Raw genomic sequence first — 72,089 nt, 5'->3', positions numbered from 1 at the left:
GTGTAGCAGCATGAAGAATAATAGAAGACAATAAATGTAAATCTCATCAGAACAAGTGATAACAATTTAGAACAAATAAAGGTACAGTTTCGATAATAAATCATCAAATAGAATCCCACAAATATGGCACCTCGTGCCCATATTATCAGTTATCCCTGCACGACAAGACCTCGTATCACAATATAAGTCACACTCGCACAACAAAGACCTCATTCCATAATATAAGTCACACTTGCATGACAAATACCTCGTGCAACAATATAAGTCACACCCAAACGTTAAAGACCTCGTGCCACACTAAAAGTGACACTCGCACGGAAATGACCTTGTGTCTCAAAATATAGCATAATGGTAATGACCCGATCGGTCGTTTTGCTTTCTAGATCCTCATTCCCATAATCGTAAGCATATCAGCATGCTCTTTCGCGCAGCTTCCGTAGCACTATCGTTCCCGTAGCCTTTTCACGCCCTCTAGCATAGCTCTCGTAGCTCAAATACTATCATATCCTTTTCCTTGCCCTCATTACCTTTGAAGACTTGCTTGCTTACGGACTCACAATTTTGCCCCAGTGCCTCTACATAGGCGGATCCTCCCACACTCCATGTGGAGGATACATCTAAGCGCACTCGTCCCACTTGGCATATTAGCCCGACCTTAGGAAATTCATGCTACAACATGAAAACTTCAGTAGCTCAACTACTTCGTACCCTTTGTACTCAGCAAGCTCTTAGGATGTACCCTTGGTGAATACTACATTCTCAAAGTGGTAGCATCGCCATATTCACGAACAAAGCTCTTTGTTTTCCAACTGTCACTTCCTCAGCAAGTACCCAATGTTCCTGGTAGTATGTCTATACTCGAACTATAGACAAGAACTCTCTTGGTTGCTAGCACGGCTTCCCGGTTCGGTGTGCTTCACACTTGGCCCCATCTTAATGGTCCCCAATCATTTGGCATACCTTTTTCTAGAACGACACCTTCCAACGTGGAAATCCGCTAAATTCTGAAGCTTTGCTATTTCCTTTGAATCAATCTCCTTACCTTCGTAATGCCTTTTCAACCAGTAGCATCAGGTTCTCGATCTCTTGTTGCATATGAACATCAATCTCTACTTCGATATGATCTCCGCAGTGACATCCAAAATGCACTTGCTATCCCAACTCTTGCTTTGACATCATGTCATGGCATAGCGTGGCCTTAATTCGCTCTGATACCACGTGTCACGGTCTGACTTACTCACGTATGTCAGCGTCACCGAATAGCCTTTGCGGTGCCTGCAGTCACCCCTCACTGTAGGCCAGCCTATCTCCTTTCTCAGGTTTTCTAGCACGATCTTGAGCCTGTGGTAAAGCTTACCTAGAAGGCTCGCTCTAACTGTGCCGCCCATATGATGTCAAGGCTCTTGGCCTCGACTAATTGTGGTGTATCGCCTCTACTGCACCTCATACATGCGCACACCCAGGGATGGCTTAGGATATGTCTGTACCTTGCTTGCATCGCTCTCGCATACACAGTCCAATCCTCAAGCTTGAAACTCGCCTCATCCATCCGCACCCAGCTTGTGCTTCGCCCGAGTAAGGCAACCTTTATTCCTTGTCCTTTGTCATGTGTGTCTTTCGTGCCATGCCCATACATAGACCTCGCGACATACTTACATCCTGAAAGTGACGTGTTGCCCCACAACTACATGTCTAGACCAACGGACCCTCGCTCGCATAGTTGAACCCAAGCTAAGCTCATAAGTGGACACATAAATCCACTAAGGTAGGTGCTTCAAGTATCCAATCGGCACGGAGTTCTCGACCTATTATTTCGGTAGCCCGCGGTGCCTACCCATCCCACACGTCGAGTCTTCAGTACTCGTTTGGTGCCCAACGCTAACCCAAAGGTGTCATGCAATCCATAGTGTTGCCTAACTCATATGGATACCTAAGACACTCATTTGAGTCGTCCAGGCAGGACCTCGAGGTTTTCCCTCAAGGTCACTTATTCTATACGGCTTGGTGGCAGCACGCACGGTGTAGGCAGGTTGAGCTTCAATACCTCTACCCCCTCCCCTTTATATATGCTTAAAATTAAAAAGCCCAAGGTTCCCGAGTAGGCATGTCTACGCCATAGAATCAGAAGGCCTTTTCTCACCGGTTCTGAATGAAATCACAACCCCAAAATGAGGGTTGTGACATTGGAATATGATTCACAATGTCAAAGTTGGTTGGTAGCCTCTCTTCAGTGAACTGAGCTTGGAATAACTCCGGTGCCTCCTTAGCCATGTCGTCTTGTGAGTCAAGCCAATTACCATTATTGTCAAAGATTTTGTACACTTGTAACCCCTTTCTCCTTCCACTAACATGAGCACAAAAGAACATAATATTCCTGTCCCCATCCTCAAACCACTGCATGCTAGATTTTTGTCTACAAAATTTCTCTTATAGTGTAGATATCTATTGAGGTCTGCCTAGACTTTATGAAGATTTTCCATATTTTTTGCAGACAGATTAAGTTCAAACTCAATCTCATGAACCTTGATAACATCTTCCAAAGTTGCAATTTGTTTGAAAATGTCCCTAAATGTTGCTTTACTCCATACTGCCAGTGCATTCTTTACATTATTCATTTTATTTTGGAGCAAGATGAAAGGGTTTCCCATGATGCCCGTGTGCCAATATTCCTTCATCACTTCCAAAAAATTTTCATGCTTTGTCTAGAAATTAAGAAACATGAATGGTTTCTTGACTTGGACAATGTTGACATTATAAGACAACAAGATGGGTGCATGATCAAAACTATATTTGATCAAGTGTTCAACCACCAAAGATGCAAATAGGTCTTGAAATTATTGATTAGCCAAGAATATGTCTAGCCTGTTAAAGATGCAAGCATCGTCACATCTCCCATTCCACCATGTATATAGATTTCCTTTAAAGCCAAGATCATAGAGGGTACAAGTGTCAACACAATGTGTAAAGTTCTCCACTTCACTAAGGTAAACAGGTAGACCCCTACACTTCTCTTCCTCAGTCAAAATAATATTATAATCACCTCCTACAAGTCAAGGTGGTTCTATATCAGAAGTTAGATGGTATAAAGAGCCCATAATTTAATCCTCTCCACATCATCATATTTGGCATAGATTTGTGTGACTATCAACTCCTTCCCCAGTACTCTATGAAATAACTTGAGAGTCATTTGTTGTTCCATGTCCATTATGATTTCCATATCTATGTCCTCGTCAACAAATGCCCAAATATTTCCATTCATATTTGAAAGAGCAGCATGAATCCCCAACATTCTTCTATATTCTTTGAACTTGTTGATATCTTGCCAAGGTTTTATCAATCCAATTAAGTAAATATTATACTTTCTATGAATTTTAATCAATCTCTGAAAAGCTTTTTGTGTATTCATATATCTCACATTCCAAATTAGAGCCTTATCCATGAGATTACTTGAAAATAGAGAGCCTACTCTTCTTTGATTGTACCCTAACTGGTATGGTTTTGTCCTTATACTTCTTGGCCTGTTTACCAGCTGATTTTGTTTTGTCAACACTTCTAGGGGATATGTCCCCTTCCCTGGCTACTTGGTGAAAATTAGTGGTTGTAGACTCTTCCTCAAGATCTTTACGTAGTTCTTCTTGCTCATTACGGTCATTGTCCACAACCTGAAATGACAAAGGCTTTGGCTCATGATTCTTTACTGTCATGCCCAACTCCTTTTGACCCCTTTGATTTATAAGAATTCCCTTAGCCAATATACCATTTGTAACACTAAACCTTTTTCCAACAAGGATGCATGTATCATCAACTGCATGTTCGATAATTTGAATTGCCTTATTGGTTATGTTTGGTTGTGTTTCATCTACTGCCAACTGACCATGTTGAGAGGTGTTCTACACCTCATCTACTGCCAACTGACCATGTTGAGAGGCGTTCTACACATCATCTTGCTTAGTAAGGTTCACTGAGACATTTGTAGAATCTCCTTATTTAGCACCATGCATCTTCACCAGAACTCAAGCTAGGGTTAGGGTTTATTGTTCCTGGCAAAACTATTTTTACTGTTCCAGTGATTTCAATGGTCATTCTTGCTTCCAATGGTTTATTTGGAACTGCTGAGGCCTCTAATAGATTTCCTGGAGAAGCTTCAAGCTCACCATTACCATCAATCTCCTTAGAAACACCCTCAACAAGTACACCCTCAGCATTAGGGTTTAATGTTTCATGGAACCTGCTAAGGTTCACTGTAGCTTTTTTGCTATGGTTGGCTGTGTCCTTTAGGCTTGATGTATCATCTTACTTCTTCATTCCATCTTCGCCTTGACAAACCTCCTTAGCTTTTAAAATTAAGCCAATGACTTGTATAACTTCAACTTCATCACTCAATTATGATCCTCTTGTAGAAATTGCACCATTAGACAATCTTCTTTGTGTTTATTCTTCTAATGTTTGAGATGGTACCTCATGGCATGAATGGTTTAGAGTAACTTTGAACTCCTCTTTTGATGTTTCAAATATTCTATGTACTCAGTCAACTATATTTTTTTTTATACTCTCCTTTGTTATCCCAATAGTGTTATGATTAGGGTTCCCTTCTTTGGCCGCTAATTGTTTCCCAGTTTCCTGGGTACTTGAATCGTTTCTCCCATTCCTTTAGGAGTCAACTGATTCTCCCTGTCAACTACAATTACTTCCTTGCCAACAGTAGTATCAAAAACCACTTGATCTTCCTCATTATTTCCCAAAGCTTAAAAAGAGTTGCTAGTAGCTACCAATTCCCCCTCCCCTTTGTTTTTTGTTCTTTTGATGTTTGTACACCATTATTCTCCATCTTTTCAATAATGTACCCTCTCTTATATCGTTAATATTTATTTTGTCTCCTTTTCATCCATTCATCTTTGTCAGTGGTTGGAAGAGGCAATCTAACCACTTACCACTTGTCAAGACCTTAGTTGAAGTTGCGGTTGTACCAACTTACTCATCTTCTGCCTTTATTTCCTTCTCCGTGCCTTTATCATCACCTGGTTAATTAAATTTTTGATGTAACTCTAGATGAATAATGCAACATTCACTTTCCTTGTGACATTGCTTCTTAAAGGTTTTGCAATATTTAGGCATGTAATCATATTTGATCTTGGTCCATTTAGATTTCTCAGGGCCAGTTTCATCCTCCTCTTCTATAATCTTTATTCTTTGAGAAACATTTGAAAGTCAATTAACCTCAACTTTTACCTTAGCACAACAAGGTGTTGTACCATTTTGAGTTGCCATGTCAACACATAATGGCCTCCATACTGCATTAGTTAAAGAGAACACAAATTTCTTACCAAATAAATTAGGAGGCAAGTCCAAGAATGAAGTCCAAACAATGGCAATAGGGGTCTCCTCCTTAGGCTTCCCCTATGGGCTCCACTTTGTGCACCTCATCTACCACATCTCTCCTTGTGACTTCAAATAAAAAGCAAGCTTTGTTAGAAGGTGAATGTAGTCAATAATTAATGACAATTTGATGAGGACATGAGTATCCTCAATCAATTCAATCGTGCATGGACCCTTTAATTCACATGGGAGGGGAATAGCTTTCCTCAACTCTTGAATAACGGGTTTTCCATAAGAAAACTTACCCAAAACTGCTAGTTGTATTTACTGTTGTACAATGGATTATTTAACTTTAGTTTTTTTCCATCGAATAATAGGCCCACTATGTAAATATTCAAGAGGTTTTAGGTTTACGGTTGGAGTTTGCACGGCCGCATTTAATACATTAGGTTTAACTAATTGAGCATAGTTTTGGATTATTTTTGGGCTCGTAGATGTTTGGAGGGGCTGTGGGGATGGTTGGGACGACTGACTAGCCTCAAGAAGAGGCTAGCCAGTGGCCGGAGAAGCCTTGAGAGGCTCACAATAATTTTCTCCTCCAATCGTCGCAAATCACCTATCGTCAAAGCTCCTCACGCATTAGGTTTTCTTTTTTAAGAAAATATACCACTAGACTGGTTGCCTAGTGGTGTTTTTATTAATAATCAAAATAAAACAAAAATATGACAGGAGGTCCCACAAAATGAAAGTGCGTAAAAAATAAAAATACGCAAATTCTAATATCAAAGTCATGTGTAAAACACTCCTTTGATAATACAAAAAGAACTAAGAACCATGATCCTTGAGAAAGCCTATGTGCATATGACTCATAATAAATTCTTGAATAGTTTCCTCTCATTGCATTTGAGTTTGGGCATTTGCACTTGTTATTTTGAGCTTTAGGCAACTCCACCTGATCTATTTGACTGAAATATAAGCTTGACAAGGACTTCCTTTTAAGCATATTGCACGCAAAACATTCCAAGATGCAAATCCAGGTCAAGGCAGTAGTGGTGTTGTTGCGCCTTTGGCTATATGTTTTGCGTTCATACCTAATTCTTCTTGATGCGAACCTACTGTAGTTAGCATCCTCATGTGTGATAGATGTCTGCTGTATCTGGTAGCTCCTCCACCAAAAGCTCTATTCACTCATTGTGCAGTAGTCTCTTTTAAAACTTCTCAAGTACTCCCTTTGCTTTTAGGAATAGTACTATGCCCTTCCTAAGCTACTTCAATCCCAGTTGTGTTTGGATTAAATATTGTTGCCATCGGATTTAATATCCCTTTGGACTTAGGAGTAGGTTTTGGACTTTGAATAACTGTATCCTCTTCCACCAAAGTTAATTGATTGTTCTCATCTTGCTCACTTTCTTCCACCTCCAGTGTTGCATATTTGTTAGCTGTTTGAACATCTTGGACTAGTCCTTTATCAATTGGAACGAGTTCTATTCCAGTTCGATCAACTGCAACTATTTCCTTTCCAATCTTGACATGATCCTCCACCTGCTTTGCACCATTCTTGACTCGATTATCTCTTACTTCTTTCCATTGTTCACCTATGTTTCCAACCACCGTAGCACTTGACAAGATCTTAATTAGATGATTAGAACTATTCTACTTCCTTCCATTTTGCTCAGCACCTTCTCCACCTTGAACAGCATGAATAACTTGTTTAACTTTTTCATTGTGCTCCATTAATTCTGGGTGAATCCGCCAATATTCAAATTGATTATGTCCTTGTAATTTACATTCCTTACAATACTTAGGTAACATATCATATTGAATTTGTACCCACTTAGTCCTTATCTCCCCGTAGATTCATTCTCAATATCCATTCGAACTTTCTTAGGCAACTCAGCTAACAAATCAATAAGGTGTCATGCCCTAAACTCGGGGAGCGCGACTGACGCTCAACCGAGTTTGAGGCATGACAAACTTGTTATCAGAGCCTAAGGTTTTAAAGTGTCATAGGATGTCTCAGAGCCATGTCTAGTAAAGTCCTTCTTATCGGTGTGTTGTCGACCACATCTATAATGAGGAAGCTACATGGGCATTTATGAATTTCACACTTCTTTGATACTCCATATCGTGCGATAGAGTTCAATATGGGAAGCTAAATTCCCCGTCATGCCTCATTTTCCATATGAGTAACCCACGGGTTTGAGGCAGCAAGAAGGGAATGAAAGGACCAGTTGCTAGGGGAAGTTTACTTGTTCATATTAATGTTACCATGCCACCAGATTATGTGGTGAGAGCAGCTAAGAAACAAAAGAGGGTTTTTTCTACTAATAAGCCGGAATGTTTGATTTGTACGAAATGCCACTTGGTTACGTGTTTGATGACTCTTGAAATATGTTATGGTTGTGGAAAGAGGGGGCACCAGAAGAATAAATGCCCTTAGGTTGGATACACCCATCCTTCTCTGCCCGATATGTGGGCAAAAATATTTTGCGTCATATTGTGAGTATGCTCAGAAGTGTGTTTGGGATGGTAGATTTGGGAAATTAAAAAAGTCCATACAACGAGTTGTTGCTGAGGTTGTTACTCCCGCCATGAAGGCTTGGATGAAAACTAAGGGGAATACTTATGATGTATGCAAAAAGGGTAAATATCTGGTAAGTGGGGGCGAGTTAGTTTAGTGGACCCCATCCTTATTGTGTGAAGTGTATGAGATGTCATTCGGGGGTATGTCAATCACTATGGTACTAATGTATGTTTTGGATGTGGAGTAGAGGGGCATCAATTAAGGTACTGCCCTGTCTATCTAAATTCATCAGCAAGTCACTCCTTAGTACATCATTATGAACACTGCATTATTTTCCTTGTTGTATATGTATATCCATATTGAAGGGGCCTATATAAATATGGTCTTAACCAAAACGTGGAATCAAAAAAATGTTGTATGTACCTACTCTTTGAACGAGACATAGTATTCGTGAAGCCTCTTGATCACAATTCTATTAGTTACAACCTCTTGAGGAATTGAGTTTTTTAATGATTTCCTTGGAATGAGTTATAACCTTAGGTTAATACTTCCCACTACTTTCCTAAATTCTCACCAAGGGACTATACCTTAAGAATTTCTTACAGAACCTTCTGATTCGAATGGATAACATCTGCTTAATTGTGCCTATGCACGCATCATCATAATATTAACCTATGTGGTATCATATCTAATGTAAAACAGCCTAATATTGAGATCCTTCTTGAGGCACTTTTTTCCTCTCCGGTGTATGTGGCTCCTATAGTTTGAACAATCACTTTCTTCCTTTGTGTATATTATCATGAATCCTTTTCACCGTCTAATAACATGAGAGCATATTGATTTGAAAGACACTTTTGTTGTATCTCTAGTCCTCTCATATAGGATCAACTATCAGGAAGAGTTAAATTGTTAGAATGATAATGATCTCAAAAGTGTTCAACTTCTTTTTCATCCTCATGGGCTTGCGGCATAGATTCCTTGTGCTAGTTACTGTTAAGAGCATAATGCAACTTCATATATTTTGAAAACTCATATCACATTCAGGGTGCTAGAATATTCTCATTTCGAGTTAAACTGATTTTCCCTACACTCTAGGAGACGACTGGTGTCATGTACTTGGCTATTCTTCTTTGAGACCTACTATTGCCAAACAAGGCAAATATGGAATGAAACAATTGTTGTTGTCCTTTTCATGAATACTAGTCTTCCAAGAATAACATGCGCTAGTGTCTTTATCCTCCCGATTATGCCACCCATATATCACATGTTAAAGAAGAAGCGTCATCCCGTGATTAAATATATTTGATAGGAAATTTGATGGTCATATTCATGTTAGCACATCTTGGAATAATTGATGAAGGTCACCAAAGGTTTAGTTTGGGTGTTCGGCGTAGGGATTTAGAGATGAAGAAAGTGAACAGGTTATTCTCAAGATTTTCTCTATGAATATATTGGGTGAATTGTTAAGGAAGGTAAAGTATGTGTAGTCACATTTGGCTTTATGAAGTCTTGAAGGAAATAGGCCAATCTATGAGTATGATGTTTTCCTATTATTGTTCTCTGTGTACCCGGTGTTTCATGTGTCTATGTCTAAGAAGGTGAAGTTAATGGATAATTGGATTATGAGGAGCAACTATTTGCTATCCTTGTTATAAAAGACTGGGAGTTGAGATTGCCTCTGTTAATGTGTTATGGAGAAGTCTGTAAGTCGAGGAGGCCACCTTGAGGGCCAAAAGTGTTAAGGAAATAAAATGTTCTCACTTGAGTGTATAGTCAAATAATTGTGATTTGAAAGGTACTTTCTATGTGTTATGATTAATATATATGCAGCTCATGTCCAGATATCACTCTTGATAATATAATGCATGTAATGTTGAGATTAGTACTGTTGATATACATTGTGATGCTTTTTTGAGTTGTGGATGTGTTGATAGGGTGATTTTGGTGATTCTCTGATAGGTGGATAGGCCCAGTTATAGAAACTCTGCCGAAAATTTTATGAATTTGTAAAGATAGCCAAATTTTAAGGGCCATAAGTAAGTTGAAATTTTGGAAAGGAAGTGTGAGGTCGATGTTTTCATAAGTGCCTACGTATAATAGTTGGAGGTAGAAGGATAACTCTATTCTTAGAAGTGAATTGTGAAATATTTGAGGACGAATGTTCTTAAGTTGGGGGGGGAGGGGGAGGGGTGTAACACCCCAAAAAATTTCGAAGTACTTAAGCGCTATTAAAAAAGTTGATGTGCGTTAATTATATTATTTTGTATGAAGACTAGGACTATTAATAGGATGGATATCGATTGGATATGATAATAAGTGTACGAGGCATATTATAAGTGATGTGGGGTCTAAGGAGAGTCCTAAGTCTAAGTCAAGTTGGAAATTTGATGATAGACTAAAGTTTCAAATGGGTACGCACAAGACCAAACTTAGAACGAGCATATCTACAAATATATAAGTAGTTATGTGATTATCTACCTATCAAATAAAATATCTTTGAGTATAGTTTTCAACGCTTCACACCGTTCGTCATTTGGACACTCTTACAAGAAGTTATAACCAAATTACCACAAGTTGGAAGAATGTGATTCTATGGTAAGATGTGCGACCGCATAATCATTATGCGATCGCGAAAGTGGTTCTGCAACCGCAAAACTAGTCGCAGAATGGACCAGTGTAGCCCTGTTTTGGGCACTAGTTTCGCGGTTAATTAAGCGACCCGCATACCCATTATGCGATGCAGACCTGCTTTCGGAGGGTTAATTTTTCTATTTTCATAACCCGACCGCATTTTGAAAAATAGGCTTTGGGGCTTATTTTGGGGCAATTATCTGAGGGTTTTTAGAGAGAAGTGAGAGTGTTCTAGAGAGAGGAAGTAGATGAAGTATTTTGTTCATCAAAATCTTGCCCAAGCTTTAAAATCCAACAAGAAAATCGTACAAGTTCTTCATCTAAGAGGTAAGGTTCCATACCCTAGTTTTCAATTTCGAATTTGGGTAGAAGATGGTTGATTAGGAGTATGATTCTTGGATATGAAAGTATTATTTATACATTCATGTACTAATAAGTTTTGTGGGAAGATTGTTGAGCTTAAATAAGTAAAGATTGATTTGTAGAATGAAGAAAATCTTGTAGAAGAACCTTGTAGTTAAATTTGCACACCTAGTGTTTGATAAAATGCTCAAATGAGCTGAAACCATGAATACCTTTCTAATTTATGCTCAATTTTGTTATATCTCAAAATAAATTGGGATTTCTAGAATTTCCGGAATATTGTAGTAATTTAAGAAAAGCTCAAAGCGAGGTATGTTGGCTAAACTTTCTCTCTTAGAATTGAATTCCATGATGTTTCCGTAAGTTCCAAGTATGGTTGTCTCAAGTTCCTTATTCTATGTTCCGAGTTGTTTCCAATAAATTCGATTGTCCCGAATAAGCAAAGTGATAAGAATTGTGTAATCAACATTTGTTCCGAATGTTCCTATCACATTATGTTGTCCTTTGAAAATGTGTTCAAGAATGATATGTGTATTAAAATGCTATGTCTTTGAGTCGTGTTCCAAATGAAGGTTATGATGCCAAATTGTGTGAGAAAATCTCAATATTCTTAAGACTCTTAATTGCTCGTATGTCTACCTAAATTCTTGATTGAAATGTATTGTTGTTGATAATCTATAAAAGATGGTTGGAAGTGAAATAAGTGAATTGGGGATATAGAGTGTGGCCAGCGTGCCAAGAATTTAAGTTAAAGTTGTGGCTAGTGGTGCCAATGAAATGAGATATGTGAGAAAGATTATGAAATGATCCTCGACTCAAATGTTTTAAAATGACTTCGAAAATAGAATTGCCTAAAAGCTTTTGTACTCAAGTCATACCATATGTGGCTGTTTTAACAAATACTATGCTTTGTGAGTATTTTCAATATTTTTTGCGTTCTTACATATTCATGAGTGGAAATTGTGTATTGCCCTTTTTGGGAAAAATTATTTCAAGAATAAATGGTGTGTTACTTGTTGATGATTTTAACCTGCGCATCAATTGTCAATTATTTTACTCCATTTCTCGGAAAGAAATCTATTGTGCTTAAATTATTCATTTCTAATGAACTTAAAGTTGTAATTTTTGAAATATTCTATATGTTGATATTTAATGGTGATATTTGAAATCGAAAGAGGTGAAAGTGTGAAGTATGAAATACGGCCATCGTGCCAGGAATAAAGAATCTTGTGAATGGCCAAATAAGCCAAAGAAATATTGTCGTTTTGAATAATTAGAAATACTAATGAGAATTTATACAATGTGAAAGATGTTGAGGTGAGTAAAATTGTATTTATGCTACCTCTGTGTGCAAATCAAATCAAATATATTTTTGGGAGTATCATTAGCAAAACCGAGGAAGGGTGGGTCATAAGGCCCACACCTGAAACTACACGTGCCGGTACAGGGGTGGATTGTGATTATTCCCCTTATTTGGGATGAAATTGAAATATTAGATAAATTGTGATATTATTACCCTTAATTGGGATGAAACCGGTAGCAATTGTGGATTGGAAAAGTTAATCCATACGGCATATGTGGGAAGGCTGCCTAGCTGATCGGGTGGAGATTGGACGCCATGTGTGCGCCATTGGTGGTACTATTCTTGGTAACAACTTTCTTTCGCATCACATGTCAAACCACATTGTTCGTTGGGAGATTGCCTAGTCGATCGGGCGTGATCATACTCCGTGCTAACCGAGACGGTGTTATATCGGTGCTAATGATCTCCCAACCAACAATTGTATATGAAGTTCGTATTTTGAAAATTATTATGTTTTAACTTGACATTTGGATATTGTTGATTATGACTTGTTGTTTCTATGTGTTTCCTTTTATTATATGAGAATTTTATTTTGAAAGAGGACTTTTAGCTATACATACTAGTGCTATTCGATAGTACTAACGTTCCTTTTGCCGGGGGCGCTGCGTCTTTAATGGATGCAAGTGGTTCTACAAGATGCGACATTGATCAATGATAGAAGTATACTCTTTTCAGCTGATTTGGTGAGTCCCACTTCATTTTGGGGTCATGTATATTTTGTTTCTCATGTACTGTATTTTGAGGTATAGCCGGGACCTTGTTGCCGATATTTTCATATTGCTCTTCTATTGTACTTAGAGGCTCCGTAGACAGGTTATGGGTTGTGATTGATGTTGGGAATTGAACTAGAAATGTTGGTATTTGAAAATCATATTTTTCATTAATTCTATAAACTCGTAATATTTTGGAAATTATGAATGAAGCTGCTAATGGGAATAGAAAGGAAGTTGTTAATAAAATCTTTTCAGTGTTTGAATAATAGAGTATATTTCCTCTTTATTCATGGATGAGTTTGGGTAGAAGGAAATCTAATAGGCTTGCTCGGTCGGGTTCTCTCGGTTGAGCGCCGGTCGCGCTTCCCGAGTTTAGGGAATCAACAAGGACCTTAACCCTTGCACAACTAGGTCTCTTCTTATTGATAGTAGATATATCTAGATGTAGAGGCTTCCCCACAGCTGAAGCTAAAGACAATAAACATTCTTTGATAAAAAAAAGTTGGTAACAAACCTGGTAACGAAATCCACGCCATAGCCTTTGGAGTTTCTTTTCCGGCCTTGAATTTATTATCATAGATCAATGGTCGCAATTGGTACTCACACCCATCCTTAGCTTTAACATAATAAGTATTTTTGGATATAAAATTAATGAAATCTTCCCATAATGTCAATCTAATTAAGACATGTCGATCTCTCAGGAAACCAACACTATATTCTCCTTTGATTCCACATTAGAATGGGATGATTCTATGTAACTCTTGAAGTTCTAGCAAACCATACGACAATTTTCCAACAACTGCGTATTGTAAGCCTTCAATTATATTCATGCGATCAACCTCCGCTTCTGTAAACTTAATGAAAGGTTCTCCATGTAAAATAGTAGCTCGTCGCATAGGGATAGGATATACGGTAGGTTTTGGATTAGGGTTCGACGACTGCATGAGACTATTTTGAACTGCTGGTTTGAGTATGTTAGTATAATCTAGGGGTTGGGAGTTGTTGTTTGTGGTCGTAGTGGTTGGGGTGAGGGAGGGAGGAGGCTGACCAGCCGGAAAAGATGGTTGGCCGCCGGCCGGAACTATCATGGCAAGGCTAAAAAGGAGAATGGCCTTAAATCGCCTATGAAAATCGCCAAAGCCTTCCTCGCTTTTTACTAATCTCCGCATTGGGGTTTAGTAAGGTTTTTTTGTTATTATCTTTTGCAATTTTTTTTTTTTTGGCAAATTATGCTACTAGCCATGCTGCCTAGTATTTGTTATATTAATAATAAAAGAAAAAAATCACAAAGGAAGAGTACAAGTAAGGGGAAGCAAATGCCACAGTACTGTTGCTTAGATGTCTTGGCTATATAATCATCCATCTGCGCCTCCATTGCTTTATGATTACAACCTCACTAGACTGTCGGCATAGTCTCACGAGGGCGAATGATCTCATAGCCGTTTGGATAATTTTCAAAGGCGTAGGACATAAGTAAACATATACTGCGCTAGACCTTACCTTACAATTTTTATTGACATTAACAACCTCATTCACTAACAAGAATGTAAGAAATAAGAAGTAGAGCGAACTAAATACTGTATGATCATAATAAAATGCAAAATCTTTTTATATTTTCAGCTTTTGAGAAAAAAAGTTCAAGATGCGAAAGATAGAAAGTATCGGTCTGCTTTCTCCATTAGTCAGCATCTCAAGTGTTGGTTTCTAGAAATTATTACAAAATAGTACTCCCCACTCCCTGGTATTTTTTTCATGACCAACTCTCTTAACATTATTAATTGAAAACAGTAGCGCAAAAGTCAGTTGGCCAGCTGCTAAGTGCTAACCAGATCAAGGTATTATGTAATACCTGTATGATGTGATTTATTTAATCGAATTTCAGTCGGTAAAGTTTATTATCATTAATCATCGACTCCGCTCAATTATTATGCCTAAGTCATTTTTAATTAGAAGTTATTCCCTTCATTAGTGGATCGAGGGGAAAAAAGGGATTCAACTTCACAAACTTGAATAGACATTCAATTATCCTCCCTCGCTTTTTGCTGCCTTCTACATAGCAATCCGCTATATTTTGTCCACTCTTATTGATCTACCTCGTCCATTGGTAAACTAATACAAACAAAAATAGACTAAGTAGAAAAATGGAGTTGTTGCAGAAAAAAAAAGAAGGAATTGAAGTGCAAAGAAACCAAAATTATAAAATATGGAAAGGCCCCTAACAAATGGTTATCAACTTGCCTATATTTTCCTCGTCCGTTGGTAATCTAATTCAAACAAAAATAGTCTAGCAACAAATATTAAACTAACTTGTAAAGGTCACTGACAAACGGTTGTCAACTTTCATATATTTTTATGAGCTGCCAGTAGTCATTTTAGGGTTATTAAATACATAGTTGTTGGTGCTTGAAATTTAAGATGTTGAAATACTTGGTTTTAGTATGTTCTCAAGTCTTTATCTCGCGCTATAAATAGTGCCACCAGCAATTTGTTATTACTGTCAAAGAACTGGCAATGTGAAAGGCAGTTTTGTCATAGTGATAAATAAACTTAATAATTGCAAATGATTTCAGTTTGAACCAATTAATCGTCGACTTCGGTCAATTAATTAAGCCAAAGTCATTTTATAATCAAGTCACTCCCGTCATTAGCTGTTGTATCGTGGATGATTCAGCCAATACCCGGCAGAGAAATTTAAAAAAAAATAGTACTATGATAATAATGACACTTCATGTAATCTAGACGGGAACCGGCATTTTGTTTCATCCTCTCACTTTGTCTTTTTTGAAGGGGTGACAACACAATGTAGAACTTCTCAAGAATCTCTCGTATTGGTCAACGGTAGCAACTTAATCCCTTGATTTTAGCAGTAAGCTGTATTTCATAGGTTCCTATAGTATTTTAGGACTTATTGTGATGGTTCTCAAGGGTTCGTGAGGGTGGGCTGAGCTAGAGCATTGAATACGGGTTTCTGGGTAATTTTTGCATATACTATGTATTTATATTAAGCAATTTACTAAATATTTGTAAATATCTAATTGTGAATCCAGTTATTATTGCATATTAATTTAAAATTACGGTAGGAACTCATAAACCTCAAATTCTGGGTCCACCTCTTTATTGAGGGATCGTGTAAGTTTTGATGCATTCGGAAAAGTTGAATATTGTTGAAAGTTGGTGCTAGTGCATTGTAGAGTTGCACCACAACTGGGGCTGCACCTACCCCAGGTGCGGTAAAAGGTAAGTGCGCATATGGCTGTCCAACAGGACGGGACGATATTTAGCTGAGACGGTGGCGGAACGGGACGGGACGAAACGGGATGGGACAAACGGGACGAAACGGTAGGCCCCTCCCGTCTCGCTAACAAATGGGACGGGACGGACGGTAGGCCCATCCCGTCCCGCTAACAAACGGGACGGGACGGGACGGGTTCACGGGCCTTAAGTAACTTTTTAAAAAAAATTATTTAAGCATTGAGTTTTGCAACGAATATTGTTTTGACAATGGCTAAGTTTTTAAAGTTTGCAACATCTAGTTTTTTGACTTATTTAATAAACTTAAAAATTAAACGAAAATTAGAAAACTAAGTAAAGAATTATAAAATATTAAAATAAAAGACTTGTAATGAAATATTCTATTAATTATAAATTTATAATAGAGTTATAATTTATTTAATATAATTTCAAATCATTAAGTAACTAATTAAGAGTGTAAGGCAATTCGTAAAAATAATTCAATGCTTAGAGCCTTTTATTTTATTAATAGAACTTTCAAATCTCACATACAAATATAATTCCTTTGAACAACACCTAATCTACGCAGCCACCTTCTAGGAAGGGTTCTATTTGAACTAGGCCTCTTAGTAGCCAATTACAAATTATCTTACTAATATTTGTAAGCTCCTATAAAACTTCGTTGTAACTTATCTATAATTTCTCTCGGACATTATTCTGGAATTGGCAATGTTGATTGATGTTCCATGAATTCCATGCCGTCATCGCTCCCAGTGCTAAGTATCTCATTGTATTCTTCTTCTTCCCTAGTGGTTAATTTTTCAAATCCAAGATTTCTTCTTTCTGAAATAATCCAATCTCTGAATAATACAGAAATCTCTAGGCTGTCCTCCGCTAATGAATGTCTATGATCTCCGATTTGAAATCTTGCCGCGATAAAAGCACTCCCCGATGCTACTGATGATGCTTGAATAGCAAGGATATCTCGGGCCATTATTGAAAGTGTTGGAAAAGCCTTCCCACGCTCCCTCCACCATGCCAAAAGTTGTTCGTTGCCTTCTTCGTCTTTAATACTTTCCAATCCTTGATTAAGATAAGAATCAAGTTCATCATCAATAGAGGAATCAAAACCTGTTATATCATTCATATCTTCCCATAGAACTTCTACTCTAGACTTAGAAGTAGAAAGAGCAATTTCACCACCTGTTGTTTCCATATATTTATATTTATCAAACATTGATTTAAAATAAGAATACATGTTAGCTTGGCATTCTTCGAGAGATGGTTGTTCATTTTCTTGAATTGCTAAATTCTCATAAATTTTACGAACAAGTCCCTTTGCACCTCTTAATTTTAAAGATGGGTTAAGTATAGTAGAAATTAAATAAACTTGAGGAATAGGGAAAAAATACTTTTTAAATTTTGCAATCATTTCATTAATGGCCGGTGCATAAGTTGGATTAGTTTTATATTTACCAAATACAACAAAAATTCTATAAATATACCATAATATTTGTGTAATAGTAGGATAATATATACCAGAAAACTATTTTGTAGCATAATAAAAGTTTTCTAAAAATTTAGTAAGCTCTTTGATCTGATCCCAATCAGAATCAACAATTTGATCAGCGGGGATACCATTATGCATATTAAATACCTTTTGTATAGGCACCCGATAATCATAAGCAACTTTAAGCATTTCATAAGTAGAATTTCACCTAGTACAAACATCTTTTGGAATTTTTCTATATGGAAGGTTAGCACTAACACATTGTTGAGCAAATTCACGAATTCTACTCGCTTTATTAGCACGAAAAATATAGCCACAAGCATGTTGTACTTTACTACAAGCATCAGAAAATAAATTAATACCATCTTTTACAACTAAGTTAAAAATATGGCATGCACATCTAACATGAAAAATTATCGGATTAATTGGACAAAGTCTAGTTCTTAAGCTAGCTGCTGCAGTTGTGTTAGCAGAACCATTATAAAATGTGATAGTTAAAACTTTATCAATGAATCCATAAAAATCAAGTATTTGTTGAACAGTAGTTGCAATATATGCTCCAGTGTATTTTGAATCAACAAATTTATAACCAATAATACGTTTTTGCATGTTCAAGTGATGATCTACCCAATGACATGTAACAGTTAAATAATCACAACCATTAGGACTACGATCTATATCAGATGTGATAGACACTTTACAATCTAAGTGAAAAAATACACAACGAATATACTGAAGATATTCGGTTTGAAATTTAAAAAGATCATTTCTAACTATAGTCTTAGGAAAACCTTGAAAAGCAGGATTATAAGTTTCTTTATATAATGCACAAAAGCAGGGTAAGAAGAAAAAGTAAAAGGTAAGCCACAGACAGCCACCATTATTTCTAAGTTCTCACGATCTCTATCTTTGTTATAGGGGCATAAAATAGTACCAGAAGTAGGGTCAAGCTGTTGTTGTAAAAAATTAGAACCCCCGCCAGATCCACTAGGAGTGCTAGTACCGGTGCTAGGAACCGGTATTTGTCCGGCTTCTATTTTAGCTTGTATCCATAAAGCTTTATGGTCCCTACCTAAGTGCCTAGATAAACCCCCGGTCCCACCACTTTTAGTGTGCGCAAATCGTTGCTTACATATTTCACATGTAGCACCTTGATTGACTTTATCATGTTTAAAAAATTTCCATACAAGTGATGTTTTGAGACGTTCACCCTTAGGCTTACCCCTTGCAGGAGGTACGGGTGGTAAAGCTCCAGACCGAGATTGACTCTGAGTTGAAGCTTGTGTTGCGGGACTAGTGGGTGTTTCATCTAATTCTTCTTCCTCATTTTCTTCGTCCTCAATAAAAATATCATTGCCAAATTATCTTTGTAAAGTTTCATGATCTAGTTGTTCTCCGAAATTAATATTATAATATGCGGGGGTTGAAAAAATGATGTTTCATCAACATGAGTCATTTCATCTATATGTTTTCTAATTATAGGAGAAGGGCTAGGATTAGGACTAGGATTAGGATTACTACTACTTTCACCTTTACTAGTTTTTTTAAATACGCCAAATAAATTTTTAGGTACCATAATTTAAATATGAAATTAAATTTAAAAAGTAAACACAAAAATTAAAAACACAAATGAAATACGAAAATAGAACACGTAAAGTAAAAATAAAAATTAAGCACTAAAATAATGCGCAAAAAATATATATTAAAATTAAGAGATGGAACGAGTGCACCGTGATTAAATATTAAAACTTGAAGAAATTGCCCAAAATATTGCTCCAAATACTTGACGAATTAATTTGAAGCTTGAAAGTTGCTCCAAAAATTTGCCCAAATACTTGAAACTTATCACTTGATTGCGAGAAAATTGAGAGAATAATATAGATAGAATGTAAGAGATTTGAGAGAGAATGATTTATTTTTGTGGGAAAAAATGAAGAAGGATGGGGGTATTTATAGTAGAAAATAGGGTCAAAGTGTAATTTAATAAACTTAGGAATTATATTAAAAGTTTGGAGGTGGGGGAGGGGGTGGAGGGGGAGGGGGAGGGGGAGGGGGGGCAAATATGACCGTTTTTGGCTGTTGGGAACGGCTATTTTTGCAATTATAGCCATTGCCCAACGGTTATAATTCAAAAAAAGGGACGCGGGACGGGACGGGACAGGCGGGGCAGGCGGGACGGGACGAAATGGGACGGGATAAACGGGACGAAATGGCCATCCCGTCCCATCCCGTGTCCCGTTTAACATGGGCCCATCCCGTTTAAAATTAGATGGGATGGGATGGGACCGCCCGTCCCGTTGGACAGCCTTAAGTGCACATGAGGCGAAACTACCTTAGGTGCGATTTTTGGTGCGCCATAGCCAAGTCTTGCTTTATGCCAAAATTCCAACTTAATATAAATAGCCTCATTTTGTGATTTATTTTTTCATTCTTTACACTTTTCTAAGCTAGGTGGCTATTGTTTGAGCCATTTTGAGATAGAATTTCATCTACAATATTAGGGCAAATATTCTTATGTTTATATCATGAATCTATTGCTATATCTACCTTTAAACATGGATTGAAGATGAAATTTGGTGAAACTTTGGAGAAATATAGAAACACCTAAATGAGGTTTGAACATCTAAATTTAGAATAAATATCTAAAGATAGATTTGGACTCGTGGAATGATGAGCGACCAAATTATGATTAACATTTTGAGGCTTTACTAGTGAAATTCGGGGTTAATTGTTTAGGTAGATTTTGACTTTGAGCGAAACATTAATTGTTTAGTTGAGTCCCACATCATTTGATATCGTTGAATGTTCTTTAAACTAGATCAAGATCAATTTGTGGAGTGGACCAAGGCAAGGGCATTTTTTATGTCACCACCCAATCACAAAGTCGTAATAGCACTTAACCCAACCCACTAGATAAGCCAAAAAATAATAGTTATAAAATAATGAAAAATCATCAGTGATAATAAATTAAACTACAAAAGAATTCAATACAACTATCCCACAGACTAATAGTATAAGTCATGAGCCACTATGATTCAGATTTACATGGCTGGTATGAAGAATAAATACAACATCTATATGAAGTTTATATAAGCACAAATGAAGCCCTAAACTACCATGAACAAGAAGAGGTAGCTTGAAATTGAAACGCTGGTACGTCTTCAATACTAGGCTCTATCTTCCACAACAACTCAGCTAAAGTTGTACAACCGACTCCATATACTCAGTAAGTATCTTGACTAACGTCAGTGAAATAATGACAGGGTATTTTAAGTAAAAAAAGATACTCATTTTTCATAACCCGTGCAACTCAATAATATTTATATTACTGAGAGGTATCCAAATAAACAGTCACAAAATATTAGATATCAATAACGAAGGTGCACAACTAGTGTACAGGTAGTAAACAAGCTTTGCCCATCAAATAGATCCAGCAAATACAACTTGTACTAACTCTGCACACAAAGAGACATACACTAAGTAGTGTGTGCTCTAATGCTCCTACATAAATATAGTGTGTCTGTACATAACAATGATCTAATTCTGTATCAGTTCTAAATACCATTATTACGAGTCTAACGTTTCAATGTATGATGATAACTATCTTTTCACATTAATCTGACACTCTGCAAGTGTCTAACAACTCACTAACAAATCTCGTGCCTATGCAAAATGCATCAACTAGCATATGTAGTGTCACGACCCAAAATTTCACCTTAAGAATCGTGATGGCACCTAGTCTATAAGACTAGGTAAGCCTACCACACAACAACATCAGACAAAATATAGCAAGTTAGTATTAAATAAACTGTGAAAATAGTCCAAAACACAGCCAATATGGTAATACACCAATCACAATCCCAAAATCCGGTAATACGGAGTCCTAAAATCTACATATAGTATATATATGAAGTATCAACAATACAACTCTGTTTGGAAGACGTAAACAGAAGAAAATATATAGAATGGGGACTCTGAGGCCTGCGAGCGGAACAACAGTTACACTTTGAAGTCTCAACAGCAACTCGGAATCACCTCACTAACGCAAATATAGAATGGAGACTCTGAGACCTGCGAGCGGAACAACAGTTACACTTTGAAGTCTCAACAACAACTCGGAATCACCTCACTAACGCCTAGCACGCTCTGAGGTACCTGGATCTGCACAAAAATATGCAGAAGCTTAGCATGAGAATACCACAGTCGGTACCTAGTAAGTATCAAGACTAACCTCAGCGGAGTAGTGACGAGGTTTAAGTCAAGATACTCACTAGTCAAATAACATGTGCAAAATATCAAAGACTAGCAACAGGAGGAATAACAGACGACAATAAATATGAATTTCATCAGAACAATTGATAACAATTTAGAAGAAATAAAGTTTCAATTTCGACAATAAGTCATCAAATAGAATCCCACTCATATGGAACCTCGTGTCTATATTATCATACAACTTTGTACGGCAAGACCTCGTACCACAACATAAGTCACACTCGTATGGCAAAGACCTCGTGCCACAATATAAGTCACACTCCCATGGCAAAGACCTCGTATCAAAATATAAGTCATACTAGTACGACAATGACAATGTGTCTCAACATACACCACAACCGCACGACAAGGACCTTATACCACGATGTATATTGTCCTCATTTAAGTTACCAATATCATATTCAAGAGGAATATATCAAGAGTCAAATAAAGTAATGCTTGGTAACAACTTTCTTTTTACTTCAATCCATTATGTTACCAACAACTCAACAGAATATGAGATAACCATTCCACGTAGGCAAATCCATCTTGGCAACCCAATCATTTGGTAATAAGAGAGATACAAATTAGCACATTGGAAACAACACAACAAATCACATAAAATTCATGACACACACAACGAAGTCATAAGCACAGATAAGAATACCTCTCTTTCACCACCACACAAACATCATCAATAAAATGCCCCAGGCCATCACATATCATCCCCACATAGCCACTCTTATCTCAACGCGTGCGCAACAATAAAGTAAATGCCCGCTTTGTCTCACCATACGCGTATTAACAATCATCCCACCTTGTCTTGCAACAAGCACAAACCTGATTTTATATATATATATATATATATTTATCTCGCCGCATGTGCAATATCATAAATAATATTAGCACGGTAGAAACCTCGTATAAACACCGGAACAATTCGCCCAACAGGTCCACATGTGCCATAATCACAACAACACAACATGCCAACAATTGTCATCAAGACATAAACTCACAATCTGCCAATGCAGTGCACGTAGACAAACCAATAAAAGAAATGTGGATTGTTGTTCAACATTTAAGCATGAATTCAACTAACTTAAATTAGAAACAGTCTCACAAATTCTCAACTTGGTCAAATAAGGAGATAGAATGCTAAAACATGATTTCTAGCATAGTGCAATGAATACACATAGTGCAATGACCTCGTAATGAAAACAAGACAATAAGAGCAACCTCATGTCAAATCCGGTCATAAATCACACAAATGACTGTGTGCACACTCGTCACCTCGGATACACGCTGTTTCACACATATTACAAATAAGCAATTAAGCCAAATCCTAAGAGTAATTCCCCTACACAAGGTTAGGCAAGATATTTACCTCAAAAGTCGTCCATCAATACTCTAAAATGTTGTTCCTTTAAAATTTACCTTTGATCTGTCCAAATCTAGCCAAAAATGACTTAATAATATCATGCAAGGCAAGTGAAACCAATTTTAATTAATAAAGTTAAGATCTTTATACATTTTCCAAAATGTCAACCATGCGCTTACGAGTGGAAGGGTTGATGTCGACTATCCATAGCCTTACGAGTACCCGGGTGGAAGGGTTGATGTCAACTACCCGGGTGGAAGGGTTGATGTCAACTATCCATAGCCTTACGAGTAGTCCAAATATGGGTTTGGTTTTTAAATTCGAGTCCAAATCAACTCTCAAATCTTAAATTTTTATTTTTCAAAACATAGTAAAAAATTTTCCAAACTTTCTCTTCGAATCCCATGGTTTTGATGTTAAAAGAAATAAGAAATCAAGTCAAACTATTGAAATTGAGTCAAAATCACTTACCCAATAGCTAGATGTGAAAATCCCCTTAAAGAATTGCCTCCTACCATGTCTAGGACTCAAAAAGTGAAAACCTGAGACTAAGTGCCGAAATTCCATCATTAAAACCAGGTGCAAATGACGCATTTGCGACAAGAGAATCGCAAATGCGACACAGGGATCGCAAATACGAACATTAACAACCCCAGGAAATATCGCAAATGCGACATAATCTTAGCAAATGGGAAGCTAGGCCACACCGCAAAAGCGATAATAAGCTCGCTAATGTGAATTGGCCACAACCCAGCCAATGTCGCAAATGCGGCTCATGCTTCGCAAATGCGAACATGACTAGAATACCCCCTCCTCACAATTGCGGTTCCTACCTCGCAAAAGTGATGGCTCTCAAATATGTGCAGTATCTCGCGTTTCCGAGACTTGCAACAGCAACAAAGAACCAGTAAAACTGAAACAACTCGAAACAATCTGAAACGCGTCTGAAGCTCTCCCGAGCACCCGGGGCTCCGCACCAAATATCCACAAAAGTCTAAAAATATCATATGAACTCGATCACGAGCTCAATATACCAAAATAACATCTGAAATCATGAATCAAACACCAAGACACATAGAAATTACAATGAAACTCAAGAATCGCTAAAATTGCAACCAAGCGTCCGATTCTTACCAAACCAACTCGGAATGACACCAAATTTTTCACACAAGTCACAAATAATAAATTGGGCATATTCCAAGTCCTGGAACCATATCCAATCCCGATAGCCGTAAAATAAAACCATGGTCAAACTTAGAAAATTTCTAAACTTTCAAATTGTCAACACTCGGCAAAAAGAGCCAAATCAACCTAGGGACATCCGAATCCAACTCCAGATATACGCCTAAGTCCAAAATAACCATACAAACCTATTGGAATCACCAAAACACAATTCTGGGATCGTTTTCACAAAAGTCAAACCTCGGTCAATATTTCCAACTTAAGGTTCCAAATTGAGAACCAATTGTTCCAAATAAATCCAAAACCTCCTCGAAATGAAACCAACCTTCCCCGCAAGTCATAAAACAACAAATATACATATGGGAAGTTCCAAACGAATAAATGGGGCTCAAATACACAAAACGATCGGTCGGGTCGTTACATTCTCCCCCTTTTAAATAAATATTCGTCCTCGAACGTACCAAGAGTCGCTCCATAGCCATCAAATTACTACATATACTCACCATACACATACCTATGGGTGATCCCACGTCACATCAATCGACATAAGCCCATCAACACCATCTCGACTGAAGATTATTCCTTCAACCTTAACCAATAAGCCTTAAAACCAAATTTCAACATCTAAGCCTCCTACTAAGACCCGATTCTCACGTATACACATTGTATCTTCCTCAACCAGCTGCAAAAAAACATAAGTATTGTCGTGAGATATAACCACACAACATAATCCATCGCTTATAATCCCATATCAACATCTCTGGCCATAATAGCTGCCTATTACCAAACCCAGTACCGGTAAATAAACTAATATCAACTAGAACCTTGTTACAAACCTTCCCAACACTGATAATGATGTAACAAACATTTAGAAACTCATAGACACTTGCCCAACGAACAAGTTGTGAAGTTCTCTCGCCCGACAAGAACCAACGCCAAACTCTAAGCTGATCAACGACATTCTTATCCTTACATACCTTATGCGTGTCCGATCATACTAATTCCAGGTCCAATTATCTTATCTCATCCAGTACAAGATATTCGACTGACAAACAACACCAACTGCCACCTAGTCACATATGTCGCAATCCATACCCATCAAGCACAACCTGAGTATATTTGAAGATGAAAAGAGAAACACATGAGAGAAATATCCGACAAGTGCAATAGGTACAAGTACCCGTCAACAACATATTATGAATCCATCCCACAGGGTAGAAGCAAAACACACAAAATAACCACAAAGAATCTCATCCTAACATATGTACATAGCCTGGTCCAAACATACTGATCCATAGGGAAACACGAGGATCCTATCCTCAACTCGGAATCACAAGTAGGAAAAACATCCCATCAACAAAAAACCTTTCACTAATTCAATCCCGTAGAACCAGACCACAATACGCAACAGACTCCCAATGCCTATAGATCACCTCAACCGCAAGTCGTGGACAACCCATCCCAAACTCTTCAAAACATGTTAGAACCTTCTCGATAATCATTCACTCCAACCTAAAAACCCCGGCATAGCTAACGCCATGGTCCTAGAGCGACAATCAAGAATAGCATGATACAGAGATAGCCAATCCATACCTAACATCACATCACAATCCACTATATTAAGTAACCAAAGGTTAACCCTAGTCTCACAGCCCCTAATAGTGACCAAACAAAGTGATAGACACGGTCCACCACAATAGAATCCCCCAACGAATGTAGGAACATAAACATGGGTACTTAAAGAATCACGAAAAATATCCAAACATGAAGCAACATACAAATAAGCAGGACCCAGATCAAATAAAACTAATGTATCTCTATGACAAACCAGAACAATATCTGTAATGACATCATCTGGTGCAACGGCCTTAGTCATACCAGGAAAAGTATAACAACGGACCTGGACTCCCACTCTAGGATGCCCTCTACCCACTTGTTCCCAACCTTTAGTTGGTTGTGCAGGTAGAGTAGCAGCTGGAGTAGAAACCATAGCTTGAGTACTCTGCTGAGGTACACCCGCCCGGAGTCTGGGACAATCTCTTACCATGTGATTGATATCCCCTCCCTCAAAGTAACCTCTCTACTAATATGGTTGTGGAAGCTGTCCCAAATGAGTGCTCTAGCACCCATGGATAATTGGAGAACCACGTGAAACCTGCAGTGCCGACTGACCTGGCTAACCAAATCTGCGGACTCTCTCTCTAACAATGGAAACCAAAGCAGGTGCATGACTAGACAACTCAATAAATCTCACAGCATATTCGGATACAATCATAGTCCCCTGGCGTAACTGCCCAAACTCAATGTGTAACGCATCCCTGAGGATCTATGGAACAAACTCCCTCAAAAATAGATCAGTTAACTAAGCCCAAGTAAGTGGTGCTACGCCAGCTAGCCTACTCTCCTCAAAAGTCTGCCACCATTTATATGCCAGCCTCGTCGGCTGGAAAGTAGTAAGGGCGACCCCGCTTAACTTCACTATGCCTATAGTGCATAGAATATAGTGACACTAGTCTAGAAAACCATGTGCATCCTCAAAAGTTGCACTACTAAAAGTAGGAGGATGATACTTCTTGAACCTCTCTAACCTCTTCTGCTCCTCCTCCGAAGCCACTAGCCTGACCGCAGGCTAAATCACAATCATGGGTTACCCCGGTGTAACACTCGGATCTTGATAAACATGTGCCCGATGCTCAGGAGTATGCGCAACAGGATCCTAGGCCCCTCTCCCCCAGCCCGAGAAGTAACTGGTGCAACTGGGATCAATCCCACCTGACCTAGTTTACCAAGCCTGTTGAGAAAGTGCACTAAAGTCTCTTGAAGTCTAGGAGTAGCAACAGGCACCTCGGGTGCCTGCTCACTAACCAGAGCTACTGGTGGCTCCTCATCTGCTGCTATGGCATGTGCTCTGGCTGTAGCACGTGCCCCTTCCTGGCTTCTGCCACTGCCCCGGCCCCTAGCAGCACCTGCCCTAGGGGAAGCATCATACATAATTGCAACACATGTCCTCACCATCTTTGAGGGAATAGAAAGCAAAGGATCAAACTCCGAAATCAATAAATTCACACGATAAGGACTGAAAGAAGTGAAATTTTTTAATAGTTCTGTAGCCTCTCAAAGATAAGATGTCTCAATACTAATCCGCAAGACTGTACTAAACTTTCTTATGACTCATAGAACCTATGAACCTAGAGATCTGATACCAACTTGTCATGACCAAGAATCCTACCTTAAGGATCGTGATAGCACCTAGCCTCTAAGATTAGGTAAGCCTATCACACAACAACATCAGAGAGAATATAACAACTTAATATTTAATAAAATTGAGGAAATGGCCCAAAATAGCACCACTGTGGTAATACACCAATCACAATCCCAAAACTTGATAATACATAGTCATAAGCGCTACACCAAGTATATATGAAGTCTCAACACTATGAATCTATTTGGAAGACATAAATAGAAGAAAAAGAAATAGAATAGGGACATCGAGGCCTGCGAGTGGGACAATAGGTATACCTTGAAGTCTCCACAGAAACTCGGAATCAGCTCACTAACGCCCAACACGCTATAAGCTACCTGGATCTACACAACTATTTGCAGAGGTGTAGTGTGAGTACACCACAATTGGTATCTAGTACGTATCAAGACAAACCTCGATGGAGTAGTGACGAGGTTCAAGTCAATAAACTCACTAGTCAGATAACCTGTGTAAAATATCAAAGTCTGGCAACATGAAGAATAATAGAAGACAATAAATGTAAATCTCATAAGAACAAGTGATAACAATTTAGAACAAATAAAGGTACAATTTCGACAATAAATCATCAAATAGAATCCCACACATATGGCACCTCGTGCCCATATTATCAATTATCCCCGTACGACAAGACCTCATATCACAAAATAAGTCACACTCGCACAACAAAGACCTCATTCCATAATATAAGTCGCACTTGCATGAAAAATACCTTGTGTAATAATATAAGTCACACTCACACGTTAAAGACCTCGTGCCACAATAAAAGTGACACTCGCACGGAAATGACCTTATGTCTCAAAATATAGCATAATGGTAATGACCCGATCGGTCGTTTTGCTTTCTAGATCCCCATTCCCCTAATTAAGACTCACCGTATGTGTTTTTACTATATTTTGACTTGTGGAGATGGTTGGTTTAGGTTTGGAAGGATTCGAATTATGATCGAAACACTTAGTTCCTTAATAGTGGCCTATGATGGCCAAGTTTTACTTGAGTCAACATTTTGAGTAAACAACCTTAAAACTGGAATTTGAGGTTTCTAATAGGTCTGTATGATGATTTTGTACTTGGACGTGTGTGTTTAGATCGGGTTTCGGGTGATTCGGGAGCATTTTGGCACTTAATATTGAAAGTTGGTTCATTGAAGGTTTCTTAGTCTTTTAAATTTGATTTAGAATAGACTTTGGTGTTATCGAGATACATTTGGGAATCCGAGCCTAGGAATAGGTCTGTATGGTTATTTATGACTTGTACGCAAAATTTGGTGTTATGCTGAGTAGTCTAAGTATGATTTGGCGCGTCCGGAGCTAGTTAAGAAGTTTGAAGTTCATAAGTTGATCAGTTTAGTTTTGGAGTGCGATCCTTAGTTACGATGTTTTTTTACGTGTTCCAAGTGTTCGAACAGGTCTGTATTTTTTTTATGGACTTGTTGGTGTAGTTGGACGGGGTCTCGGGTGTCTCGGGTGAGTTTCCGACCACCCGGAGTTAAGTTCAAATTTAAAGACAATTGCTATTCTGGTTTCGGACCGCCCGGAGTTAAGTTGATTGGGCTGGGTGAGATTTTGTTCTACTCATTCGCTAAAATGGGCTGGCGATCGAAATGCTCTAGGCCACTGGTCATCGCGTTCGCGTGAGATGGCTCGCATCCGCGTAGAAGGCCTTGGCCTGGGGGCTAGGCAGGAGAAATGCCCTTCGTGTTCGTGAAGGGCTGGTCCCATTCGCGTAGGTTAGTAGGGCCTGTGCTTCGCTTTCATGAAGGCTTTATCATGATCGAGTAAGATGTTCTCAAGGGCTTCGGTAGTTTTTCCTTCGCGATCGTTAGGGCTTGTTCGCGATCTCAAAAAAGGCAGACCTCGGCAGTGACTTAATAAAAATCGGTTTTTTTGCCATTTTGTTCACTTCTCTCATTTATTGGCCAATTTTGGAGCATTTTAGGAGTTTCACCTAGAATCTTGAGGTAAGTATATTCTACATAATGTGAGTTTAATATCTAGATTATGGGTAGATCTTAATATGAAAATTGTAAAAAATTTAATATTTTGTTGAAAAATCTAGGTTTTGATAATAATACGATTAGACCATGAAAATGGTTATGAAATTGAGTGGAAATTATATATTTATGTTCGTGAGGTTATGGGTAACAGTTATTTACAAATGTTTCTGGAATCCTTGCACATGGGCCCGGATTGAATTTTAGGAACCTTCCAAATTGGGTTGGGTAATAACTCTAGTAGATAAATTATGAACTTTGAGCAATTATTGGTTAGTATGTACAACCTTTGGCTAGTTTCGGATTGTTCGGCATCGACTTGTGGCTTTTAGAGTAATTTGTGGACCGAAAAGTGGACTGGGGAACGAAGTGAGTCTCTTGCCTAACCTTGTAAGAGGAAATTTACACCACAAGTGTTTAAATTTGTTATTTTCTACTAATGATGGGTGCTACGTATGCACGAAGTGAAGAGATTCCATTCGTAGCTTCAATTCATGTTATGCCCGGGTAGAAATTGTCCTTTATTATGCTATTACTTGCACTATTTGAATTCAATTTACTAATTTAATTTCTTGAATTAATAAGTAACAATTTGGTTAAAGATGATGTTAAATCGAACTTCATTACTTAGAGATTTGGCGGAAATGTTTAGTCATTGATAGAAGTTTATATTCTTCTATGGGCTTACCTTAAAGTTGTAAATACATAATTCGTAATCCGAAGAGTTTCCCTATTCCTATGGATCCGACCGAACAACTACAATATTTATACTCCATCCGTTTCAAATTAGATGAGGTACTTTCCTTTTTTGTTTGTTCCAAAATAAATGATATATTTCTAAATTTGGAAATAATTCAATATTAAACTCTTCATTTTATCCATTTTACTCATAATGAGAAGCTTTTATAACCACACAAAAGTCATGGCCCCACAAAACCTTTACCCCTTAAGCTTTTAAGACCACAAGTTTCAAAAATCTTTTTTTTATTTCTTAAACTCCGTGCTGAGTCAAACTACCTCATCTAAATTAAAACGGAGGGAGTATATATTATGGGATGCATCCATGGATCGGGTTGTACGACCTCTGTAGTGTATGTACACGATTATTATAGATCGGGCCATACGACCTCGGCATAACTCGTGCGTGGTGTCATTCGGAGTCCGATTATACTCTATATGTCTTTCATGACTTGAGGATTTATAAATACATTTTAAGACCTTACTTGATGAGATTAGCATGATATTTGGGGATTTTTTATTGTTATTTTATTAATTGGTCATTTAATTATTGCCTTTTATTCCATCATTGATGTTGTATTTCATGCCTATTAAATAATCTTTTACATTATGTATATTGCCTACTAGTAAGTGTTGAAGTCGACCCCTCATCACTACTTTTTCAAGGTTAGACTAGATACTTACAGGGGTACATGTTGTTTACCTACTCACGCTAGACTTCTGCACATATTGTGCAAGTTCTGAGGCAGGTGCATCTGGAGTTCGTCCGGGCACGTATCCGTATTACTTGGAGAGTTAGTGGTGAGCTGCTTCTCGTGCTCCATTCTGCAGCACCCGTAGCCTTCTCTTGTTATGTTTTATCATTTCTATCTATTTTATTTCAGATAGTAGTTCTTATAGAGTTTTGTATATTCTTCTAGATGCTCGTGCACTTGTGACACCGGATTTTGGGAATTCTAGTAGACACTCATGGGTTTTGATTATTTAATTTATGCTTACATTACTACGCTCCTTTTCAATTTGTTCCCGTGTTAAATAAAAATCCAAGACTTTAAAATTATTAAAATAAGCAATTAAATGGATAATTCATAGTTGGTTTGCCTAGCGGCATCATTGGGCGCCATCACGGCCTATAGTGGAATTTGGATCGTGACAGTTTGGTGTCAAAGCTCTAGGTTCATATAGGTTTCACAAGTCATGAACGATCCTAATTGAGTATTGGGGATCGGTGCGGAGACGTCCGTACTTATCTTCGAGAGGCTATAGAGTGTTAGAAAACTTCTCTTTATTCATCTCCTATCGTGTAGTTGAAGTGGTGCTAAGTATCTTTCTCTTATTTTCTCACAAATGGTAGGAACGCGCACGACAGATGTACCCGGTGGTTGAGATGTTGCTCCCCCTGTTGCTAGAGGCTTAGGGAGATCTAGCTCCTACTAGGGGATGAGGGTATCCTAGAGTTGCTCCCGTCGTGCCACCAGTGGATCCAGTAGAGGATCATGTCATTGAGGAGCAGGGTAAGGTGCCTGCAGTTGAGGCGGCCCCAAAAGATTTCATGACCGCACCGGGATTTCAGGAGGTCATCGGTTGTATGCTCCAGTTCTTGGATTCTATGACGCAGGCTAGTTTATTTCCAGTTGACCCAACCACATCTCAGGAGGGAGGAGGACTGTAGACCTCTACCGCTAAGGCTCTAGGGCACACTGCTGCCGTATATCAGACCCCATGTGCATTACATGTGGGCGAAGCCCAGCCAGTTACAGTGGTTGTACCAGAGCCCATGCCATATGCGACCGTCAAGATGCATAAGCTGTTGGATAGATGGACCAGACTACATCCTCCTACCTTTGGCAGTGAGCGACATGAGGACTCCCATGATCTTATTGACCGTTGAAGGGACATGCTGCACAACATGAGAGTATTGAAGTCCAACGGGGTGGACTTCACCATATTTCATTTAGAGGGCAGGGCCCGTAGATGGTGGCAGGCCAGCGGGTTCGTGTCCCTTGACTTGGGATTAGTTCACACGTCTCTTTCTGGGGGGATATATTCCACTCTCTTTGTGGGAAGAACTACGAGGTCAGTTCGAGCGGCTCCAACAGGGTCAGATGTCTGTGACAAATTATGAGGTGAGATTATTTGAGGTGTCCCTCCATGCACTTATGATACTCCATACCAGCTGCCGCATCGGCCGTCCGGCCTGCTAGAGGTGGAGGGCAGGTTGGTAGGGGTTGCCCTAGAGGTGGAGTCCAGGCATGTGGAGCTCTATCTAGGTTCTAAGATTTTCCAGCCAGATCAGATACAGTGGCCTGGATACCGTATGATCACATGTATTATTTCTGTCTACAATAGGGATGTTTCAATATTATTTGACCCAGGGTCTACATATTCATATGTTTCTTCTCTATTTGCTCGTCATATGGATGACTCTCGTGAGTCCTTGGGTGCTCCTTTATGTGTGTCCACGCTTGTGGGCGATTCTCTTATTGTGGATCGGGTCTACCAGTCCTGTATTGTGACTTTCTGTGGCCATGAGACTAGAGCAGGTCTTCTGTTGCTGGACATGAATGACTTTGAGGTCATCCTAGGCATGGACTGGTTGTCTCCGTATCATGCCATTCTTGATTTCCATGCCAAGTGTATTACCTTAGCGATGCCAGAGGTGCCTAGATTGGAGTGGATGGGTTCATCTATTAGTGCATCTAGTCAGGTTATCTCTTTATTGAAGGTTGGACACATGGTCAAGAAGGGTTGTTTGCTGCAGAGACTCCTACCATTGATTCAGTGCATGTGGTGAGGGAGTTCTCCGATGTGTTTCCTTCTGATTTACCAGACATTCCACTATATCGTGATATCAATTTCAGTATTGATTTGGCACCATGTACCCAACTTATCTCTGTTCCATCGTACCACATGGCTCCGAAAGAGTTGAAAGAGTTGAAGGAGCAGCTCGAGGAGTTGCTAATAAATGGGTTCATCAGGTCGAGTGTGTCGCCTTGGGGTGCACCGGTGTTATTTGTGAAAATAAGGATGAGAGTATACGGATGTGCATTGATTACCACCAGTTGAATAAAGTTACCATTAATAATAAGCACCCGTTTTCGCATATTGATGATTTGTTTGACCAGTTACAGGGTGCCACGGTGTTCTCTAAGGTCGACTTGAGATTTAGGTATCATAAACTGAAGATTCGTGCTTCCAATGTTCCAAGGACGGTTTTCCGGACTAGGTATGGTCACTACGAGTTTCTAGTGATGTCTTTTGGCTTGACCAACGCCCCGACGACATTTATGGATTTGATTAACAGAGTATTCAGGCCATATCTTGACTCATTCATCATTGTCTTCATTGATGACATATTCATTTACTCGCGTAGTATGGAGGATCACAAACAACATTTGAGAGTTTTGCTTTAGACTTTGCAGGTACTGAAGCTATATGCTAAGTTCTCTAAGTGTGATTTCTAGTTAGTTTCTGTGGAATTCTTGGGACATGTTGTATGAGGTGAGGGTATTAAGGTGGATCCCAGGAAGATCGAGGTAGTCCATAGTTGGACTCGTCCTACCACAACAACCGAGATTAGGAGTTTCTCGGGATTAGCAGGTTATTATCGTCGACTTGTAGAGGTATTCTCATCTATTGTAGTACCTTTGATCAAATTGACCCAGAAAGGTGATCCATTCCCATGGTCCGATGATTGCGAGGCGAGCTTTCAGAAGCTCAAGAAATCATTGACTACGACACCGGTGTTACTGTTGCCTTCCGGTTCAGGGATGTATGTTGTGTATTGCGACCCTTCACGCGTTGGCCTGGGTTGTGCATTGATGTATGAGGGGCGAATGATTGCATATACTTCACGTCAACTGAAGCCCCACAAGAAAATTACCCCATACATGATTTGGAGTTGGACGCTATAGTTTATGTTCTCAAGATCTGGAGGCATTATCTTTATAGGGTATCCTGTGCAGTTTACACCGATCATCATAGCGTGCAACATTTGATTAAGCATAGGGATTTTAATTTGAGGTAGTGCAGATGGCTTGAGTTACTGAAGGACTATGATATTGCCATTCGGGTAAGGCGAATGTGGTTACGGATGCCTCGAGCAGAAAGGCCGGGAGTATGGGTAGTTTGGCATTTATTTCAGTAGAAGAAAGGCCATTGGCTTTGGACATTCAGTCCTTAGCTAACAGATTTTTGAGGTTGGATATTTCATAGCCAGTCGAGTTGTTGTATGTGTTGTGGCTTAATCTTCATTATTCGAGCGGATCAAGGCTCGTCAGTACGATGATCCGCACCTTTAAGTTCTTGAAGAGACGGTACAGCGGGGTGGTGCCAAGGAGGTTACTATCGGCGAGGATGGTGTTGTGCGACTCCAACGTCGCCTATGTGTTCCTAATGTCGATGGCTTGAGGGAGAAGATTCTAGAAGAGGCATATAGTTCTCGATATTCTATTCATCCTGGTGCTGCGAAAAGGTATCGCAACCTAAGGCAGCATTATTGGTGGCGGTGGATGAGGAAGGACATAGTTGAGTATATAGCGAGGTGTCTAAATTTCCAACAAGTTAAGTATGAGCTACAATGGCCAGGTGACCTACTCTAGTAGATGGTTATACCAGAGTGGAAATGGGAACGGATCACTATGGACTTTGTAGTTAGGTTTTCCGCGGATGCTGAGGATGTTTGATGTCGTTTGGGTCATTATCGACAGGCTGACCAAGTCAGCACACTTTATTCCAGTTGTGACTACGTACTCCTCAGAGAGATTGACCTAGATTTACATTTAGGAGATTTCCCAGTTTCATGGTGTGCCTGCTTCCATCATTTTTGATATAGGCCCGCAGTTCACTTCGCATTTTTGGAGAGCAGTACAGAGTGAGTGGGTCACCTATGTAGATTTCCGCACAGCCTTTCATCTGCAAATCGACGGGCAGTCGGAGCGGACAATTCCTATTTGGAGGATATGCTCAGAGCGTGTGTGATTGACTTCAGAGGGCAGTGGGATCGATTCTTTCCTTTGGCCTATTTTGCTTATAACAGTTGTTAGTTCAGCATCGAGATGGCTCCATTTGAGGCTTTATATGGTCGGGGATGTCATTCACTCATCGGATGGTTTTCGCCCGGCGAGGCTAGGTTATATGGCACCGATGTAGTCAAGGATGCCTTGGAGAAGGTAAAGTTGATTCAGGAGTGTCTTCGCACAACACAGTCTAGAAAGAAGAGTTACGCGGATCATAAGGCACGTGATTTATTATTTATGGTAGGCGAGAAGGCTCTCTTAAAAGTCTCGCTGATGAAGGGTATTATGAGATTCGAGAAGAAGGGCAAGTTGAGCCCAAGATTTATTGGCCCGTTTGAGGTGTTGAGGCGAATTGGGGAAGTTGCTTATGAGCTTGCTTTGCCTCCTAATGTATCGGGAGTTCATCTGGTCTTTCATGTGTCTATGCTCCGGAAGCACCAAGACGACATATCACACGTGTTAGATTACAGCACGGTTTAGCTAGTTGAGAGCTTGGGTTATGAAGAGGAGCCAGTTGCTATTTCTGACAAGTAGGTCCGCCAGTTGAGGTCCAAGAAGATTTCTGCAGTAAAGGTCCAGTGAAGAGGTCAACCAGTCGAGGAAGCGAGTTGGGAGACCGAGGAGGACATGGGGAGCAGATATCTACATTTATTCAACCCTCCAGGTATGATTCTAGACCCGTTTGAGGATGAACGTTTATTAAGAAGGTGGAGAATGTAACGACCGGATCGGTCATTTTGATTTCTAGATCCCTGTTCCCCAAATTAAGACTCCCAGTATGTGATTTTACTATTTTATGACTTGCGAGGATGATTGGTTTAGGTTTGGAAGGGTTCGGGTTGATATTGGAACATTTACTTCCTTAATAGTGGCGTATGATGGACAAGTTTGACTTGAGTCAACGTTTTGAGTAAACAACCTCGAAATCGGGATTTTATGGTTCCAATTAGTCCGTATAATGATTTTGGAACTGGGCGTGTGTTCGGATAGGATTATGGGTGATCCGGGAGTATTTCGACGCTTAATGTTGAAAGTTGGTTCATTGAAGCTATCTTAGTCCTTTAAATTTAGGTTGGAGTAGACTTTGGTGTTATCGAGGTACGTTAGGGATTATGAGCCTGGGAATAGGTCCGTATGGTGATTTATGACTTGTACGCAAAATTTGGTATCATTCTTAGTAGTATGATTCGGCGCGTCCGGAGCTAGTTAAAAGGTTTGAAGTTCATAAGTTGATCAATTTAGTTTTGGAGTGCGATTCTTAGTTTGATGTTGTTTTATGTGTTCCGAGGGTTCGAGCAGATCCGTATTTTATTTATGGACTTGTTGGTGAAGTTGGACTAGGTCCCGGGTGGCTCGGGTGAGTTTCGTACCACCCAGAGTTAAGTTTAAATTTCTTCCAACTGTTGTTCTGGTTTCCTTCTTCGCGAACATAGAGAAGGCCTTGCATTCGTGATGAAGGAATTGGGTTGGGGAAGATTTTGTTCTACGCGTTCGCGAAAATGGGCTCGCGATCACAATGCTCTGGGCCACTGGCCATCGCGTTCGCGTGATTTGGCTCGCGTTCGCGTAGAAGGCCTGGGGGCTGGTCGCGTTCGTGTAGGTTACCAGGGCATGTACTTCACGTTCCGGATGGCTTTATTGCGATTGCGTAAGTGATTTTCTGGGTCTTGGGCAGTTTTGCCTTCGCGAGGGCTTGTTCGCAATCGCAAAGAAGGCAAACCTGGGTAGTGACTTAATAAAATCGGGATTTTGGCCATTTTTGTTCACTTCTCTCATTTATAGGCCGATTGTGGAGCATTTTAAAGAGGAATTTTCAGCTAGCATCTTGAGGCAAGTGTATTCTACACAACGTGAATTTAATACAGATTATGGGTATATCTTAACATGAAAATTGTGGAAACTTTAGTATTGTTTTGAAAAACCTATGTTTTGATAAAAATGGGATTAGACCACGAAAATGGTTATTGAATTGAGTCGAAATTATATATTTGTGTTCATGAGGTTATGGATAAAAATTTGTTACATCCCGTAGTTTAATATTAGGATGAGTCGTAGTAATCCATATGATTTCGAAGGGATTATGTCTATTAGGAGGTTATTGAGGGTTTAAGACGTTATTATTATGAGACCCTGTAACTTTGCAACCTTGATATCGTTAGATATTATGTTAGTGTGGTATTTTCTTTTAAGTGGAGTATTTTAGTAAAAGTTTTATAGGTATAATTTTGGATAGTTATCATTATTACTATTTTCGAATATGGTAAATTATACACATAATATAAGAAAGTTTATGAGATTTTCTTTACTGTAAATATAGAAATTATTTTCTCACAAGGAAAGAAGGTTATCTTTCTACCATTTTAAGAATTAAGCGTACGAGAATTTTTACTTTTTATAAGAGACTAGGAAAATTATAAGTTGAGAAAATATATGTATTTTTACATGGATATTTTAATGAAATAATAGTGTATGAATTTATTTTATATGGTAGCGCATGACCATGATAGTAAAGTATATTATAGTAAGTTATATAAAGTATGTTAAAAGTAAGTAGTATTTTAAGTAAGTTGAGATAATTCTTAATTATGTGGGTAATTGATTTATTATTGGTTAATGAAAGATTAATTATTTAATTAAGGAATTAGGAATTAATTAATTAAGATGTTGGTTAAATGTTGGGGATGGATAACCACCAACGTGGCAGCACCCCCCAATTCAATTTAATGACTCTTAAAGTTGTTGCATAGGTGTCTGAAGAAGAAATTCGAAGAAAATAGTGGGATGAAATATTGAATTTGGACTTTATACACAAATTTGTTCGTCAACTTTCTGGGAGCCCTTTTTTTTTAACCGATTGAAGTAGTAGACAATATATCAGTGGAATCTTCTCTTTCTCATTAATGAGGTCCATAAGAACTTGTTGAAGAGTCGTTTCATTGAAAGGTTGGTACTTGAAGACAACGTTATGTGCAACTTTTCTTCTAAATTAGACATTTTTGCACCGACTCAATCCGTTGCCTTATTCATCATTGGACTTTTGAATCTGGTTGATGAGAGGAATTCGGATGGAGCTCCATAACTCATTTGAAACTTCACAATATAATATAGCGTGAGTTTTTTTATAAATTTTAAGGAGTAAGGTGTAATCTTTCTCAAGAAAATCGGCTCATGTATGTTAAGGCTATCCCTTCTTTCTTTTGGCATGATCCAAGTAACGATACGTAAATATAATGCTATTCCATAAGTGATTCTACTCTTAACAGTTAAGAATGCCTATGTTATTCATTCAGATAAAGTGATATTCAAGCATGTCTACGTATGTCCCTAGTCCCTATTGAGATATATGACAAAGAACTTGTGTTACAAATATATGTGTTAGGATTTGTTTATAAATATAGTATTTATAGTTTAACTAAATATGCGGTAATTATATACATATAATGAACAAATATAACGTGATTATTTGTAATATTAGACTTACACTATTGTGTTATTACATGATATTTAATAGCAGAGTAGTCATATTGTGATCAATAATTGATTGTAGAAACATATTAATATTATAATTTGCGGTTGTTTGTGACAAGTTACACTTGAAAATTGATTATGAACTATAACATAATGAATTATAATATAGTATATATTGTTACAACACAAAATGTAATAAAATATCAATTTGATTATAATATATCGTTAGATTGTTGTAGATTGATTTTGAAGTAATGATTCATGCATAATAAAGGGTTATAATGCATTTTTTATTTAGTTGTATAGGTAGTTTGACGTTGTGATATGTATGATTGTATAAATACTATGATGAAATTCTTTCAACTTAATGTAAGACAATTACCACATATTGTCATGACTGATAATTGCACTATTAACAATGGCTATCTTGATAATTTTGGGGTACTAACATAAAAGATATACGATTGTGTATATAGTTTAATATAATATAATTATAATGTGTTAAGGCTATATGATATTGATGGAATTAGGTATTTTGTGGTGTAGTTTTAGATAATTGATTTTGATTAATTGTGATAGTAGATAATGACGTGTAATAAGTAATAAAACTAATGTTATGTAATAAATATGATTAAAATGTTGAATGAAGTTGTGTATGGTATATGATAGAGAAGTTAATGTTTATAATATTGTGATACATGTACATGCATCTTCATGCGTTTACCACCGTGCTATGGCCGGTCGGGCAGTTACCACCAGTTCGGCAGGTATGTATCATTATTTACCGTCGGTTGGGCAGACATTCATATTCATTTACCACCGCGCTACGGCCGGTTGGGAAGTTACGGCCGGTCAGGCAATCATGCATTTACCACCGAGCTACGACCAGTTGGGCAGTTATATATTTATCACCGAGCTACGATCGGTCGGGCAGTTACCACTGATCAATTGGGCAGTCATGCATCATACGATATGGATAATAGTCTCAAAGAGAAGCATTGTATATATGTAAGTATAATAAGTATGCATATATAGTGGCACTTCAGAGATTCAGGTTGATTCTTTTATGTCTTTAATTAATGTTGACTTACTGTTATATTTCAGTTCTGCCTTACATACTCAGTATATTATTCGTACTGACGTCCTTTTGTTGGGGACGCTCAGTTTGACGGGCCCTCATAGTAGGCGAGATTGGCATTCAGCGAAGGATCGGTAAGACTCCACCTCATTCGGAGTGCAGCCGAGTCTATGAGTCATCGTGTCAGAATTTTTCTACAGACTTATGTATAGGCCGATACCCTGTCCCATTTGATATCAAATAATCCTAGAGGCTTTTTACACAGAGGTTCATTTTGTACAGTATGTTAGAGGCCTTGACGGCCCATATATATTCATGTTTTAAGAACGATAGTTTATTGATACAGTGTGCCCACTTATAATTATACATTACGAGTTATGGCCATGTTGGCCCATGATAGTTGCAGAAAAAAAAAGAGTTACAGAGTGGTTCGCTTGGGCCACTACGGCACCGGGTGCCAGCCACGCCTCCCCAGGTTTGGGGCGTGACACAATTATGTTTGGCCGGTACGGCACCCGGAGCCTTCTCTTGTTATGTTTGTTCAATTCTGTCTATTTTATTTTAAATAGTAGTTCTTAGAGAGTTTTGTATATTCTACTAGAGGTACGTACACTTGTGTCACCGGGTTTTGGAAATTCTAGTAGACACTCATGAGTTTTGATTTTTTTATTTATGCTTACATTACTACGCTCACTTTATATTTGTTCCTGTGTTATATAAATATTAAAATGAGAAATTAAATGGGCAGTTCATTGTTGGCTTGCCTAGTGGCGATGTTGGGCGCCATCACGGCCTATAATTGAAATTGGGTCGTGACAACAACCGCACGGAAAGGACCTCATGCCACCACGTATATCATACTCGTGTAAGTTACCATTATCATATTGAAGAGGAATTAATCGAGAGTCAAATAAAGTAATGCATGATAAAAAATATTTTAAACTTCAATCCATTATGTTACCAACAACTCAACATAAATATGAGATAACAACACCGCATAGGCGAATCCATCTTGGGAACCTAATCATTTGGTAATAATAGAGACACATATTAGCACAATGGAAACAATGCAACAAATCATGTAAAACGCACGATACAACAAAGAAATCATAAGCACAAACAAGAATGCCCATTTTCACCACCACACAACATCATCAGTAAAATGCCCCCAGGCCATCACATATCATCCCCACAAAGCCACCTTTCTCTCACCACGTGCACAATAATAAAGTAAAGGCTTAACTTATCTCGCCACACATGTATTAACAATCATCCCACCTTATCTCGCCACATGCATAAACCCGATTTATATATATAGTGCGCCTTGTCTCGCCGCATGTGCAATATCAACAATACATTAGCACGGCAGAAACCTCATGAAAATACCCAAACAATCCACCCAACAAGTCCACATGTGCCATAATCATAACAATGTAACATGCCAAAAATTATCAACAAAACATAAACTCACAATCTACCAATGCATTGCACAAGGACAAAACAATAAAGGAAATACGGATGGGTGTTCAACATATAAGCATTAATTCAACTAACTCAAATTAGCAATAATCTCACAAATGACCAACTTGGTCAACTAAGGTGATAGAATCTTAAAACATGATCTCTAGCATGGAACATAAGCTCTAGTAATCATCCAAATTGAATAAACGTAGTGCATTGACAACACAATCAAAACAAGATAATAAGAACAACCTCAGGTCAAATCCGGTCATAAATCACACATACGATTATGTATACACTCGTCACCTCGTATATACGTTGTTTCACCCATGTCACAAAAAAAGCAATTAAGCCAAATCCAAAGGGGTAATTCCTCTACACAAGGTAAGGCAAGATACTTACCTCATAAGCCCTAAATCAATACTCTAAATATGCTTTTCCTTAAATATTCACCTCATTTCGACCCAAATCTAGAAAAAAATACTTAATAATATCAAGCAATACAAGAGAAATTAATTTTAATTAATAAAGTTAAGATCTTTACACATTTATCAAAAATTCAACAAAAGTCAACCCTGAGCTCGCCTGGTCAAAACTCGAGTCGAAGGGTAGATCTTGACTACCCATATCCCCACGAGTCCAAATATGCGTTTGGTTTTCAAATTCGAATCCAGATCGACTTTCAAATCTCAAATTTTTATTTTTCAAAACATAGAAAAAAATTCTCTTACCCAATCCCATGGTTTTGATATTAAAATACACAAGAAATCAAGTTAAAATATTAAAATTGAGTTAAAATCACTTACCCAATAGCAAGATGTGAAAATCCCCTCCAAATATTGCCTCCTACAAAGTTTAGGGCTCAAAATGTGATAATATGAGACAAAGTCCCAAAATCCCAACTTTAAAACCACATGTAGATGTCGCATTTTCGAGCTCCGCAAATGCGACACAGGGATCGCAAAAGAGAACCCTGCCAGACCTAGGAAATTTTGCAAATGCGACATAAGCCTCGCAAAAGCGAAGCTAGGCCAAACAGCAAAAGTACAATAAGCTCACAAATGCGAACATGGCTTGGATACCTTGATCTCGGAATTGCGATTCCTACCTTGCAAAAGTGATGATTCGCAAATGCGTGTTGTATCTCGCATTTGCGAGACTTGCATCACCATTAAAGAACTAGTACAATTAAAACAACCAGAAACACTCGAAAACCCGTCTGAAACTCTCTCGAGCCCCAGGGCTCCACACCAAACAGCCACACAAGTCTAAAAATATCATACAAACTTGCTCGCGAGCTCAAAATACCAAAATAACATCCACAACCACGAATCGAACACCAAAACACATGGAAATTACAATGAAACTCAAGAATCGCTAAAATCGCAATGGAGCGTCCGATTCCTACCAAACAAACTCGGAATGACACCAAATTTTGCACACAAGTCACAAATAACAAAACAGACCTATTTCAATTTCCAAAATAAAAAACCGAAGTTGATATCCATAAAGTCAAACCATTATCAAACATAGGAAATTTCTAAACTTTCAAATTGCCAACCTTCAGCAAAACGAGACAAATCGACCTAGGGACCTCCGAATCCAGTTTCGCACATATGCCTAAATCTAAAATTACCATACAAACCTATCGGAATCACCAAAATACCATTCTGGGGTTGTTTTAACAAAAGTCAAACTTTGGAAAGTTTTGTATCCAAATTAATCCAAAACCTCCCCTAAACACCAACCATCCCTGAAGTCATAAAATCATAAATATACATATGGAAAGTTCCAAAAAGAGAAACGGGACTCAAATACACAAAATGACCGCTCGGGTCGTTACATATCGATGATATGCGTGAATAATCATGTCAATCCATGAATATGCACAAAGTATCGCTCGAATGGCAAAGCTTCCACCATTATGCTCAATAATTAATCACATTGGTTCACATATCATAATCAAACAGAAATCCGCTAGTTTCTAATAACTTGCGTGTACGCCATCAAGAGAAAAACATGAGAGGGAGACCCTAGAGGGAAGGATGTATAGCCATGCGTTGCACGGTATAAAGCCTTGTGCACTGCACGACAAAGACCTCATGAAAGATACATATCACATTACAACCTGAACGGAAAATACCTCGTACCAAATCAATATCACATCACAATCTGCATGGCAAAGAGCTCGTGCCAAATAAATAACAATATTATAATATGTGCACGACAAAAACCTCGTGCCATCACCTTAGTCCATATCCGAGAACCACATGCAGTGATGTATACATATAAATGAATGATAAGCATATATGATGCACATGGAGTAAGAAATAACCATGCATGGATATGTGCATGTATGCAAGGATGATCCCTAGGTAGGATGTGTGCCTATATCCACGTATGATCACGAACCCAACATGTAATACGTTATCCAAATAATAATCATGCCCAAATAAGTATCAAAATCCATACTGTAGTTTTAACATGGGTAAAGAATCTCAGGTAGTAATACGTCAATTTAAGGTATAATACAAGAATATCAAGTATGTTAGTGTGTTCATAACATACGTGTGACTATGTCTAAAGAAATTTTAGCATCAATCTCAAGACTAGTTCATCATGCTCAAAATAAGGTTTTGTTAGCCTCAATGTTAGCTCTAGCACGGTTTATTATTCTCACATGGCCAATCAATAGAGTAAAACATAGAATCAAGTAGAACACACAGTCAAACAAGGCGTAGCATAATGTAGAATCTACTCCGAACATGAATACCCATTGTACATGTATATACGCTTGTCATCTCATATACATAACCCCACATGTAGCAACAATACTAATTATTAGAAAATATTTTCTCGACCAAATCTAGGCAAGACACTTACCTCATTAGGGATAGTCCAACACTCCGAATAATTTTCCTTGAGAAATCACCTCTAACCAGCTCAAATATAGCCAAACATCATCAAGGAAGTCAACATTTTAGATAGGAAATTATCTCAATCAATAAAGGTTCAATCTTTAAAAAACTCCTACAAAGTCAACAAATATCAACCCAGGCTGGCATGCCCGAAATTCGAAACCAATACCAATTTCTATGACTCAAAACCTACCGAGTTTAAATATGTGATTAGTTTCTAAAACCGGGTCCAAATTGGTACTCAAATCCTCAAATTTCACTCTCTTAAAGTGTAGACAAAACCTCAAATTTTATCTCGAAATTTCATGTTTTGGGTGTTAATAATTTATGTAGATTCTTGAAATAATACTATATATGAGTATAAATCACTTACCCCAAAGTCTTGTTTGAAAATCCCCAAAATACATCGTCCCTCCCCAAGGTTTGGAGTTCAAAATATGAGAGAATGAGTCAAAATCCTGAAATAACATCTTAAATAAATCTGCCCAAGGGAACCCTTTGCAAACATGGCATGTGCCTCGCATTCGTGAAGTGCAACAGCTTGTGCCCCAGAAATAACCCTTTGTGTTCGTGGAATCTCCCTCGTAAACATGATGAACAAAGTTTGCAACGCCGACGTGAGTGCGACCAGGATTTCGCAAACGTGAAGGTAGAACCTCGAGATCCCAGCTCTCAAATGCGAATGCGACCATTGGTGATTGATGATTCATATAGAGTTTTATGAAATGTCTTAGAGATCCCCACAAACGAAAAGTCCCCAAGAATTTCTCATACTGGTGCATACATAAAGAACAAGCCCCCTAATCATCACAAATGTGACCCCCTAGTTGTGAACTCAAAGAACAATCTCTCCCAGCTACAAAAATGCACTACACGATCAAGATGCTCCCTCAGCGATCGCGAAAAAGGACCTGACACTAGCAAAAGTCTACAATACCAAGAATGCTCAGGGTGGGTTGAAACTCACTGAAGCCCCCCGAGACTACGTCCAATCACACAGATATGTTGAAAAATATTACTCAGATCTATCACAACCTCCAAACACATTTGATAACAAGATATCGATTAATCAAAGATCAAAACACAAGTTGAACTTCTCTTAAGTTCAAGAACTTTCAAACTTCAAACAAAGTGTCTGATTCAAGCCTAACCAATCCAGATCACAACCAAACTTTGCACACAAATTTTAATCAACTAAACAAATCTATACAAGGTTTCAAAACCTTAATAGGAGTTTGATATTACCGAAGTTAACTCCCGGTAAAACCTATGAACTCTCCTGGTCTTGGCTGCTGAGGTTCAGGTTTTTCTAAGTGGCGAAAAAGCTTTATGATGCGTATGTTATGTGAGATGATTTGGTATGGGTGATGTGTCAGTTATTGAGTAGTGGAGTTGGGATTGCATATTGGAATTCTTGTATTCTTGTGATTTAGAGACAAGATGTTCTCAGAGGCAGACTATTCCTTGGTTGTAGACTGTAAAGATATGTTACTAGTTAGACAACTGATGGTATGTGTTATGGATAGGTTACTATAGAGTTTCGGAAGGTTATTTACTTATTTTGGAATATTGGAATTAATTTGGTTCGGGTCATGCACCGTAGCGGAGTTATGTTTGGATATGATCTTTGTGCTTGCTTCATATGTTTTTCTTCTCTCTTATGAGATGGGTTCATATCATTGTGCTTTGTGTTGGTATTTGTTGTACTTGCTGGGTGGTACTCTTATTTGGCTCTCCTTCTATCTTTAGTCATATTCGAGTTGTTGCTTGTTGGAGACACGGATTGCATCGTGTGTGACTAGGTGGTATTTGGTGTGTATGTTGGTTGATCAGCTTGTATCGGGTGGAATGAGGTCACTGGACCTGGAATTAGTGTGATCAGACTTGGTTAAGCTATGTTGGGATAAGAATGTCATTAATTAGCTTAGAGTTTGGCGATGGTTCAGGCCGGGCGAGAGAACTCCATGACTTATTAATCTGATGAGTGGTTAAGAGTTTTTGCATGTGTCTTATATCATTAGTAGTGTTGCGAAGGTTTGGAACCAGGTTTTATTTGATATGAGGTAGGTTACCGGTACCGAGTTCAGTAATGAGCATCTATTGTGGTTAGAGATATTGCTATGGGCTTGTGAGCGATGGGTACTGTTGTGTGGTTATATATTGTGAATGTATTTATGAATTGTTGCAGCCGTGTGAGATTGATATAGTGTGTATATGCAAGAATCAGATCTTAGAAGGAATCTTAGATATCAAAATTTGCTTCTAAGTCTTAGAGGTTAAGGTTGATGAATGAATCTTCAGTCAATATTCAGTTGATGGGATTTTATAGATTGAGGTCACGTGGGATCACTCGTGGTTATGTGTCTAGTGAGTTTATACAGTGATTCGATGGCTTTGAAATGACTTTTGGCACGTTTGAGCACGAACATACGTTTAAGTGGGGGAGAATGTAACGACCCAGCCAGTCGTTTTCAGCTTTAGCACTCTGTTTGGTGGTTTGAGGTCTTGGGTAGCTTTATATGATGTGTTACGACTTGCGTGAGAGGTTGGTTTTCATTTATATGAAGTTCGAGAATGATTCTGAAGGGTAATTCTCAATTTAGAAACTTTAAGTTGAAGAGTTAACCAAAGTTAGAATTTTGTGTAAATGGTCTCAGAATCATGTTTTGATGATTCCAATAGATTCGTATGGTGATTTTGGACTTAAGCGTGTTTCTGGATTTGGATTTTGAGGTTTCTAGGCTGATTTGGCTCTTTTTGGCGAAAGTTGGCATTTGAAGGTTTAGAAATTTTACAAGTTTGACCGAGATTTGACCTTGTGGATACCGGGTTCGGGTTTTGGTTTCAGGACTTGGAATAGATCCGTTTGTCATTTGAAACTTGTGTGCAATGTTTGGTCTCATCTGGATTGGTTTAACAGGAATGTGACGCTTGGTTGTGATTTTAGAAGTACTTGAGTTTCATTGTGATTTTGATGTGTCTTGGTGTTCCATTTGTGGTTTATATGTTATATTGATGATCCGACATGCGAGCGGGTTTGTATGAGGTTTATATACTTGTGTGGACGGTTGGTGTAGGGCCTGAGGGGATCGGGTGAGTTCCAGATGCGTTTCAGATGGTTTTGTTGAATCCTGGAATTCTGGCCCTGTTCGCATTTGCAATGAGGGTTCCGCATTTGCTACATTGGATGGGTTATGGACAACTTGCATTTGCGAGCTTATTGTCCCATTTGCAGCTGTTGCTGAGGTAGCCTTGCTTCACATTTGCGATCCTCGGGTCGCTTTTGCGATAGTAGCATTTGGGAACCTCTTGTCACAAATGCGACATCTGCAGCTCAACATATAGCTGGGATTTCGAGACTTATAGCCTGTTTGGCCAAGCTTCTCCCCATTTCTCAACTTGAGGTTTTTGGCAAGCTTTTTTTGGGGAAAAGGTGCTTTTGGGAAGAAGCGGAAGCAGTTTTAGAGAAGCAGAAAGAAGTAGCTTCTCCCCAAAAGCAGAAACAGTTTTGACTTTCTTCTTACCAAAAATACCCTTAAAAAATATGGTATATAGTAAAATAACCTTGCTTATTTTAAACATAATACTTACAATTAATGATTAAATTATTGAACTCTCCTAATGTATTAATATTTCTTTTTATTTTTAGGATAGTTTTCTAATATATGGTGACATTTGGGATGAATGATTTTATATTTGTTAAATGATTTTTTTGATATATTTAAATCATCTTGAAATAATTAAAGTACTTTTTAATTTTATTTTCATGTCTTACTGAAATAAAATGAAAAAACTTAATTATTATCTTTAATAATAGATATTTGAGATTATTTATTTATTCATATAATATTACCTATTAAGTAAATCTCTTCATATGCTAATTCGTAATTTGATACTTAAAAGCACTTTTTGAAAAGGTTGGCCAAATACAAATTATTGCTCAAAGGTGTTTTTCAGATTGATTAGCCAAACAGAAACTGTTTCTCTCCAAAAGTATTTTTTCGAAAAACACTTTTGGAAAAAGCACTTATCAAAATAAGCAGATTTTTCCAGCTTTGCCAAACAGGCTATTTGTCTTATTTATCACATTTTGAGCCCAAGACTCGGTTGGAGGCGATTTTTGGAGGGCATTTTCACACATATCTATTGGGTAAATGATTTTGACTCAATTTTGATATTATAACTTAATACTTATGGATTTTAACATCAAAATCATGAAATTTGAAGAGAAGTTTTGGGGATTTTGACTATCTTTTGAAAAGTGAAATTTTGAGATCTGAGGGTCGAATTGGACTCAGTTTTGTAAACTAATCATATATTTGGACTCGTGGGGTTATGTGTAGTCTTGATATACCCTTCGACTTGGATTTGGACTGAGCGAGTCTGGGGTTGACTTTTGTTGACTTTTTAGAATTGGGTAAAGATTGCAACGCTATTAGTTGAAATTGCTTTCTTTTGCATCGTTTGATGTTATCAAGTGATTTTTGGCTAGGTTAGAATCAGGCAGAGGTGATTTCTAAAGAAAAATCTAGTTTTGAGTATTGATTTGGCTTGTTTGACGTAATTGTCTTGACTAGCTTTGTTTGAGGAAATTTTTTCAACTATTTTATATTGTTTGCTGCACGCGGGGGTAATGTATATATAAGGTGACAAACGTATATATATGTGTCATGGGTATTCATGCTCGGGGTAGATTCAAGCTTACTATATGCCTTATTTGGTTGTTTGTTTTGCTTGATTCTGTGTGTTATTAAATTTTCGACTTCATGAGTAATATAAGCCATGCTAGAGAAATATTGAGGTTATAGGTACCTTATGTTGAACATGGTGAGAAAATCTCGAGACTTATGCTATATTTGGTTTGAGGATAGATCCACGTAGCTTATGAACACACATCCGAACTTGTTCTTGTAATGTGTTTTGTTTGGGACGCGTACTCCCTATAAAACATATGTGATCCTTTGTGTGACTACTTGAACTTGGTTTCTATACTTGATTTAACAATAGTCATGCTTTATCTGTACTTTGGTGGTTATCATGTCCTTGCGCGCTCTATTGATGAGTTATACGAATGTGTCTATTGATGATGAATTGTTATCTTGTATTGTTATGATAATTGTGGAACATAGGGACATGTTGTGTGGATTGATTGAAGACACGCATGCGGCGACATAAGGGAGGCATTTCATTTGTGATGCGCATGCGGCGACATAAGGGAGGCATTTTATTTTTGATGCGCATGCGGCGAGATAAGTGTGGCTAGACGCGCATGCGATGAGTTTATCACGACCCAGCCTAGGGCCGCAAAGGATAAATGATACTTAGTGCGGATCATCACTGAACCTACTGATAATCTACTAATCATGAATATAAGCAAATAAACTGAACAAGCATAAGCATAACTGATAAGACATATAAAAACATACTAACTGCACTAGTGCATATCTACAAGACTCTAGAAGTCCTAAACTGTATAAGTACTCGATGGGACAGGACCCCACCATACCCAAACTAGATGACTATACACATACCAAAAGATAAGTAACTCTAGGAGTAAGCGGAGTGACTCCAACAACTAGTGGATGGCCTACTGATGTGGCTCAAGCGCTGAACTATCTGTACCTATGCGGCACGAAACGCGGTGCCCTAGAAGGGATGTGAGTATGATATGTACAAAGTACATAAGGTGGAAAGCATATGTAATGCGTACTAATGTATTACTTTAAGCTCGAAATCTGAATATAAGTTGAAAGCTAAACAAGAGTCTAAACTAGCAACTTAACTGGAAATGAACCTAAGTGTAAGCTGAAATTGTGCTGAAACTGAATTACTATCTGAACCAGTACATGTCTGGCATTACGGGCTATATCCCCCCCCCCCCAATCAGGTAATTGTACATCTAAACTAGCCTCATGTATAGTCATGTAATACAACTGTAGCTATATACGCATATATAACATGACTGGCTCGTGTTATGGGCTATACCCCCTTCAGCAAGTATATATATAATCAATACGCCCGGCTAGTGTTAGGGCTATCTCCCCTAGCATATAATCTATAGGCCTCGCCAGCATTATGGGCTATATCCCCCCAGCATAATCAATGTAAGCATCTATGTGGCATAACATGTGTGGCAGCAACATATGGACTCAAGAGCTCAAGAAGGAAACCATAAACGGAAAACATAATCTGACACTCGTCGTCCATAAGTTCAACGGAGGAGACCATCCCCATTTTAGGGAGAAACGCAGAATTTACATGATATAGTAAGGTTATTAACTCATTAGTAACCCTCTAGAATCAATTTAGAACCAAGGAACTCAAAATTTGTCCAACTCTTCGAATTTCTAAAACATTCGGCAGAGTTTCCCCTAAAGCTGGATGATCCCCAAAAAACATAACAAGCACCACAATATACACGGGAATGGATACCCGTCCAAGATGATAACATCAAACTAAAGGAGAATTATAAACATACTATCGGCTCATATTAATTAACTTATAACATGAAAGTCTAAATATGATTTTGGAATAATATAACAATCAAAACATGATAATTAAGCTTATATAATCTTAAATGAATCTATTAGAATCATATGGGGCGGGGGGTAGGTATACATAAAAACATGAAAGGAACAGAACAAATGGAAGTCCGGATGGCATAGGCCAAATGGGCAATTCGCCCATTTTGCCTGTCACCTAAACTAGTTTCTTCCATAATTCATATATGGAATTTAACACTATACAAGGATACAATACATGCTGAAATTTTTCTTGAACAACTCTTAAAATATCAAGAAGAAAGGCTAGAACATAGCTAAACCAAATCATGCCGAAAACAAAATAAAAACCCTACATACATCTTGTGCTCTTGCTTCCAAACTTAATTCCCTTTTATCCAATCCCTTCCTTATGCTTGTACAATTAAAATACCAAGGTGACAAGCTTTCACAGCCAAAAAACTCTATCCAAAACTCGAGTTATAAGGAGAAACGAGGACGGCAAAGTCTTACCTATGTCGTAAGGATCGCATTGATGTGTCCGCTTCATGATATTGAGTTGCGGATGATGGACTTGCTTCAAAACCCTAAGGAACTTCTTGTAGAGATATTTAAGCTCTTGTTGTGCATGAATTTGCTTGAAAGTGAGGAAAAAGAAGACTAAGTATTCTATTTATAGTAAGGTTGAAAAGTTAACCACCACATGTGTGCTTCACCGAACCTTCTTTCGACACTCATATCTCTTTATAAGGTCGTCGTATGAACGAATGGTCAATAGCGTTGGAAACTAAATTCTAAGACCTTCAATTTGGTACATAATATTTCCCCAAAATACATTACTCAAAAAGCTTTGTTACAAGGCAAATACTTAGTCGATTTTTCCGCAACTTAAATCCGATTTTCCCAAACTTTATATTTTATATCCAAACATCATATATAGTCATGTTAAGACTTTAAAATCATTGAAATCATTCTTATAAAGTAATTTATACAATATACGACATCACTTAAGTAAGGAGTGTAACAATCACCCCCTTAAGAACATTCGTCCTCGAATGTTGACTGAGGTATACAGAAGCATTAATCAAATATCCGTTACATACCTAGAGTAGTGAAGAGTTGCAAATATATGGATCTCATGTGCTTCTCATCATCCCAAATCATTGTCACGCCCGAACTCGGGGAGCGCGACCGGCGCTCAACCTAGGGGGAGCGCGACCGGCGCTCAACCTAGTGAACCCGGTCAAGTAAGCTTGTTAGATACTTTCTATCCAAACTCACTTATGAATAAAAAACAAATACATTTTTTCGTTAATTATATGATAAGGAGACCATGTATACAATTCCAATTCATTTCAATAAGTTACTTCATTTTAAAGTCTCCAATTACACACATTTTCATGGTCTAAAGTGGAACAAATAATTCCAACACAATCTAACATGGTTTAACTTCCCCAACACCAATATACAACTCACATTTTGTCTACGGAGCCTCTAATAGATACAGAAGAGTACTATGATAATACCGGCAACAAGGCCCCGGCTATACCGCAAACATAATACACAAGGAACAAAAGATACATGACCCCAAAATGAAGTAGGGCTCACCAAGTTAGCTGGGAAGAGAGTGTACCGCTATCACTGATCAATGTCTCCTGCTATAGAACCACCTACATCCATTGAAGATGCAGCGCCCCCGGCAAAATGGACGTTAGTACATATGGAATAGTGCTAGTATGAATGCCAAAATCCCTCTCAATAGAATGATAAATAAATACAAGGAATAACAATCATAATATCACTAGAAGCCACAAGCAACATCAAACCTCAAATTAGGATCAAGACAGTGTTCAAATTAATTTCCATATCTTATATTGGGAGATCTTTCATACCAATATTCCACCGTTCACGATACAAATATTCACAATACCAATACCACCGTACTTTTAGCATGGAGTTCGATCACGACCCGATCGGCTAGACCAGCTCATTAGAGACATCAACCACAATCACAATTTCAATTTCCAATTTCAAGCACACTCACCACTATGTGTGCTTGGCGTCCGATCACGACCTGATCGGCTAGGCCGTCTCATTCGATACATCATCCTTTTTATACCAATCATCTCATTTCATACTTCTTTCACATCTTTTCATTTCATTGGCACTAGTGGCCACAATTATAAAATCATTCTTGGCAAGTCGGCCGTATTTAGTATTTCATGCTCACCTTTTTCACTTTCAAAAATCATCATCATCATCCACAATAAGGTATTTCAAATCAACATATTTAGTACACATGTGAGCACTTAAGAGTCTTATGTACATAGAGAGTTTTCACAAGATTTGGCATAATAGCCTTCGTTTGGACGTGGCTTGAAGTCGAAACATTTTTAATGCACAACTCATACTTTGAACACAATGTTCCGAAAATCCTAGCAATCCAATCTCAACCTTCAAGCTCCAAAAATACTAAAATGATCCAATTGATTAAAATGTCCAAATATCACCCACAATTCAATACCTACCATTAGATATCCCAATTACATCAAAATAAATACGAAAAGATTCATAAATATCCATTTAGGCTTCACAATTCGGCAACAAGCCTTCAACCATCCCAAATTATCCAATAGGCTCATCCATTAGCCTATTCAATTTAATTCCTATCATTTAATACTCATTTGGAGTCATTAATAATACTATGCTAATTACCCAACATCATCAAGTCATTATTCATTGCCTTCTCCAACAAAACTCTAGGTTCAAGAACATCCATTTCAAGAACTAGTGTTGTGTATTATCCAAATAGTGATTCCCAACTAAATTCGTTCATCAATTAGGTTATCAAGTCTATTAGAATCATTAGAAACTCAAGACATATGTATTTATATCAATTCATCACTATTCATCTTCTTCTTTACCTAAACATTACATTCTGAATACCCACCCTTAGGGTTCATATAATATTTCATTATAACTTCAAATAAAACACATAAACATGCTACCCATACTCCAATATGACATATATATGAAGCTAAAGTGAAAGGATTACCTCTTGGTGGAAGAATCTCACTTTTCCTCTTTTTGGCGTTCTTGAAGATTCAACCCATTTCCTATGGATTTGATCCATAATAATGTTAGTGTTATCACTAAATGATGTTATATAATCATCCTTGTGCCAAAACAACTTACCTTGAAGTGTATCCATGGTGGAAGAGCTCCTCCTTCTCTCTAGAAATCCATTCCAAGATGAAGAACTAACACATTCTCTCTCTAAACCCATGTTTTCAGCTCCTTAAAATGACCCTTGAAGTTGCGTAGCCTCCTGTGTAGGCTACGCACAAAGGCTACTCAGGGTGGACTTACATTCCCCTTCAATTGGAAGTTTTTGTATTTGCCTACGCAATTGTGCGTAGGCTACGCTGCTATGGTGCGTAGGATACGCAAGACTCGTGTAGTTGTTCTGTCACCCTTTAGTAAAACGGTCATAACTTCTTATAGGAATATCCAAATGACGAACGGTTTGAAGCATTAGAAACTAGACACATAAACCATAAACCATTCTTATCCTTGGGTCTCTTCTTAGAGTTATTCTCGTTTGAATTTAGGTCTTGTGCGAACTCACTTGAAACTTTACCCCATCGTATAATTTCCAAGTTGACTTAGCCTTGGGGATCTTCTTAGACCATAAACCATTCTTAATGCACCTCATAAATATATTATCATTATCAATTGATATCATTCATATTATTAGTCTTGTTCATACCCGAATTGATATAATTAGTACCTGCCAATCTTCTTAATGGTCTTAAAACACTTTGAAATTTTCCGGGGTATTACATTCTCTCCCACTTTCATTCGTCCTCGAATGTTTTACAAGTCATTATTAGGCATAGTATTATCCTCCTTTCACCTTAACCATCATCTTTAATCGTTCTTGACTTCATATAGATCTTAGATATTCTTCCAACATTCAGCTTCCCTAAGGCCCCAAAATTTGGCTAACTCCCAAATTGTTCAAAAATTTTGGCAGAGTGTCCTCTACAATTAGGCCTAACCACCTGCCATAGAATCACCAAAACCATTCCTAACAATATATACATGAACCAACGACGCAACATAACCTTAAAACAATGCCAATCGTGGCCTCACGAGCAGTATACTACCAAAAAGGAACACCTTTAACATCAGTTATACAGTTGATACATAATTCATAGAAGGTAACTCTTAGCATTTTCGTAGAACACAACTTTATAAATACATGACTATTAAAACAAATGAGGTTACTTCTTCTTCATTTCTTCCTCGGCTTCCCAAGTGGTCTCTTCAACCTGCTGGTTTAGCCATAACACTTTCATGGAGGAAATTTCTTTATTTCCCAACTTTCGGACTTGCCGATCAATAATAGAAACTGGAATCTCTTCATAAGTCAATTCTTCATTCACCTCAATAGTCTCAACTGGCACAATAAGCGATGGATCTCCGACTACCTTCTTCAACATAGACACATGAAATATCGGGTGCACTAATGACATCTCAGGTGGTAGCTCAAGCTTGTACACCACCTGACTAATTCTCTAAATGATTTTGTACGACCCGACATAACTCGGGCTCAATTTCCCTTTCTTACCAAATCTTATTACACCCTTCATGGGGGAAACCTTCAAGAATACCCAATCATCTTCTTTGAACTCCAAATATCTGCGACGAACATCCGAATAGGATTTTTGACCACTTTGAGCAGTTTTCAACCGATCCTTTAATAACCTTAACCTTCTCCATAGCCTGATGCACGAGGTCTGGTCCTATAAATTTCGCTTCCCCAATCTCGAACCACCCAATGGGAAATCTACATCTTCTACCATACAAAGCCTTGAATGGTGCCATCTAAATGCTATCATGATAACTATTGTTGTAGGAAAATTCTATGAGTGATAAAGGATCATCCCAGCGACCTTTGAAGTTAAGAACATAAGCAACATATCCTGAAGCGTCTGAATAGTCTACTCTGCCTGCCCGTCAGCATGCAGGTGAAAGGTTGTACTAAGATTCACCTGAATATCCAAACCTTGCTGATTTCTTCCAAAAATTAGCCGTACACTATCCCCCCCCCCCCGGATCAGAAATGATGGAAACTGGAGTCCTATGTTGTCTGATGATTTCCTTGGTATACAGCTAAGCACATTATTTCGTTGTGTCGATAGCCTTAACAGGTAAGAAGTGTGCTGATTTCGTGAGTCAATCCACAATCACCCAAATCGAGTCAAACTTACGAGGAGTGTGAGGTAGTCCTACCACAAAGTCTATATTAATCATTTCCCACTTCCACATTGGAATTTCTATAATCTGTGCCAACCCACCGGGCCTTTGGTGTTCGGCCTTCACATGCTGACAATTTGGACATCTCGCCAAAACGTCTGCTACATTCCTCTTCATATCATTCCACCAATAGACTTCCTTAAGATCATGGTACATCTTCGTAGAGCCTGGGTTCATACAATATCCCATTATAACTTCAAATAAAACTCATAAACATGCTACCCATACTCTAATATGACATATATATGAAGCTCAAGTGAAGGGATTACCTCTTGGTGGAAGAATATCAATTTCCTATGGATTTGATCTATAATAATGTTAGTGTTATCACTAAATGATATTATATAATCATCCTTGTGCCAAAACAACTTACCTTGAAGTGTATCCATGTTGGAAGAGCTCCTCCTTCTCTCTAGAAATCCATTCCAAGATGAAGAACTAACACATTCTCTCTCTAAACCCGCATTTTCAGCTCCTTAAAATTACCCTTGAAGTTGCGTAGGTTACGCACAAAGGCTACGCAGGGTGGAATTCCATTCCCCTTCAATTGGAAGTTTATGTATTTGCCTACGCAATGGTGCGTAGGCTATGCTGCTATGGTGCGTAGGCTACGTAAGGCTCGCGTAGCTGTTCTGTCACCCTTTAGTAAAAAGGTCATACCTTCTTGTAGGAATCTCCAAATGAAGAACGGTTTGAAGCTTTAGAAACTAGACACATAGACCTTTCATTTGATAGGTCATAAACCATAAAACTTCGTATCTTGATATTTATGCTCGTTTGATGTTAGGTCTTGTGCGAACTCACTTGAAACTTTACCCCCATAGTATAATTTCCAACTTGACTTAGCCTTGGGGCTCTTCTTAGACCATAAACCATTCTTAATGCAACTCATACATATATTATCATGATCAATTGATATTATTCACATTATTAGTCTTGTTTATACCCGAATTAATATAATTAGTACTTGCCAATCTTATTAATGGTCTTAAAATACTTCGAAATTTTCCGGGGTATTACAGTCATCTCTTCCACAATATTGCTTCGCCATAAGACTTTCACTAGAGGAATATCTGTCACGACCCAATTGGAGGGTCATGACTAGCACCCGGGCCATACTTGCCGAGCACCAACGTACATTTTATCTAACCTTCCTTATTATCTTTAAGGGCCGACAAGACCAATATAAATGAAAGACATGGATCATGAACATCCAACAATGAAAGATAATGTCATGAACATACGTAACATGGGACGACAAGACTATCAAGAAACTATATATAAGGTACGAGCTACCATGGTGCCATGAAAGACTATACAACAAAAATCAGCCGACAAGGCATTCCAAACCATACATGAGTCGACACCTATCTATGAGCCTCTAAAAGAACATAAGTGCTACAACATTGCCGGAACAGGGCCCCGACATACCCATAATGTCTATAACAAAAATGCATACCAAGACCACGGCAAGTCCGGAGAAAGGATCTTGCCAATAACGCTGAACCGGATAGCCTACTGTGATGGGGGAGCTGCGTCTACCCGTCTATCAGGACCTGCAGCACGACATGCAGCGTCCACAAATAAAAAGGACATCAGTACGAATAAAGTACTGAGTATGTAAGGCAGAATAGCATAAGTAAGAACAATAATGTAAACAGTGATAGGGAATATACAACCTGTGACATCTGGGTGCCTCTGAGGGCTACTGACATGAAATACATGATACATACATATATATATACATAAACGTTTAAAACATATGCCTTTGTGGGCATCATCATCATCATATCGTACCCGGCCATAATAGGCTCGGTAAAACGTACCCGGCCATCATAGGGCTCGGTAGAATCGTACCCGGCCACGTGGAGCTCGGTAAAACCCAACTGATCAGTGGTTGCACAATAGGTGCCATACCCGGCCGACTATAGCGCGGCTCGGTAGAGTAAAATAGATACATATATATGATGCATGCTGGACTCGTTGGAATCATAATTTGAACCTTTCGGAGTGACGTAAGGTCGGTATCCTTCGTACACGTTATTAGGATTAACTCTTCATCAAGAATCTTATAAGAATCAGGAACTACCAACAACATTGATAATATAAGAATAAGAGAAGTAACATCAATATCAATCGTTTCATAAGAAGGGCAGCAATGTAAGTACTGCTAGCTTCTAAGAGTAGAGTATCTTTGGGAGCTCGTTCATTACATTATGTACAATTGGAGTCGTGTAAAAGAATGAAGGGGATAGCCTCACATACCTTGTATATACTGCCCAACCTCAAGCTATGCAAATATCACGACTCCTTAGTCTACAATAAGACAAATGACACTATCATTATCGTTTAAGCGTCGTAACTATTATGTATCGACCACAACCTATTTTACGATGAAACGGACAGCACCTCCCCTATTTATATGACTTCCACAAGTCAATACAATCACCAAACGGCCCAAACAACATCATTAATAATCATATTGAGCCTCCAAAATAGTCCACCAACCAACAACATTACTACCAAGCTTTTCGATATATATTTCACAAGTTCTAGCTTCAACGACTTAGCTGCAACTTGGATAATCTTAAATATATATAGAGTAAGAGATTCCTTACCTTTAAACAGAAAGAACAACTCCAATTTGTCCTTAATTTTCCACGAAATATCCCTTCAATACTGCCACAAGAACAAGGAAGCGAAACTAGCAATTAATTCGGGTTTTTCGGCACTAGAATTACTTTAAAAGACTTCAAATCACCTAGGGTTGATATTAAAAACTTGAAGGTGTATTTACAGAACATAAAGCACTTAAAACAACCTCCCACACGAGCTGGAACAACACAAAAATCAGCAACAACAAGAAAAACAAGAAACTTACTAGCACCACGGGATTCCCGACATTTGATTTGTGTTGTTTGCCCTTTGTTTGGGTCTTGGATCATGAGAGAACCTTGAGAGAATGTTTTTAGGGTTATAAGGTCTGAATATACTGAAAAATAATGACTTAAAACGGGGTTGAGTTATCTTATATATGTCCAAATGTCTTAAACCGCCTTTGTGGGCCCCATAGAGAGCAGCTTGGCGCACTCTCGCGAAAACGCGAATATCTCTCTATTCCGAGATCGTATCGATGAACGGTTTAATGCGTTGGAAACTAGACTCATAGATATTCAATTCTATAGTAGATCACCCCATAATTCCAAGCACATTGGGAGTAAAATGCAGTAACATTTGACCTAAAGTTTAAGTAAAATTATAAACCTATGTTGCGACAACTTTTATCGACTTTTATTTCATAACTCGCTTGACGTCAAGACTTATGATGCGGATATTATATGATTCAAATACATTAAAACAAGACCTCTTGGGACAGTTAATCACCTCTAGTGTTATCCGAAAATACGGGTTACAACATCCTTGATTAGCTTAACTTCAAATACTTGTTAACCACTCTTATACACCCTTGTATCGTTTAAGACCAATAGGATTAACTTATTATCATCTCAAAGATAATCTCTTCTTGGATTTACGTCGACTACCTTACGGCATGATCTATGATATGCGAATTTGGGTTGTAACATCCTCTCCCCCTTAGGAACATTCGTCCTCGAATGTAAGGGTTTATGGGGTGTCTAACTCATCGTGGATTCCGACGGAGATTTCCGGCTGAGTTTCCCTTATAAAATGGACACTAGCCAAACTTGCAAGCAGTTAAACCCAACCTATGGCCATACAAGACTATACAAAGCATTATGGATATGTACATTATCTGCATATCACCATTTTGTATTAAAAAAAGAGTATTCACAAGCTATTGCTTACCTCATAGAGCCGTTTCACCTTATAATGCGTCCTTCTTTCCCCCGGTATCCTCGTTATTTTCACTCTGGAATAGGTAAGGGTATTTAGACTTCATCTCCTCTTCTGCTTCCCATGTCATTTCTTCTATATTCTTGTTCCTCCATAATACTTTCACGGAAGCTACATCCTTTGTTCTCAGCTTGCGGACTTGTCGATCTAATATAGCCACTGGCAGTTCATCATATGATAGATCCTTTGTAACTTGTACATCTTTGATAGGGACGACCCGAGAAGGGTCTCCAATACATTTCCTCAACATAGATACATGGAATACCGGGTGGACAAATTCCAATTCAGATGGCAATTCTAACTCGTAAGCAACCTGTCCAATTCGTCGAAGAATTTTGTACGGCCCAATATACCGTGGACTCAACTTACCCTTCTTCCCAAAACGCATAACACCCTTCATCGGCGAGATCTTCAGGAAAACCCAATCACCAACCTTAAATTCCAGATCACGACGTCGGACATCGGAATAAGATTTTTGCCTGCTTTGTGCCGTCCTCAGCCGCTCTTGTATCAGTTTCACCTTCTCAATGGCTTGGTAAATCAAATCTGGCCCATATAATTCTGTCTCACCGACTTCGAACCATCCAACTGGTGATCTACATCTCCTCCCGTACAGTGCCTCATACGGGGCCATTTTAATACTGGAATGGTAGCTATTATTGTAGGCAAATTCTATAAGTGCCAGATGGTCATCCCAATTCCCCTTAAAATCTAGAACACATGCTCGTAGCATATCTTCCAGCGTCTGGATGGTACGTTCAGCCTGTCCGTCAGTCTGCGGATGGAATGCAGTGCTGAGATTTACTTGTGTGCCTAAACCCTTCTGAAAAGACCTCCAAAAGTTAGCCGTAAATTGAGCTCCTCGGTCTGATATAATAGATACCGGCACACCATGAAGCCTAACAATCTCCTTGATATACAACTTCGCATAATCTTCAGCCGTGTAAGTTGTCTTAACTGGTAGAAAATGGGCAGATTTTGTAAGTCGATCAACTATCACCCAGATGGAGTCAAACTTATGATAAGAGCGAGGTAATCCAATAATGAAGTCCATATTAATCACCTCCCATTTGTAGGTCGGAATCTCTATATTCTGAATCAATGCACTGGGTTTCTGATGCTCGATCTTTACTTGTTGATAATTAGGACACTGGGCTACAAATTCTGCAATAGACTTCTTCATGTTATCCCACCAATATTGCTCCTTAACGTCATGAAACATCTTTGTCGAGCCAGGATGGATAGAATATCGGGACTGGTGAATCTCAATCATAATCTTCTCTCGCAACCCTGCCACACTAGGTACACATAATCGGCCCTGGTATCTTAGTGTCCCATCTCCTCCGATCTTGAAAGCTGTAATCTTACACTGCTGAATTCCCTCTCTCAATCTTACTAAGGTAGGATCTTCATATTGCCGTGCTTTTACCTCGGCTACCAAAGATGATTCTGCTGTATTCTGTACAGTAACACCTCCGTCATCAGAGTCCAACAATCTGATTCTCATATTGGCCAGCAGGTGAAGCTCTTTCGTCAACCCTTGTCTACCTGCCTCAATATGTATTAAGCTTCCCATTCACTTACGGCTGAGAGCGTCTGCCACAACATTGGCTTTACCAGGATGGTGCAATATCTCGATGTCGTAGTCTTTCAGTAATTCAAGACACCTACGCTGCCTCAAATTCAACTCCTTCTGCTTGAAGATGTATTGTAAACTCTTGTGATCTGTGTAGATGTCAACATGGACGCCGTATAAGTAGTGCCGCCATATCTTCAAAGCATATATTACTGCAGTCAATTCCAAATCATGAGTCGGGTAATTCTTTTCATGCTTCTTCAATTGTCTTGATGCATAAGCAATCACCTTCCCACGTTGCATCAATACGCACCCCAAACCTATACCTAAGGCATCACAATATACCACATAACCTTCTGTTCCTTCTGGGAGAGTGAGCACTGGCGTGGATGTCAATCGATTCTTTAGCTCCTGAAAACTATGTTCACAAGCATCAGACCACTGGAACTTGGTAGCTTTCTGTGTTAACTTAGTCAATGGTGCTGATATAGAGGAAAACCCTTCTACAAACCGCCTATAATATCCTGCTAGCCCCAGGAAGCTGCGGACTTCTGACGGTGTTGTAGGTCTCGGCCAATTCTTCACTGCATCGATCTTCTGAGTGTCGACACTAATACCCGCATCAGATATCACATGGCCAAGGAATGCTACTGAGTTCAGCCAGAATTCACATTTAGAGAGCTTAGCATATAACTTATGATCCTGAAGGGTCTGTAATACTATCCGCAAGTGGCCCGCATGTTCCGCCTCCGAACGAGAATACACCAGAATGTCATCAATGAATACGATCACGAACACATCAAGATAGGGCCTGAATACACTATTCATGAGATCCATAAAAGCTGCTGGGGCATTTGTTAGCCCGAACGACATCACCAAGAACTCAAAATGCCCATATCTTGTCCGGAAGGCCGTCTTTGGAATATCCTTCTCCTTAACCCTCACCTGATGATACCCTGAACGCAAGTCAATCTTGGAGAAATACTTGGCACCCTGGAGTTGGTCAAACAGGTCATCAATTCTTGGAAGTGGATACTTGTTCTTTATTGTAAACTTATTCAACTGTCGATAATCGATACACATCCTTAACGACCCATCTTTCTTCCGCACGAACAAGACTGGCGCACCCCAAGGTGAAGTGCTAGGCCTAATGAAACCCTTATCCAGCAAGTCCTTCAACTGTGCCTTCAACTCTCGCAACTCTGCCGGGGCCATCCTGTATGGAGGGATAGAGATCAGTTGAGTGTCAGGCAATGCATCAATGCTAAACTCAATCTCCCTTTCAGGAGGAAGGCCTGGGAGTTCATCTGGGAAAACATCTGGAAATTCATTGACCACGGGGATTAATTGTAGAATAGGCGGCTTCGCCTCCACATCCCTAACACGAACAAGATGATAAATGTAACCTTTTGAGATCATCTTCCTTGCCTTAAGATAGGAAATAAACCTACCTTTCGGCATAGCAATGTTCCCCTTCCATTCAATGGTGGATTCACCCGGAAACTGAAACCTAACCATCTTCGTACGACAGTCAACAGTTGCATAGCATGAGGCCAACCAGTCCATTCCCATTATCACATCGAAATCAACCATTTCTAACTCAAATAAATTTGCCGAGGTTTGACGACTACAAATCATCACAGTGCAACCTTTATATACCCTTCTAGCAATCACAGAATCTCCTAACGGAGTGGATACCGCAAGTGGTTTACTTATCAATTCAGGTTCAATGCCAAACTTATTAGCCACAAAGGGTGTAACATATGATAAGGTAGATCCTGGATCAATTAGCGCATATACATCATAAGAAAACACAGACAATATACCTGTAACAACATCCGGAGACGATTCGAGATCTTGTCGACCTACTAGAGCATAGGTTCGATTTTGAGCACCACTCGAACTCGGCACTGAACCTCTACCTCTACCACGACCTGTCGACTGCTGAAAACCTTGTGCTGGAGGTCGAACTGATGAGGAAGAACCAGACACAGATCCAGTCGGTTGAGCCATACCACCACCTCCTCTGTTAGGACAATCCCGCATCATATGGCCACGCTGTCCGCAAGAATAGCACGCATCGGAACCTCGACGGCACAGTCCAAAGTGGGCCTTGCCGCACTGATCACAACGAGGTGTTGGGGGTCTCGTCTGACTAGTATCTCTATGAAATTGTGAGCCTGATGCCCTCGAACTCTGACCTGAACCAGAATAGGTAAATCGATCATACCGAGGCCTCTGAAACTGTGGAGGAGCACTAGCTACAGGTGGCGCCGAACTCCTCGAAGATTGGGGCCTGATACTGCCTCTGAACTCATCAGAATACCCTGCAAATCTTGCCCTCTTATGCTGGCCCCTATCCTGCTCCCTATCTGCCCTTTGCTGGCGCTTACGATCCTCTAGGGTCTGGGCATAAGCCTGAATACGGGAAATATCCATGCCCTCTACCAAGGAGGCTGTTGTGCACTCATTTATCAGATGTGGTCCCAACCCGTTCACGAACAGATGCACCCTATCACTCATTTCGGCCACCATATGGGGAGCATACCTTGCTAAAGAATCAAATTGTATACTATACTCTCGTACACTCATATTACCCTGTCGAAGGTTCAAGAACTTATCAGCTCTTGCTCGTCGTATCTCAACTGGCAAGTAGTGACGAAGAAAGGCCTCAGAAAATTCCTTCCACATGGCTAGAGGAGCGTTCGGACCCCTAGATCTCTCCCAACTATCATACCAGAAAACCGCTAAATCCCGTAACCGATAAGAAGCCAACTCTACTGCCTCCGTATCACTAGCATGCATAACCCGCAATGTACGATGAACCTGATCAATAAATGTTTGTGGGTCCTCCTTGGGATCTGATCCGGTAAACACTGGAGGGTCTAGATTAATAAAATCACGAACTCTCGCACTAACCGGTTTATCAGCAACACCGGTATTCTGCCTCTGAGCCTGAGCAGCTACCAAGCTAGTCAACAACTGCACTGCACTGCGCATATCGTGGTCTGTAGTGCCAGACGGTGGAACTGGATGTACTGGGTGCCTCCTAATATCCTCTGGAGGAGACGGAGAGGTATGAGACGGCATCTCACTCTGAGCCTCACTTTGGCCTGCTCTGGCTGGAGGGACCTGAATGTTACCCTCGCCCACAGCTGTATCAAGCCGTTTACTAATCGCTTGCTTCCTAGTCGAAGGCATCGCTGAAAGAAAACAATGTGAATATTAGATATGAACACTTACGACTCAACTCTACGCACGATCTAGATTTAGGAAGAAGGTAATAACCCTAGATGTCATGTAGCCTCCTGATTATAAATGTGGCGCGCTACACATCCATAATCAAAACTCTACTAGACACGGCTCATAGACAACCCCTAGGACAGACTTGCTCTGATACCAAGTTTGTCACGACCCAACTGGAGGGTCATGACTAGCACCCGGGCCATACTTGCCGAGCACCAACGTACATTTTATCTAACCTTCCTTATTATCTTTAAGGGCCGACAAGACCAATATAAATGAAAGACATGGATCATGAACATCCAACAATGAAAGATAATGTCATGAACATACGTAACATGGGACGACAAGACTGTCAAGAAACTATATATAAGGTACGAGCTACCATGGTGCCATGAAAGACTATACAACAAAAATCAGCCAACAAGGCATTCCAAACCATACATGAGTCGACACCTGTCTATGAGCCTCTAAAAGAACATAGGTGCTACAACATTGCCGGAACAGGGCCCCGACATACCCATAATGTCTATAACAAAAATGCATACCAAGACCACGGCAAGTCCGGAGAAAGGATCTTGCCAATAACGCTGAACCGGATAGCCTACTGTGATGGGGGAGCTGCGTCTACCCATCTATCAGGACCTGCAGCACGACATGCAGCGTCCACAAATAAAAAGGACGTCAGTACGAATAAACTACTGAGTATGTAAGGCAGAATAGCATAAGTAAGAACAATAATATAAACAGTGATAGGGAATATACAACCTGTGACATCTGGGTGCCTCTGAGGGCTACTGACATGAAATACATGATACATACATATATATATACATAAACGTTTAAAACATATGCCTTTGTGGGCATCATCATCATCATATCGTACCCGGCCATAATAGGCTCGGTAAAACGTACCCGGCCATCATAGGGCTCGGTAGAATCGTACCCGGCCACGTGGAGCTCGGTAAAACCCAACTGATCAGTGGTTGCACAATAGGTGCCATACCCGGCTGACTATAGCGCGGCTCGGTAGAGTAAAATAGATACATATATATGATGCATGCTGGACTCGTTGGAATCATAATTTGAACCTTTCGGAGTGACGTAAGGTCGGTATCCTTACACGTTATTAGGATTAACTCTTCATCAAGAATCTTATAAGAATCAGGAACTACCAACAACATTGATAATATAAGAATAAGAGAAGTAACATCAATATCAATCGTTTCATAAGAAGGGCAGCAATGTAAGTACTGCTAGCTTCTAAGAGTAGAGTATCTTTGGGAGCTCGTTCATTACATTATGTACAATTGGAGTCGTGCAAAAGAATGAAGGGGATAGCCTCACATACCTTGTATATACTGCCCAACCTCAAGCTATGCAAATATCACGACTCCTTAGTCTACAATAAGACAAATGACACTATCATTATCGTTTAAGCGTCGTAACTATTATGTATCGACCACAACCTATTTTACGATGAAACGGACAGCACCTCCCCTATTTATATGACTTCCACAAGTCAATACAATCACCAAACGGCCCAAACAACATCATTAATAATCATATTGAGCCTCCAAAATAGTCCACCAACCAACAACATTACTACCAAGCTTTTCGATATATATTTCACAAGTTCTAGCTTCAACGACTTAGCTGCAACTTGGATAATCTTAAATATATATAGAGTAAGAGATTCCTTACCTTTAAACAGAAAGAACAACTCCAATTTGTCCTTAATTTTCCACGAAATATCCCTTCAATTCTGCCACAAGAACAAGGAAGCGAAACTAGCAATTAATTCGGGTTTTTCGGCACTAGAATTACTTTAGAAGACTTCAAATCACCTAGGGTTGATATTAAAAACTTGAAGGTGTATTTACAGAACATAAAGCACTTAAAACGACCTCCCACACGAGCTGGAACAACACAAAAATCAGCAACAACAAGAAAAACAAGAAACTTACTAGCACCACGGGATTCCCGACATTTGATTTGTGTTGTTTGCCCTTTGTTTGGGTCTTGGATCATGAGAGAACCTTGAGAGAATTTTTTTAGGGTTATAAGGTCTGAATATACTGAAAAATAATGACTTAAAACGGGGTTGAGTTATCTTATATATGTCCAAATGTCTTAAACCGCCTTTGTGGGCCCCATAGAGAGCAGCTTGGCGCACTCTCGCGAAAACGCGAATATCTCTCTATTCCGAGATCGTATCGATGAACGGTTTAATGCGTTGGAAACTAGACTCATAGATATTCAATTCTATAGTAGATCACCCCATAATTCCAAGCACATTGGGAGTAAAATGCAGTAACATTTGACCTAAAGTTTAAGTAAAATTATAAACCTAAGTTGCGACAACTTTTATCGACTTTTATTTCATAACTCGCTTGACTTCAAGACTTATGATGCGGATATTATATGATTCAAATACATTAAAACAAGACCTCTTGGGACAGCTAATCACCTCTAGTGTTATCCGAAAATACGGGTTACAACATCCTTGATTAGCTTAACTTCAAATACTTGTTAACCACTCTTATACACCCTTGTATCGTTTAAGACCAATAGGATTAACTTATTATCATCTCAAAGATAATCTCTTCTTGGATTTACGTCGACTACCTTACGGCGTGATCTATGATATGCGAATTTGGGTTGTAACAATATCTTTCGTCCTCAATCGACGAACCTGCCGATCTAAAATAGCAACAGGTACATCCTCGTAAGTCAACTGCTCGGTGATCTGTACATCATCAATTGGTACAACTCTGGAAGGATCTCGAACACACTTCCAAAGCATGGAGACATGAAATACAGGATGTACCTCCTGGAGGTCTGCTGGAAGGTCCAACTCATATGCTACACGACCAACTTGTCTGATGATCTAGTATGGAACTATATACCCAGTACTAAGCTTGCCCTTCTTTCCGAACCTCAAAACGCCTTTCATAGGTGACACCTTCAGGAAAACCCAATCGCCAACCTGAAACTCTAGAGCTCGGCGTCCATTGTCTGCATATGACTTCTGACGACTCTGGGCTGCTAGCAATCTCTCTCTGATCAACTTATCCTTATCCACAACCTATTAGATCAAATCTGGGCCTATCAACTGAGACTCACCAACTTTAAACCATCATATGGGTGATCTGCACTTGCGCCCGTACAAAGCTTCATAAAGCGCCATCTATATACTGGAATGATAACCACTATTGTATGCAAACTCTATTAATGGTAAGTGTTCGTCCAAGCTGCCTTTGAAATCTAACACACACACCTTTAACATATCCTCGAGTATCTGTATGGTCTGCTCGGCGTGTCCATCTATATGGGGATGAAAATCTGTACTAAAATTCACTTGCGTCCCTAAACTTTTCTGGAACGATTGCCAGAAGTTAGATGTAAACTATGCGCGATCAAATCTGGGCCTATCAACTGAGACTCACCAACTTTAAACCATCATATGGGTGATCTGCACTTGCGCCCGTACAAAGCTTCATAAAGCGCCATCTATACACTGGAATGATAACCACTATTGTATGCAAACTCTATTAATGGTAAGTGTTCGTCCAAGCTGCCTTTGAAATCTAACACACACACCTTTAACATATCCTCGAGTATCTGTATGGTCTGCTCGGCGTGTCCATCTATATGGGGATGAAAATCTGTACTAAAATTCACTTGCGTCCCTAAACTTTTCTGGAACGATTGCCAGAAGTTAGATGTAAACTATGCGCCTCTATCTAAAATGATAGATACTGGAACACCATTAAGGCGTACAATCTCCCTGATATACAATCGGGCATAATCTTCTTCTGTATAGTTTGTGTTAACAGGCAAGAAATGAGCTTATTTAGTAAGGATGTAAACTATAACCCAAATAGAACTGCTCTGCGTACGAGGCAGGCATGTGATAAAGTCCATATTCAATGCTTCCCACTTCTATGTTGTGATATATATCTCCTATAACAAACTGCTAGGCTTCTAGTTCTCAAACTTTACCTGCTGGCAGTTAGGACACTACGCCACAAACTCTGCGATGTCATATTTCATTCTGTCCCACCAGTAAATCCAATTAAGATCATGGTACATCTTAGTAGAGCCTGGATAAATGGTGTACACAAAATTATGTGCCTCTACCATAATTTGCATGCGTAACAGAGCAACAGTTGGAAAACAAAGCCTATCTTTCTGCACAATCCTAAATTCTCACCTTAGGATGTCGTGATGGCACCTAGTCTCTAAGATTAGGTAAGCCTAACACACATTGAGAATCTAATAGATTTAACGCATAAGATATAAAATTAAACCGATAATTTTCACTATAAAACCAAACGGATCAACAGGTACAAAATTCCCCAAAACCAGTGGAACTAAGTCATAAGCTCTACTAAAATATGATAAGAATCTCTAATACAACACCGTTTGATATGAATATAAACAGTAGTAAAGAAAATAACAGAAGGTGACTCCGAGACCTGCGAGCGTCAAGAAGATATACCTTGAAGCCTACGGAATATCTAGTCAAATGACTGACGTCCGACACGAGCAGAAGTATGTGGATATGCACAAAAATATGTAGAATCGTAGCATGAGTACACCACAACGGTACCCAGTAAGTATCAAGTCTAACCTCGGTAAAGTAGTGATGAGGCCAGTTCAAGACACCTACTAGATAGAGAAAACATGAACAAAATATTAATATAATCTAATAATGGAAAGTAAAGAAATAAATGACAAATAAGAAATTTATCAAACCAGGCTAACAACGAAAATTAAGGCAATAAAGGACGACAAAGAGGGAACATATGATAAAAGAAACACTAATCAAATACAGTCAAAATACGAGTGAAATGAATTTAAGGAATATAATGCAATAACTGTTCAAATCAATGAACCTTTCCAATATAGAATGTAAAACAAGAATCACACTGAGGTACCACACCTCATGTTCCCATTTCACAAATCACAATCACAATCTTCCTTATATCACCGCGTGAGCCTTGCAGTTATTTACAAAAAGAATTCCCGAAATAACTACACGCGTTTTAGTCCTCTTATCTCATCGTGTGGCTTCAAGTAATTCCCTTACTAGCAATACGCGTATAACTCCCACCTTATCTCACCGCATGCGTTTTAATACCCACCCTTATATCACCGCATACGTATCAATATCACAACACAATAATCAACTTGTACCACACGTGTCCGTGTAACACAATATTGCCAAAAATCAACAATATTACCACAATAGATAGGCCACGAATCAACCACAATGAGTACAAGAACCGCAATAGCAATAGAATGAATGGGAAACAACTCAACAAAATGAGATGTCTCAATAACCAACAACTTCAACCATAATGTGTTAATAGCTTTCACAAATACAACTTCAATAACTCAACAATGAATGTATTCCCATGAAATGGCAACTTCCAATTCAAGTACATAACACAAGCTTAATAATGAAAGTGATAGCATGAAATAACATCTACAACTAAATGTATGAGAATAACTCAACAATAGAGATAATAGCATGTACCAACAACTACTAATAAATGCATATAAGAAAACCTTGGCAATGGAAACTAGAACATGTAATAACAACTTCCATTAAAGCATATGAGAATAAAATTGACAACGAAAGATAAAACAATAAATAACCGCTTCAATTAACTGCTCATAGGAAACCAAAGAATCTAAACCGGTCAATTTTCACAAATAAGCCCGTATACACACTCCTCAGCTCATGTACACGTCTTCCACATAGTTCAAATAATACAATCCACACAAATCCTAAGGGGTAATTACCCCACACAATGTTAGGCAAGATACTTACGTCAAACAAGCCAAATCAATCCACTAATAAGCCTTTCCCGCACAAATCCAACCCCGGATGACTCGAATCTAGCCAAAATAACTTAATATCATAAATAAAAGTCATATGAAGAAATTTCAGATAATAAAGTTTTGATCTTTAAAGAAAACAAAAAGTCAACTCAAAAGGTCAACCCTGGGCTTGCACCTCGGAACCTGACCAAACTCACGAATTCCGAATGGCCAACCGATACGAGTCCAACCATATCAATATCATCCAGTTCCGACATAAACTCTACCTTCAAATCCTCATTTTATACTTTAGGAAGTTTTTATAAAAAATCCCCAATTTCTCCAATTCAAATCACTAATTAGATGATAAAAACAAATATAGAATCCTGAAAAATGGACAAATCTGAGTCAAAAACACATACTCAGATCCAAATCATGAAAATCCCCTCCAAAATCGCCCAAAACCAAGCTCTCTAACTTAAAGTGTGATAAATGAAATCAAACCCTCGTCCAAGCTATTTCTGCCTAGTGAAATCAGTTTTTGCGGTCAAACAGTCACACCTGCGACAACGCATCTGCGGAAAACGTATCGCAAATGTGGCCTCACTCAAGGCCCAATGGTTCTGCTTCTGCAGACCTAAAGGCGCACCTGCACTTCCTCTTCTCCGTGCAAATCATCGCACCTGTGGTCTCTTGCCAACAACCCAAAATCTGCTTTTGCAGAGTATTTTTGCTTTTGCGGTTGCGCACCTACGCGTCCTTGTCCGCACCTATAGACCCAGCTCCCATAGCTAAAACTCGAATATGTGGCCAACCAGCCGCTTTTAAGATGCCGCACCAGCGGCCGATATATCGTAGGTGTGAAAGCATCAGACTTTAATAGTCTTCAGCAAATTCTTCTATGTCTGCAATTGGTCCGAACTCAACCCGAAACACACTTTCGGCTTCCAGGCCCCCGTACGAACACACCATCAAGACCCAAAATATAACACGAACATACTCGAGGCATTAAATCATACCAAATAACATAAAAACTACTAATCACACAACAATTCAAGCCTAATGAACTAGTGAACATTTTCGAATTCAAAACTTGCGACGAATAGGCCTAAACAAATCCGAATGACCTCAAATTTTGCATGCAAGTCCCAAATGACATAAGGGACCTATACCAACTCTCGGAATCACAATCTGAGCCCGATATCAATAAAGTCAACCCTCGATCAAATCTATCAACCTTCCAAACCTTCAACTTTCCAACTTTCGCCAAAAAGCACCAAATCAACCTACAGACCTCCGAATCAACATCTGGACATATAGCTAAGTCCAAAATTACCATACGAAGCTA

The sequence above is a fragment of the Nicotiana tabacum genome, chromosome 12 (genome assembly GCF_000715075.1).
Source record: "Nicotiana tabacum cultivar K326 chromosome 12, ASM71507v2, whole genome shotgun sequence".
NCBI lineage: Eukaryota > Viridiplantae > Streptophyta > Magnoliopsida > Solanales > Solanaceae > Nicotiana > Nicotiana tabacum.
The sequence above is the reverse complement of the archived record's forward strand: the minus strand, read 5'-3'. Positions refer to the sequence as shown.